This window comes from Chionomys nivalis, chromosome 8 (genome assembly GCF_950005125.1).
Source record: "Chionomys nivalis chromosome 8, mChiNiv1.1, whole genome shotgun sequence".
In the NCBI taxonomy this organism is placed as follows: domain Eukaryota; kingdom Metazoa; phylum Chordata; class Mammalia; order Rodentia; family Cricetidae; genus Chionomys; species Chionomys nivalis.
This window is the reverse complement of record NC_080093.1, coordinates 31,282,031-31,354,119: the sequence shown is the minus strand read 5'-3', so window position 1 is coordinate 31,354,119 and position 72,089 is coordinate 31,282,031. Positions and strand designations below refer to the sequence as shown.

The following is a 72,089-nucleotide window of genomic DNA, read 5'->3' as shown; positions in this document are numbered from 1 at the left end:
AGACAATGTCTTCCTGGTATCTAGAAGGCAGTCCAGCTTGCTAGGTGCTTGCCACTGTGAGAGCCACTGGCTTAAGTCCCATGTAGAAGGTCAAAGTCCACCCCTGGTTCTGACCATGGGACCAAGGGCTGGTTATTTAACACCACGGGGTTTCTATTTCCTCGTAAATATGATGGGAAAGCCATAGCAGGTAACAGGGCTCTTGAACAGAATCGTTGGAAAGAAAATATAACAAGTTGTAAGCTTTACTTTCTCCTTGTTGGAAGAGACTCAAAAGCTCAAAAAAAAAAAAAAGGAGTTTTCTCTGTCTAGAGATTTCTACACAACCATCAGGCACCCTTCGCTCTGGTTCAGAGCTGCTCCTCAGGCCTTTGGGAGTCTGGAGCACCTGGCTTCAGGGTGACATCCTGCTCGGTGGAAGAACAACAGAGACGGGAGTCTGAAGTGACACCGTCCTATGTGTCGCCCAAGCCTGAGGAAAGGGACTAAGTACCAGAGAAGAAGGGAAGGGAGGCCTGGATCCCACAAAGAAGTTGCTGTTATTCTTTTTTAAAGATATAAGCGGGGAAAGGCAGCTCCCATGAGGGAGTTTATTTAGTGGATTATGGAAGGGAAATGGTAAGGGGCGGGGGGAGAGGGCAAGAGAGGAGAGAGGGGCAGCAGCCACCTCTGCAGAAGATGGGGACCGGGAGAGAGAGAGAGAGAGTGCAAGCTGCAGAAGGTGGAAGATCCACTGGCCTCAGTGGAATGAGGGGGAGTGGAGGTGGGCAGGACCTGTCCCTTGAGGTTGCAGACACCGAAATAGTACTCAGAGCAGGCTTGGCCATGGGACTGAACCAAGTGTGGTACACACGTGTGACTGTACAAGCTAAAGTTACATTGAAAATTTTTTTTTTTTTTTTTTTTTTTTTTTGGTTTTTCGAGACAGGGTTTCTCTGTGGCTTTGGAGCCTGTCCTGGAACTAGCTCTTGTAGACCAGGCTGGTCTCGAACTCACAGAGATCCGCCTGCCTCTGCTTCCCAAGTGCTGGGATTAAAGGCATGCGCCACCACCGCCCAGCGTTACATTGAAATTTTAATGACTATGATGTGAAACAAAAATGCCTCTGAGCTGCAGGGCCCTTGCCCAAGGGTGGCTAGTCCCTGAAATGCTGGAGGCTGTTGTTCTGGGAGATAACAGCCACAGGCTTCCCCTCCCAAACACTGTCTGTAGCAGTTGTGCTTGCTGACCTGCAGGCGGGAGGTTCACAGGCAGGCACTATTGTCAGGATCTACAGCACACTTGCTCCTGATTGGATGATGTAGGCTGGAGGTATGTCAGGATGTATGCTTGCCCCTGATTGGACCTGATGGGAGACGCAATGAATTATGGGTTTTCCTTCTTAAGTCGCTGCAAACCACGATTTTTGGATCAGTTCCTAGGAACCTGGGGATGGACCTGGCCAGAGCCTATCCACCTGGCCCTTGTTTAACTAAAGTTTACTTCAAATTTGGCTTGGAACTGTGGTCATGGTCTTTTTCTAGATTAATGGGATTAACAGAGACCCCAGCATATGGGAGGCCAAGACAGGAGGATATATGTCAAGATCCTGGAGGGGAGGTGGGTAGAGGGAGCCAGAGGTGGGGTGGGGTGGGGGGAGGGTTACTGAAAAGTACAAGTCTTCTACCTCAGTCCTATCAGGTTAGTGGCTGATTCTGTAGCCGGGAGGTCAATACCACCACATTATACCACCATCATATACGCAGCAAACGTTTTTACCCTTTCTCTGATCTTGGTTTTGGTTCATTGTAGCAAGCCACCTGTTTCAAGAAACAGTGAGATAACTATGGAGTCAATGCTGCCCTCTACCTGGGTATCCCTGGAGGCCAGTCATCCCTTCTGTATAGTGCGGTGATGGTTACCTGCAGTGAAGCTACCTTGCCACTGTACATAGCTGAATTGAGGTCATCTGTCATCTGGCGCCATCAATTTCCCAATTCACTTAGCTTCCAAATTTCAAACCCTCGCTGTTTCCTCAACTCTTTGTAATTTAGGGCCAGTCATTCCTGCTTGCCCCTAGTTCCAGTCTGCTCTCTCTCTGTGTGTTTCCTAGTCTCTGACCATGGAACACTCACCACTACTGAGACCTTCCACCTCCCTTCCCTTCGTACAGGGGGGCCAAAAGGCAAAATTAATACAATCTAGACCCAGTACTGGGTGACTTTAAACAGGTCCATTTGTCCCCCTGCACAATGGAAGGAAATTGCTTTCTTAGCAATGGTCACATGATAAAATGCTTTACAAACTGCAAAACGTGGTGCGAGCATAAAATTCTGATAACGAAAACGACGTATGGATTTAAATATAAAGTCCTTAGTGTGCTTCCAGCCTGGCTGGCAATAGAGAGAGAACAAACGATAGGGTGTATCCTACTAACAGGCCTTCCTCTAGGAAAGTCAAGTGATGTCATTAATGTTTGCCTGACCTCTGACCTGGGTCCAGAGTACAGTTTCCTCCTAGGAAGCCCCATCTACTTTGAAGCTATGCCTGGTTTATAGGCAACCAGAGGGCCACTCTACCCTCAGCCCTGCATAGCAGAGGTAGGACTGGGACCACAAAGGCCCTCAGGATGACCTCTCAGGAGCATTTGACGATTTCCTTTCTGTAGGATCTGAAGCGACCAGGACAGCCTATGGGCATGGGATAGAGTGATAAGAAACAGAATGCCTGAAAGGCCAAGAGAAGAAAACATGGGTTCCCTTCTCCATCCTTCTCCGAGGGCTTGAGTGTTGATACCAATCTCCAAGTCAGGGATTAATGGAGCAAGGCAAGGCACGGCTGCAGAGAGCTATGTATCTCTTGCCTTTACTTAAGAACCACAGTGTGAGGTTCATGATGGGTGTAATGTGTCCCTGCTCAAATACATTGAGTCCTTACTCCCTGCGTCTGTGACTATGACTCATTGGAAAAAGGGTCTTGAAAGTTGATCCAAATAAAATGAGGTTATTGGTATGTGCCCTAGTCCCACATACCTGTACTCACAAGAAACAAGAATTTTTCTTCCCAGGGCATGCAGGCATACACAGGAAGGGTGACGTGTGAAAATGAAGGCAGGAGATCAGGTGACAGGTCTATGGACTAGCAATGATTATCAGCAAGTTCCAAGAAGCCAAAGAGAATCAGAGAAACATCCTTCTCTCTCTGTCCCCAGAAGCACCTGACCTCTCCAAACGTGATCTAGGACTTGCTACTCCAGAAACGAGAGGCAACTTTCTGTTGTTTAAGCCATTCAGCCCACGGTAGAAACATTAGATACCATGAGCGCAGAGCCGTGGGGGTCACACAACTGAACCGAACCTCTGCACCACCACCTCTTGCTGCTCACTTCCCATATTAGGTCACCATTTCTTCACCTGTTAAATAAAAAAACCCTCCATAGCTTGTGACCACTGAGAATCAAAGCGAGTACCAGAGACAAGCATCCAGCTACAAGGCCCGCCTTGTAGCACTTGCTCAACAGAAGCAGTGTGGGTGTGGTTAGCAGAGGTAAGAGTTTATCTCACATCCCTTCACCCTCTAAACTGCTCCACCCTCACAAGGCCTGCAGAAGGACCTGTGTCCTGCCAGGTTAGTGTAACACAGTGGAAGATGGCATTAAAACAGACGCTCGGGCGGCTGGAAAAAGCCAACGGTTTTAAAACTCCTATTTATTTCATCATTATGTAGATGAGAAACCTGGGCTAGAGTCGCTGCTCAGAGCCTCACTCCTGAGGCTAAGATTACTTAAATCTCACCTGGAGGACTTGGCATGTACCAACTGCTTCCTCTGGAGCTCATGGGTTCCTGGGAAAATCCAATTCTCTGCAGTTGGAGCAGTGAAGGGGCTTTGTTCCAGCTTCTCTCAGTTCCTCCTGTGTGTCAAACTTCCTTCTATCTTGGACCTTCCTGACTTCTGCTACCTGCTGCTCTTAGTGGGCTCTTGAGATCACTAAGCCTGCCTAGATAATCCCCACAGCCCACGTGTTCAACAAATAGTTATCTGAAACACTTGTTCAAAGGCAGTCTGGAATGGGACCTGGTGACTCAAATATAATCTTAGCAGTCAGAAGGCTGAGACAGGAGGATTGCCATAGTTCCCAGCCAAACTACACAGTAAGCTCCAGGTGAGCCTAGACTACAGGTTGAGACACTGTGTCAACAAACAACAACAACAAAAAGACAGAAGGGTCCAGAAGATTAGAGTCAAGAGGACATTACACTATAGAGCTGGGAATGTATTATGACAGAGTTTTGTACTAGGGAAGAGAAACAGGGCTCAATTCTGAACAAAGAAAACTGAAAATTTATAGCAAGGACCAGTAGGTAGAAAGTCACTGACACAGCCATCAGAGGTAAGGAGTGATTCTGACTAAACAGACCCAACAGGATTCTTGCTCAGACCTCAACTGGAGGTAGTAGAGGAAGAATTTGGTTGGATATGAGGGGTGATCAAGCATCAAGAGTGAGGGGTTCTGGCTAAACTCACTCAGAAAGGTTTTGCTTAGTTAGGTTCTTGGTGACCAGAACTGAGGCTTAATAAACTGAGACTAAGACAATTAAGCTGTCACAAGGAACAATGTCACCCGTAGGTGGCCCTTCACAAGTCTGCTTCCTGCATGGGTTCTATTGCTGGCTCCACCCATGAGCAAGTGAGAAGCCCTGTATGAATCCTGTCATCTTTCCGAGTCACAAATTGCTTTTAATTTGAATAGTCTGCCCATGATGAAATCATATCTTCTTAACTCTCATATGATCTGTTTCTTCTTTGTGTATTAAAATTAAAAAAAAAAATGTTTGTCCTCAAATAAGCTCTCTAACTGAATGCAGGGTTACTAGGCCTTCAATGCAAACTAGGTTGTCTGGGAGGTTTGAAAATCCGGAACTGGGTGTTATTTTGTCACAACAACCACATATTCCATCTGCCTAAGCATGATTTCTATGCACATCACCGGCTTCAACTGGTGAATTTCCCCCATTCTGGTCAGCATAACTGTTTCTCCGAACCCAAGGGATTGACCATTGCCATCCCAGCAATCTCCTGGTGTTCCTAGAAATGGGGGACAGACCTCAACCACAGACTTCACAGCTACGGTTGAGCCCTTCTCTGACATTCATCTCTGGATTGCTCCCTTAGCTAAAATCATGTTTGGACAACCCAGGATCAGTCTTCCTGTGACTGGGGGCCCAGGGTCCCTCAGATTTTTCTTTCTCCTTTTTTCTTTTCTTTTGGACCACTCGTCAGTGGTCTCAACTGTGGCCTCTCTGGCTTCTGAGTCGCCCCAACTGGAGCCAGTCAGATTTTAACACCCCGCCTGTAGGTAGAGGATGCTCTCCTACAAGCCCTGTGGTGTTCATCACCATTTTACACCCTACCTATAGAGGGAGACAGCCCCCATTGATGGAGGTGGGTCTTGTATTAATCTGTTGTTTTCATTGGTTAATTAATAAAGAAACTGCCTAGGCCCATTTGATAGGCCAACCCTTAGGTGGGTGGAGAAAACAGAACAAAATGCTGGGAGAAGGAAGCTGAGTCAGGGAGTCGCCATAATTCTCCCACTCCAGACAGACGCCGGTTAAGATCTTTCCTGGTAAGCCAGCTCGTGGTACTACACAGAATATTAAAAATGGGTTAGATCAATATGTAAGAGCTAACCAATAAGAGGCTGGAGCTAATGGGCCAGACAGTGATTAAAAGAATACAGTTTCCGTGTAATTATTTCGCATAAAGCTAGCCGGGTGGCAAAACGTAGCCGGCTGCTTTAATTACTACAGAGTGGCGCCCAACATGGGGCGCCAAATGTGACAGCTTAAATGAATGCAGACAGATTATAAAAATATATACAGCTTTAATAAGGAAATAGACTTACAGGACCACAGGTTCCCGTGGAGAACAGGAAAAGCAGAGCAAAAGGGCTGCTGGGATCACGCCTGGCAGATTTATCAGTAAACATTAGCCCGAGGAGAACACGCCCCCAATGGGTGGGACTATATCCCTACACCCCATAAGCTTTTTGGTGTTGCTGTTTTCACAGGTTCTTACAGTTTCAGCTATGGGTAGCAAGTCATCCAAGACCATCAATCCAACCTCCCCCCTGGGACGCCTTTTAGAGATCTTGAAACCTCAGGCCTTAGTGTCCTACTTACAGATTCCCACACTTGTCCATCTTTGTTTAAAAAAAATGGCCTCGTTACAATTTAGATAACAATTTAAAGTGTCCACCTAATGGCACCTTTGATCCCAATATTTTTATGGGAGCTAACTACTGTCAGTGCACAGGCAAATGGAAGGAGTTTCCTTATATCCAAGCCTTTTACTATCTAAGCTCTAAGTTTAAGCCCTCTGTCCTTGCAAGTTGTTTGCCTGCTCACGTGTTTCTGGCTATGCCATCTGAGCCAGAAGAACAGTTCACTTCATCTCTGGACCCAGCTAATGAACCCCTGCCTTTTCAAACTCAGCAGGCAGCTACCCCCATTCCCTCAGTTCCCACACTTGTTCCTTTAGTTCTTACCCCAATTCCTTCAGCTCCTACCCCCATTCCTTCAGCTCCTGCTCTGGACCCTGCTAAGGAATCCACACCTTCCTGACTTCAGCAGATGGATACTCCACCACCCTCTGCTTGCACCTGTGCTGCACAGGCTCCACTGCCCTCTTCAGCTCTCTTTCCCCACTAACTACTCCATCAGCCCCACTGGATCATTCTTCCTCTCCGGCGCCTGGCCGCAGCAGCGGCCTGGCTCTGGCACCCACCTTTACCCCTCCTCTCACATGCTCACATGCTGCTATGGAACCCAACCCTGACCAAGCCAAGCCAGCTGCAGTTCTCCCATTGCAAGAAGTGGGCAATGTAGATGGATTAGTTATGGTACATGTTCCTTCCTCCCTCTCAAAACTCTCCCACATAGAACAAAAACTGGGCTTCTATACATCTAATGCTACCTCTTTCATAAAGCAATTCCAATATATTACCCAGTATTATAATCTCACCTTTCACGATATCTATATGATCCTATCTAATAACCTACTTCCTGAAGAGTGCAGACAAGTTTGGGAACAGGCCAGACCAGGTGAAGATGAGATTCACCAAACACATGCAACACACCCTCTGGGGGCAGAGGCGGTCCCCCGAGCAGGAACCACACTGGGACTGTAACACTCAAAGTGGAATTTTAGCTAGGGACTGGGTTTTGACTTGCTTCCTGGCAAGTTTACATAAGGCTGCCCTCAAGCCAGTAAACTATAATAAGCTCTCAGAGGTCACTCAAGATATGAAGGAAAATCCTTCTACATTTTTGGAATGCCTCACTAAAGCCTTGCTACAATATACTAACTTAGATCCAGAAACCACAGAAGGCAGACAGTTACTCATGACTCATTTTTTTTCTCAGGGCTACCCTGACATTAAGGCTAAACTTAGACTTTCGGAGAAAGGCCCCTTGACCCAGAAGGCAGAAGTCTTCGAGTTGGCTTTTAAGGTGTACCATGAGAGGAATGACAAAACCTGCAGTCATCACTGTCACATGCTAGCTACGGCTCTCCGACCGGCCAGGACAACAGGCCATTCCATCCATGCTGTCTGTGCTGCTTCCTTGACTCCCAGGGCTCAAGAACTGCCAGGCCCGTGTTTCAAATGTGGTAGAGCTGGTCACTGGGCCCGAGCATGCCCTAATCCTCATCTTGGTCCCATGAGACCTTGTCCAAGATGCCATTGGGAAGGACATTGGGCAGTCGATTGTCCTCGTGCACATAGTAGCATAGAGACATCAAACCCAGAAAATTCCCAAGTTGACTTTCTAGGTCTGGCCATGGACGAGTGAGGCTGCTTGGGCTCCTTTGACCTGACCACAACCATCACCTGTAACAGGAAGCCACAGGTACACATCATGGTATCAGGATGGCCTATCTTCTTTCTCTTGGACACCAGAGCCACATACTCAATACTGAGGGAATTCTGGGCACCTATCTCTCCTTCTAATTTCCCTATTGTCAGGGAAGGGGGACAACCTTATCTACCTCAGCAGATCCCACTACTTAACTACATTTTTAGGGGTATTTATCTCACTCATTCATTTTTAATCATGCTGACCTGCCCAGTACCTCTTATGGGAAGAGAATTTTTTAGCAAAAGTAGGAGCTTCCATTTCATTTGCTCCTCCTATTTACCTGACTCCACACTTGCCTTCTAGCCTCCCTACCTCCCAGCTCCAATGTGTCTTTTCCTCTACCAGCCTCTCAGGTGAACCCCCAAGTCTGAGACACCCAAAACCCTTCTGTTGCTAAACAACATTCCCCCATTGTTATCCAATTACAAGATCCTACTAAGTACGTTACCCAAGCTCAGTACCCTCTCTCTCCAGAGCCTTAAGGGACTTAAGACTATTATCTCTGACCTTCAAAGAAAAAAGCTACTTCACCCCACCTCTTCACCCTTTAACACCCCTATACTTGCTGTTAAAAAACCTAATGAAACCCATTGCCTGGTTCAAGACCTCTGACTCATTAACTCCACAGTGGTCTCTCTTCATCCTTACACACTTCTTTCCAATATCCTTCCAGAAACTTCCCACTTCTCAGTTCTAGATCTCAAGGATGCCTTTTTTCTCTATTCCTCTCAGGTCTCAATCTCAAAATATCTTTGCCTTCACCTGGACTGACCCTGACACTCACCTCTCCACACAGCTCACCTGGACTGTCCTTCCCCAGTGATTCTGGGACAGCCCACAATTATTTGGCCAGGCTTTCGCTTCTGATCTACCCTCACTGTCTCTCCCTAGTCTAAACTCATACAGTATGTAGATGATATTTTACTTTGCAACCCATGCTTGGAGATCATCAAAACTGATACCTCCATACTTTTAAATTTTCTGTCCCCAAAGGGCTATAGAGCCTTACCTTCTAAGATCATTTACTTGGGATTAACTATTACCCCAACCCAAAAAGCTATTACCCCAGACAGAAAAAAGCTAATTCAGTTCCTTCCACAAATGAAGAGGTTTTCTCATTCCTAGGAATAGCTGGGTTCTTGCGTTCCTGGATCCCCTCTTTTTCTCTCCTCGCCCACCCCTTATACTCTCTGCATGAGCCCCTTCTCCATCCCATTACTAAATCCTTCCAGAGACTCCAGCAAGCCCTTATCCAGGCCCCAGCTCTTCATCTCCCAGATTTAACCTGTCCCTTCTCCCTCTATGTAGTAGAGAAGGAGGGATATGACCTTGGGGTCCTAGGACATCAGCTGGGACCTTCCTTTGCACCTGTAGTGTACCTGTCAAAGAAGCTGGACCTCACCACTTAGGGCTGGGCACCCCGCACATGTGCTTTAGTGGCCTTTGAGCTTCTGATTTGTGAGACAAAGAAACTAACCTTTGGGTCGCCCACCACTGTCTTCTCCCACCACAATCTGTCCCATCTCTTATCTTACAAAGGCTTACAAACCTTACCCCCTTCCTGAGTTCTTTCCCTCCAGGTGTCAATAGTAGAAGTGCCAATCCTGACCACCCCTTAATATCTCAAATCTCCTACCTCAACCTCACACTAATTATTCCCCATCTCATTCCTGCATAGAAACCTTAGAGGATCTACTGCCCCACCCCTCATATATACAGGAGGGCAAACTGTCCCAGGCCCTCCTTATACCTGGCACACAGATGGCAGCTCTTTTTATGTGAAGGGACCCATAGAGCAGGCTATGCCATAGTGTCAGATACTGAGGTGGTAGAGGCACTCCCTGCCCTTACCACTAATCAGTAGGCTGAGTTAATAACCCTTACTCATGCCTTCCAGTTAGCAAAGGGACAATCTTTAAATGTTTACACAGACTCCAAATATGCCTTTCATATCCTCCTGTCCCACGCAGCTATCTGGAGGGAGCGTGGGCTTCTTATGATAAAAGGAGGATCCATAACTAACTCAGGTTACATTATGGACATTTTTTTTTTTTTTGGTTTTTCGAGACAGGGTTTTTCTCTGTGGTTTTGGAGCCTGTCCTGGAACTAGCTCTTGTAGACCAGGCTGGTCTCGAACTCCCAGAGATCCGCCTGCCTCTGCCTCCCGAGTGCTGGGATTAAAGGCGTGCGCCACCACCGCCCGGCTACATTATGGACTTGTTAAAAGCCTCCCATCTCCCCAAGGCTCTCCCCTCAAAAACGGGATGAAACAGCAGACACCAGAGATGGGGAGGGAAGAGAAGGAGGAGGTTAAGAGCGGCCTTTAGGACTGGGAAGGGCGATGAGGGGAAGGCAGAAGGAAGTCAAGAGTAGAAGGTGGAGGGGAATAACTAACACCTGTATATGCATGGACAGAAAAGTCACAGTTGACCTAGGAATTTGTACAATTAATGTAAATTATAACAATGGAAAGCAAAATATCAAATGAAATGTTTTAAAGGGGCATATCTCCATAACTTTAAAATGTTTGTTTTTTTTTTAATGCAGATTCATTTGCAGAAAGGATGGCGAACAAATCTGGCAATACAATCAGGATTGAGCCCATTACCCCAAACCCTGCTAATGTAACTTTCCTGGTTTTTGCCTTTATATAATGCTCTCTTGCTGCTGCACTGACGAGGTCCCTACCGGTTTGTGTTTGTGCATGATAATAAACCCTGCTTTTGCATTTCAGTGTGTCGGTCTCCCTGATGGTCTTTTGGGGTCCCCATAAACTGGGCATAATGATACAAAGTTCTGAGGGAAAGAAAGCCTGACTTAGTGACATTGTATCCAGCCAGGAGGCTACTGTACATTTAAAGACATGAAGCATATACTTCAATACATGAAAGGACTCATTAAGTACAATGCCAATATATAGGGATCTGCAATCAGCATCCAGCTAATGTATAAAGAATTTACAAGAATTTAGAAGTCAGTATACACGTGTGTATGCATCTGTGTGTATAGACTCATGACATAGACAGCACTAGTCAGTATACACGTGTGCATGCATCTGTGTGTATAGACTCACAACATAGACAGCACTAGTCAGTACACACGTGTGTATGCTTCTGTGAGTACAGACTCACAACATAGCACTAGTCAGTATACACGTGTGTATGCATCTGTGAGAACAGACTCACAGACACATAGACGCAAATGTAACAAAACAGAGATCTGGACAAGGGAAGGAGAAATGCGTATTCAAATGCTGTAATCCATAACATAAAGGTAACTGATAGCACTTACAAAACCTCTGCAGGGGGAGGGGTAAAGGTGGTGTGATCAAAGTGCATTGTGTGTGTGCATGTGTGTGTGCAAAAGGTCATCATGAAATCATCATATATGCTAATATATTATTACAAACCCCTGATTTCAATGTTCCTCAGAATTACTTATTACTTTTTTAACCTTAAATATCCTCCTCTTATAGATAAAAATAGAATTATTCTGAGGTCTAATTATCCCTTCATTTTTACCTATTTCTATTTTTCTGCTAATTTTGACAGACTTTAATATTTTTATCTAAAAAAAATCACATAGGGCAGAATGTTCTTTTAAAAAGCAGAAACAAATTGTTGCCATTCAATCTACCTACTTTGTCTTCAAATTGAATGTGTTTATTAGGAAGTATCTGACCAAGTTGGGTGCAGTGGGACATGCTGGCCTCTCAGTTTTTGGGAGGTTGAAGCAGGAGGATCTTGAAGTCAAGACTAGCATGGATACATGGAAAATTTGAAACCAGTCTGTATTCCAAATAAGACTAAATAAAACAAATAAATAATTAGAAGTTCAACTAACATTAATAATGAATATTTCCGGGTGTCATATTCTGGGTAATTATTGTTAAGCTTTGACTTTGTGCTGCTCTCAATCATTTGCATTCCTCACAAGAAGCATCCATCATATTTAACTTCAAAAAAATTTCCATTAAAAGAGAAAAATGCCTGCAAGTATTCGAGTGAAGATGTTGGGCAAGGGAACCCCAGGTGGGCTGAGTGTTGAAGGTCATCATCATTTATTATTTACAGTTTTTAAACCTAATTTACTGTCATTCCCATTTGTTTTATTACTTCTTTCGTATTGTCATTCCCATTTGTTTTATTACTTCTTTCGTATTGTTGACAGGTTTCTCACTGCACAGTTCTAGTTGACCTGACACTCAGTGTATAGATCGTTCAGGGCCCGAACTCAGAGATCCTGTCTCTGCCTCCTGAGTGCTAGAATTACAAGCAAGTACGACTATACTCAGCACTATTCTTTACAGTTACTTTAATTTTTTGAGGTAGAAGAGAGAGACTGGCAGGGTCAGGGAAAGAGAGATCCAGAGATAAGTGAGAAAAAGCAGTCGGAATCGGGAAGATGTAACTCGGTGTCCGAGCATTTTTTCAGCATGTATGAGACTCTAGTTCAATCCCAGTACCACGCAAAGTGGAAGAAAAAAGATCGACAACCCCCCCAAATTAGTTATCATTGCCAGGACCCAAGGACCTACATTTGGGCAGACCTAACTTCATGACCTGCCGGGCTGCGCGCCTTACTGTAATTTTGCTTTTGGTTTTCAGGCTCTCGATACAACCTTCTGATCATAAATTGACTTTGTGTGTCGCTTCCCTACAGGGAGAGGATGAACAGATGCTAAGCACGCAAGGGCGAGCCCCAGTTTGTCTTGTTCACTGCTGTAGCCACAGCATCTGGTGTTCGGCTGATTCTCGATGACGTCACCTAGAGACAGAATCTCAGCTCGGATCTGCTGGGAAGTTACACCTACCTGACTCCAATCAGTAAATTGCCATTCTGGGTTTCTGACTGGACCCAGGAAGCCCGGTTCTCAAGCCCCATCCCCCCTCCCTCCTCTCTGAAAGATTGAGCCTCTGGTTGGTGACAGGATTATGACTCACACTTTTCAAAGCTACCAGCCCAGGCAGGAACTTTCCTGACACAGCCAAGGTCATGTCTCCCCGGAGCTGGGAGCTGGGATTGGTCTGCAAGGCCCGCAGAAGATTTTCTTTTAGTCTCATTTCTCAGACTGCTGGGCAGGGTACCAGCTGCTAGGTCTACTTCCTGTGTACTTGTTTATATAAGATAGAAGAATTAGATTTTATAATTTTAACTTCCCTTTACTACTATTTGTGACTTAGATAAGATGAGAAGATATTTTTATGCCTTTCATGATTTTAGTACATTTGAATCTCTTGATTGAGTGGGAAATGTATAAATTTTATTATTTCAGGTTCCAAATCAAGAATTATGAGAAGGCCGGGCGGTGGTGGCGCACGCCTTTAATCCCAGCACTTGGGAGGCAGAGGCAGGCGGATCTCTGTGAGTTCGAGACCAGCCTGGTCTACAAGAGCTAGTTCCAGGACAGGCTCCAAAACCACAGAGAAACCCTGTCTCGAAAAAACAAAAACAAAAACAAAAACAAAAACAAAAAGCAAACAGTGTGTTTATGTATGTATGAATGTAAGTATTATGCATTTTATGGAAGTTGGAGGAGTGAGGTTTAACTAAGAGAGAGAGAGAGAGAGAGAGAGAGAGACGATAAAAGCTTTTTGAGTTAATGAGGTGGAAGGGGCATTGTCGGGGAAGAGAACACAAACCTTGTCTCCGAGGGAAGATGCCTGCAGGATGCAGGTGGTGTGCAGTCTAAGCACTGCAGTTCCAAGTAGTATTGAAGGTTAGGGTGAGGGAACCACTGAAAGGATCTCCTTGAAATCCCTGGCTGGGGAGAGTGTCTACCAGATGCCAGAGTTAATCAAGCCAGTCAGAACCTGTGGCAATGGCCGCGGCCACCACATACCTAGAACCGGGTTCCCTCCATCATCTGGCACCAGGTTCATTAAGGACTCGCGTAGGTTATTTGGTAGCCATCCTCAGAGCCCTGATAATGCTAATCTGAAGGCAAGTTGAATTTGCCTGGAAAAACAGTCTTTTTACAGTATTGCTGAAACTCATTTCCAAGATATGGACATATCTATATGTGTGATCAAGAGCTGAAAAGGCATGTTAATGTGTTTGTTAAGTTTGTGATTGCTTTTCCCTCTCCACATGTGCAAACGTTTCCCACTTTTCAAATATCAGTGAGGGTGTCCTGTGCCGCCAGCCCCCTATGCTGCCTGATTGGCCATGGACCATCCGCTAGTCCTGTTGACGTTCATGGTGAAGCAGCTGGAGAAGCTAGCCAAAAGGGCAGAGAAGGACTCCGAGGCTGAGCAGGCCAAAGTGAAGAAGAAAACGGAGGAGTTTGCTCACATGTTCCATGTTTGATGCAGTGGTCTCTAAGGTGCAGACAGCTGTGACCAAGAAGGGAGTGACTCAGAGTTCAGTACAAGTGATGAGAGCTCTAGGCAATGCCTTGAATTCCATGGATCCACAGAAGGTGTCTGCTGTGATGGACAGGTTGGAGTAGCCAGTACAGAACCTGGACATGGACACATCAGTACTGGAGATCCTGCACGCTTGGCTACGATGTCTGACGACCCCTCAGGAGCGGATAGACAGCCTCACTGTGCAGCTCAGTTGGGAAGAATAACCAGCACAAGCAGCTTCCAGAGGATGCCCCTACTGTGGGCAAAACAAAAGTGTTGTGCCTGCAGGGAAGATCAGCTTAGGGTTGGCAGCCCTGAGGAATTAGTGTGGCCTGGGCAGGTGCTGCCCCCCGGCCTCTGACATACTGCAGGCTTCGCCCTTCCATGTTTGTCTTTCACTGACCCTTCTCCCTACCTGCACTTTAGAACTGGTTCTTAGCTTGCGCAGTGCTGTGTCCTGGGGTTAAATTTTCACAAATGTGTGGGTGAGTTCTGTGGCTCTGGGCCACAACTGGAAAATGCTCTGCTTTGTCCTCTTTTCCTGTTTTCCAACTTTTTACAAGCTGAGGAAAAAAAAGCGATTTAAGTCATTGATTACATATGAATATTGTTATGTAAATAATATTAGGGCTTTGATTTTCAATTGGGGATGAAATGGAGAGTCATTTTGGGGTCTTGAGCAGAAATATGATGATCTGATTTATTCATAAAAGGATTATTCACGATGCTAATTAAAATAAATTGTGTGGGTCACAGAAGGGGGGAAGAGGATGGAGAGAGGAGGGAGGTGAGCGAGAGAGAGGAAAACCCATCAGCAGGAAAATGGCTGTTATACTAGTTGCCTGGGAAGAATTTTAGCAAGGTATTATTGAATATGGAAAAAGCATATTATGATCTATTTGAATAAGACAGTCAGTCAGAGAAGGAAGGAGAGAAAAGGCAGATAAATAAAAACATGCTGTGTCGTCTTAAAAAGCAGTCATGATCTACCTCCAACTACATCTTTTTGTCAAAGTTCATGGTTTCGTATGTGCTCCCATACACAGAGTGGGGGAGTAGTCCCCAAATCTCTTGCATAGCAGGGAAGTGAACAATGGCTCAGAAAACCTAACGACAGAACTGTGGTCAACAAGCTCGGAGGCACTGAGAGCCTTGCCAGGGAGGGCACAAGCTGGCATACATTACTACACACACTAAAATTTTAAATCAATCATTTTCTTCCTGATATTATTTACATAATGATATTCACATGTAATCAATGACATAAACTTCTTTGAGCTTACTAAGTCTGATGTAAAACCTTATTTCTAAAAGTTTATTTTAAATAGGAGAGGAGATATGTATGGCATAGCCACACCCAAATCTTCTGGCTACTTTCCTGTCTTGAGACGTTATATAACCAATGAAAACTCTCTCTCAACTCTTTCTCCCCCTACTACTCACTCAAATTCTCTCTCTCTCTCTCTCTCTCTCTCTCTCTCTCACACACACACACACACACACACACACACTTCTAGACAACATGCTGATAAGGACAGCAATTAGTTTATCAGTTCTAAATTACCAGCAGTAATTACTAACAGGGAAACAAGCCAATTTTTCTCTCCTCCCCATTCTCCTCCTCTCCCCAGAAGCTAGGGAGCAGAGAAGAGTTTGTTCAAGGTGACACAGAAGCAGTTGACTGTAGCGCTTTCCAGGAGCCACTGTTTCTCTTAAGCCGGCTAAAGTCAAAACGGTTCCAATAGTCAGAATGTTTAGTTGGGCTTCATTAGTAATGGTGTCAATGAAAAGAAATGAAGATCAATGGGCTAAGCAAACGCATTAGCCTTCTTTCTCCCTCTATTGTGATGTTCAGTCAGTCACATAAACCCTTTTGATCACGAGAGGCTGAGGACTTGGTCAAACTCCACAACTCTGAATCAATGTCACATTCCCTAGTTTTCAAGAAGCTTTTGTAATGCCGCTAACAAGCTGTCCTGTGTGCGCTGCTCTGCTCTCAAACACCTTCGAGTGCATCATCTCACTTCACTCTGAACTCCGAGGGAGAAATGCCATGCCTTCCCTGGCACTGTCTAGTAGAAAGGCAAGAGGGTTAGAGTGACTTGCCCATGGTCATAGAGTCAGCAAGTAACAAAGATGGGACCAGAACCCAACAACAATGACTCTTTCTGAATATGCTGCTTCCTGGCCTGACAGCCCAGAACTTGGTTTTATTTTCATGTTCTGTCTTGAAGGGCAGCTGGAATAAGCTTTGGGAGGCAAAGATCCAGCTGTGTAGATGATGCCCAAGAACAGGATTTGGGGTATCAGGAGTTATGTCAAAGCTTCTAGACTCCCAAGACTCAGTCAAGGACGAGGCATGTCACCAGAGATGGAGATAAATGCACTCATCAGTACAGCCCTTCAAACCTAAGAGCTCCTCAAACAGATCAATACAAGCAAAGAAAGAATCATTGGCTGCATATGATGGTACATGCTTTTAGGCCTAGCACTCCAGAGGGGAGGCTGAGGCAAACAGATCTGTGAGTTCATGGCCAACCTCATCTACATGTCAAGATCCAGACCAATCAGAGTCTACACAGTGAAACTCTGTCCAGGCTGGGGGATGGGATATTGAAAGGAGAAAGAGACAGACAGAGATTGAGAACAAACACTGGATGAAATAATTTTTAATGGATCAGCTATTAGTAGTTAAGGTCTTGGAGCCTGCTCCTATTGTATGTATCAATATATAATCAAGTTCAAAAAGAGGACCTCAGTCTTAGCGAGGACTCCTGGAGGGCAGAGTATCCCGTGGAAAATATGACCTACTGGAAGGTTGAATCCCTCAGAAGAAACCCTAGAAAGGAAAAGGAGTTATAGCTAATGTTCAGAGAGCACTGTTCTGTTTGGAAATCCACAACCTGAAAGAGGCTGACAGGGAAGGGCATTTGGTAAAGGGTGGGGGAGAAGGAAATAAAGCATCTCTGTGGAAGTATGCATATATCAAAGGGCTACAGAAAATATTTATGGTAGAATCGATCTGAAGGCTGGAGGAAGATTAGGAAAGAACTCTAGCTTCTTCAAGTAGAGTAGGCCTCTAGAAACATTTGAAATTGAGACTCTGTTGGGGAAAGTCAGATATTGACAGAATTTAAAGGATGAAAATGGTAAGGTTATACAAAATCAAAACTCCAGCTGTTTCTGGTTTTTCCCACTATGTAAGTGCAGAATAGCTGATGACCGTTAACAGATTGGCGGACTCAGTAGTGAATATCTATTGTAGTAGCATCTGAGACACCGAGGCAGGAGACTCTCAGTTTGAGGCCAGCCTAGACAAAATAAATCAGACAATATCTTAAGATGAGGGAGTGGGGGAAGGGAGGAAGGAGATACTAACAAGGACTGGATGGAAGCACATTAAAGTTTCCAGAGGGAAAAAAGGAATAGAATAGATTCAAAAAGTAGTGAGACCATTGCTCTACCATCCAAACTCTAACCTGGAGGGTTTATCTGGTGATTTGCCATGCAGAACGAAAAGTAATCTATCAGAACCATGAACTCCTAAAAAAAAAAAAAAAAAATCAGCCATGGCAAGGTAAAGTTATCTCTTTTCTTTATCCAGCGTAATCATTTGGCTGACAGAATGATTCAGGATACTGGAAATCCTTTTAATTATTAACTTTTTCCATAAGATATATTTTGATCATATTTTTCCCTCCCCCAACTCCTCCCAGATCCTGCCCACCTCCCTACCCCCCCCAACTTCATGTTCTTTCTCACTGTCATGAAACAGAAAACAAAGCAAATGATAAAAAACCATTAAAGAAAAAAACCCCACCAAAACAAAACAAAAAACACACATACAAAATGGAATTCATTTTACGTTGGCCAACTGCTCCTGGGCATGGGGCCTGCCCTGGAATGTGGTTGATACACCAAGTGACACTCCACTGGGGAGGACAGATTTTCCCTTTCACGGAAGATATCGACAACAAATAGTTTTTTGAGGGGTGGGACTTGGTGTCTGCTTCCCCCTCTGTGCTGGATTCTGTGTGGTTTGAACTTGTGAAGGTGTTGTGCGCGCTGTCGCAGGCTCTGTGAGTTCATGTGTTCGTATCAACCCTGTTGTGCCTGGAAGATGCTGTGTCTTGGAGTCATCCTCCACCTCCGGCTCTCACAATCTTTCCTCCTCCTCTTCCACACAGATCTCTGAACCTCGAGAGGAGGTTGTGATGAAGACATCCCATTTAGGACGGAGTTCCCCAAAGTCTCTCACTCTCTGCTCGTTTGGACATTCTTTTATGCTGGACAAAAGGGAAAGTACAAGCAGCTAAACAGAGAACATGTTTGACTTCCCCAAACAGTGTTGGTTGCAGTACTCATGCCAAGTTGCTATCAGAGGAAGGTTCCCTAGTTGAAGATTTTGGCTTGGCTTTCGGGGGGAGAGGGAGCAGTGTCCTGAGTCTGGCTGGTGAAAGCTGATGGCTACATTTTCAGGGGACCTGCGAGCGCATCGGCTTCCTGTCAATAGCTGTGTGCTCACAGAGAATGTTTAGACTACAAAGTAGGAAGGCGTGACACATCAGGTATTTTCCCTTCCCCTACCCAAAGAGAACGGATCAGTAAACACTTACTAGCTCTCCACTGCATAGAAAGCCAGAATGTTGGCTAGGACTCTTGAGTAAGGCTCGAATTAGTTTAAACAAGCAGCACCCTACCCCAGCAATTTGTTCCTCCACGTAACTTGCTAATGATAAACTTCTGTAGAGATAATTATTGAACTGCCCAAGAATAAACATCCCTTGTCACCCAGTCAAAAAGTTAAAAACTATTCTTATCTCCCCGAATTGCAAGCTGTAACCATAAACAAGATTCAAGGCTCCCTGGGGCAGCATGACCTTAGAATTCCTAACCAGTCAGCTACAACAAGCTTAGGCAGTATTGCTGCCCTAAAAGGAATGTGCATTTCAAGTAGTTGGTGCTGGCAGAGAGCAATGCCCTTCATTATTCCAGCTGTACAAGCTCGGTCCTACCTGCTGTAAGCTGAGTTTCTGGCTCTTTTGACTTTGGAATTTTCTGGATTGGTGTCTGTCCTTTTCTTATCTTACTGCTGCCAGGTAAAGGGTTCTTGGCTTTTGTTTCCCTAGAGGAAAGAATTCAGGAGAGAGAGAGAGAGACAGAGACAGACAGACAGAGACAGAGAGAGACAGAGAGATGTTGGTTTCTTTTCAGAAGTTTTAATGACTATGTGAGGTGGACGATGCATCCACTGGGGTTAGATGATAGCTTTTCCCTCTCCAATTATGGTAGATTGAGTTTCCCTCCTAGAATATTTCTTCTCACGATCCTCTTTAAAGGTTCATAAGAAGTGGTCAACACCACAGCTGACCACAGCTGAGAAAATGACTTTACAGTTAAAAGTGTCTATTGCTCTCGCAGAGGACCTGAGTTCAACTTCCAGCACCCACATGGTATTCATGGCCCCTCTCCAGCTCCAGGGTATCTGATCCTTCTAGCCTCTGTGGACACCTGAACTCTCTCTCTCTCTCTCTCTCTCTCTCTCTCTCTCTCTCTCTCTCTCACACACACACACACACATTAAAATTAAAACATTAGATCTTAAAAAAAAATACCCTCACAATTTAATGATAAGGTAATGACAATATAATGAGTTAAGATGGTTGATATATTAGTTACTTTCCTATTGCTGTGATAAAACACCATCACCAGAGCAACTTAGAAAAGTAAGTGTTTAACTGGGCTTGCAGTTTGAGGGGGTTAGCGTCCATGATGCCAGAACAACAATATGGTAGCAGGAACATCTGAGAGGTTACACCCTGATGCAAGTGAGAAGCAGAGAGAGGAATACTGGGAAGGTGCAAGTCTTAAAAAACCCCAGAGCCCACCCCCAGTGACACACCTCCTAATCCTTCCCAAACAGCTCCACCAACCGGGGGCCAAGTATTAACATATGAGTCTATAGAGACCATTCTCATTCAAACCAGCACAGCTGAGGGCAGGATTTTCTATCTACTGAGCATGATCATGCTGGGACAAACCCCTTGGATTTTTCTTTCCCTATTTATCAAGAGTGTGCCTAGTCACTAAAGAGGTTGGACCAAGGTAGAGTCTGGGTGGAGACTAGGCATACTCTCCACATTGGCATAGAAGACCTGCCTCCCTCCTTTTCATGTCTTCCCATGTCTTTATACTATTACAAAAAGTTTGGTCTAGTTTTGTGTCAGAGGAGGGATACACAGACAATCCAGAGAGGCTGTAAAGAAAGCCAGGGAACCCACAGAGCCTACATACTTACTTCTTCCTTGCTTCTTGGAGTTCTAGTATTAGCATCCTCTGGTACTCAACTGCTTACCAATTTTCTTGTGAGGTAACTCCTTCAGAGAACACATGGACTCTTATAGCCAATAGGAAATCTTTATAGCCGGCGGCTGCACAGGGACCTTGCCCAAAATATGCAGCCCCGAGTCTTACCAGTCTTCACTTTTTAAGCAGAGAAATCACATCCTGGGTTGACACACCTCAGTTAACAAAAACAGCCAGCAGGAAGTGGAACTTCGGCAGGTGGACTTGATCTCTGTTCCTTGCCAGTTGGTGTTGTGGCCTAGATACTGGGTTCCAAGGCCCGAGTATAATTCTATCATGGCATCAGTTGTGCTAAGGGCTGGGGGTCAGTGGCAGTTTGTTTAAAAATTAAAGTACAGAATTTTGTGTGTTTGGAAAATTATCCTTAGTAAGCTTCGTCAAGGGTAATTTAGAATTGTTGTGGCCACTTTGGGGATCTCTACTTTAGATAAAATAGTTATTATTGGAAGTGCTTTGAGAAAGAGGTTGTGAAGGGTTAGAAAAATCTCCCCAAACCATGGGCTGCATCATTTAATTGGCATATAAAAATTTCTTAAAGAATTACACTCCAATCCTCCCTCTAAGAATCTTAACAACATACTAATAAATTCAAGGCTAAAATCAGCTAGGACCCATTCCCTCTCCTCTTTTTACTTCCATTGCCTGCCTATTTTGAATACACTAGCCCTGTTGATTCTCCTTCCTCATGAATCTCTTCATACCAGATGTCATTTAAGGTGAGATGATGAACTTGAGGCACCAGCATAAGCAGAATTGGAACCTTGGTCTCAAGACAAATTTTGAGCCATTGTAAAGTATTTTTCAAACCTGAAAACAACAACAATAACAACAAAACAAAAAAACAACACAAAACAAAAGAACAAATTGAAAGGTACGGGCAAATCGAAGTGTGTAAATTCCAAGAATCCCTGATTCTATCCATCTGTCTACTTGGTAGTCCTGGATTTAGCCTGGAATGGTCCCTCTAGACTTTGTAGCAATCCTATGAAACGTGTCTCCAAGAATGGATGAATAGGAGCTAGAAAAACAGGAAAGTAAATCTTAAGAACATTCTTAGCTTTTCTTTAAGAATAAATATACAGACCAGTCTTTATACATGCATATTCTCTCTCTCTCTCTCTCTCTCTCTCTCTCTCTCTCTCTCTCTCTCTCTCTCTCTCTCTCTCTCTCTCTCTGTGTGCTATTATACGTACCTAGAAGAAATATTTCAACAGCACTGTGGTCTTATTGGCTAATCTGATGAAGTGGCCTTGTCATTCCATTTTGTTAATGGACTATGTACAGAGATAAGCGATTGATTTGAGAAACATCTGATAGAATGGGAAATGACTCCCCTGATAGAATTACAGCATTTAGCAGACCATTTTGAGAGGACATTAGGACAGAAGAGGAAGCACTGTCAAGCAAATCAATGACTTTGTATTTATAGCTGTTCCAAGAGATTTGCTCTAATTTGGCTTTCTTGAATGTGTGTGTGTGTGTGTGTACGTATGTGTATGTAGGTGTTATGTGCATGCTAAGGCCAGAGGTAATTTGCCTTCCTCTATGGCTCCCCAGCATATTTCTAGAGAGGTCTCCAACTGGCTGGAATAGCTTGCCAGTAAACTACAGGGATCCCCCTTTGTGTCTGGCTCCGCCTCACACTTTTAAGTGGGTGCTGAGGATCTTAATTATGGTCCTTGTGTTTGCAAGGTAGGCAGGTAGTTTACCAACTGAGTCATCTCCCCAGCCCATGTTACTCCAAGAGCTCCCATCTCATGCTGACCTCCTATTGGCAAAGGTACCAACTGAGCCAAATGGTCTGCAATAGAAGACCTAGTTCTAGCCTTTAGCATCCCTGTAGACAAAAATGAACACATATATTTGTTATTGCTTGGGGGGAAAATCAATAATACAGTTGATACTTGGGCAGCAATGCTTACAGATAGTATTTTTTAAATATAATTTCCTCCTAACATTCCATCAGGATCTGAAAATTTTTCAATTCCTCAGAATGTCTATCTCGATGCTGTGATTTGCTTCTTGGCTTTGATTTATCAAAGAGGGCTTAGGAGTTGACCAAATCAATTACTGCAACAATTGCCTTTCAATGGCCATAAACGTTGAGATAAACTTCAGTTCCCCAAAGTCGTAGTGCAATGCTGAGTTCATGATGTAGCTGCATCAGGAATTTGTGTCTTTCAGAAAGGAACGGCTATTGGCCAATATTTCCCTAAACTAGCGACGATATGTGTGGAACTATGTGCTGCCTCAGATGCAAAGGGGTCTGTAGATCCTGGGAGTCCAATTTTTCTTTATTATAGACTCTCTCATCTATAATCTAATTAAAAAATCAGCATTCAGAAATCTCCTTTGAAACACACAACACAGGAATCCCTTTACTAAACTTAAACCGATTTCACAAAATCCCCCCTTTCTAGGACAATCTCACCAGCCTTCTGGTTCGTTAAATCTCTTGAGGAGTACAGTAACAGACCCTTGAGTCCGTCAGCAAATTCATTAAGTGTCTTAACTTGATTTAAACTACACTCATTCAAAATGGCAATATTCAGGGGTCAGTGTGCAGGAAATAACCATGGTGTATTCCTGGTGGGTAGGGCTGGCCTCCATCTTAACACTATTCTTCCTTCTATCCTTCCTTCCTTCCTTCCTTCCTTCCTTCCTTCCTTCCTTCCTTCCTTCCTTCCTTCCTTCCTTCTTCCTTCCTTCCTTCCTTTCCCTCCCTCCCTCCCTCCTTCCCCTCTCTTTCTCCTTTTTCTTTCTTTCTTTCTTTCTTTCTTTCTCTTTCTTTCTTTCTCTTTCTCCCTTTCTTTCCTTCTTTCATTTCTCTCTCTCTCTCTCTCTCTCTCTCTCTCTCTCTCTCTCTCTTCTTATGTGCATTGCTGTTTGACCTTCATGTATGTTTGGGTGATGGTGTGTGGTCCTCTGGAACTGGAGTTACATACCACTGTGAACTGCCATGTGTATACTGGAAATTAAACCTGGATCCTCTGAAGAACAGTTTGTGGCACCACCAAATCATCTCTCCAGCCCCTTTAACACTATGATTAATATTGCTCCCCCCACCCCACCACACAGACTATGACACATACAAAGTTTTTCTATGCAAATATTTTGAACACTGAGTTTTACTAGGGCATTTTCCCCTCAACTATGGCTTTTAAATTAAAGGGAAAATCACTTATCAATATATCTAAGCTCTTTTAAAATCACTTTAATGAGGTCTTCCTTTAAGAAACACTAATGAAACAAGCAATTTAGACTCAGCTGTGTACCAACAAGAGCATTCTTGGTAAACTCACTGCTCGATAAGGAGGAGCTATGTGCCCTTATAAGAAAACAAAGTGGCATTTTCTATTAGTAAATCAGACTGTAGTCCTAAACGGAAGACCTGAACAGTCATGCCCATGTATTCTACCTAACTTAGTTGACCTGGTCAACTGATTAAGTTTCAAATGTGGGGGGCCCTGACTTGGGGGTATGTCTCACTCTTGTTATTACCCTCCTATTAGTCATATTGAGAATTGTCCTTGAATTTCATTTTGTAAAAAGGGTTAAATGTTGGAGGCCAGTAGCTCATGGGATGGAACTCATGAGAACTGAGCAAGAAAATAAGAGGAACAAGAGCAACACTGACCACGGTCATGTTCAACTCACCTGAGAGAATGACCAAAAGGGGGCAGTTAGTGAACTTTCTGGAAGCCATAGTCTGAATAAGCCCTTACCACAAACATCCATGATCACATAACCAAAGCTGAAAACAGCCCCCTTCCGCAGAAATGCAAGCTCCACCCACCAGCAAAAGTCAAGGTTTCCCAGGCCAGCATGACCCTTAAAATGCTCAGGCAATTAGAAATGAACATGTAAATTCATGGAGCACAGCTACCTGGAAAGGAATGTAAGTTTTAGCAGTCAGTCATGACAAGAAATACCATTATCATCCTGGTTTCAGCAGCAAGGTTTCTTACAACCTGTGGGTCTAACTCCCCTGGAGTGTGCTATGTATTTTTTTTCCTGGTGTATGAAGTAAACTTTTTTTCTGATTATATTTTTTGACAAGCTGAAAACTGCAAGTTAAATCTGACTTCAAGCATTGTTGGGTTGGTTCAAATGATGCCATAGAGACTTGGGTATCCCCATTCCCCTTTCTTCCATTTTGCCTTCCTTTACTTTGGCTGCATGCAATAGTAACTCAAAAGCATTGCAACTTGCTGGACAAAGAGTCCATCCTCTTCATCAGTTTCAAGAGAAGCTTCCATTACATTCTCCCTCTGGATACAGAGAATCAGGGTGGTGAAGAGGCTGATCAAGAAAAACCATGATGCTGCTATTACAGGAAGGAATATGGATGCTGAGAAACCAAAGCCACGCAAACTTATCAGTGAAGAAAACCAAGGAATTATAACTCAATGATGATGGAATTCATAGGCAGGATATCAAGTTAAGAAATGTAACAGCTGTGCTCTATGTATCTACTCCTGATTATAGTATTCAGTTCTTCATACTGCACTTCACGTGAGACTTTAAATCACTCAGAGAACGCTAATGAGGCTGTCCTCAAACCATGCTAATAAATCAGGAATTTTAGTCTGAATCTCCAAGACTAGAACTCTCAAGTCCATTTATTCTACTTAACTGAGAAAGCTGATCAGTTTACATGTGCCTGTCATGTTACTGATCTGTGTTATCACAGAACAGCTAAGTCTAGTGATGACCAGTCTGTGCACACGAAGGCGAGGTCAGCTAGGAGAAGGCAGAACCTCTATTTTATATTTGTTTTTCGGGTGAGGGTTTTGTTATTGATCCTTGCTAGCCTGCAACTCATTATGTTGACCAGGCTAGCCTCAAAGTTCCATCATTCCTCTTTCCTCTGCCTCCCAGGTGTTGGGATCATGGGCATACACTACCATACCAAGTTTTCAGAGCTCCTCTTTCTAAATCAGAACATGGCCTGAGACATTAACACCATAAAAGAAGAGGGTATCATTTTAGTCAGGATGTTTAGTGCTGCGAGGAAACACCAGGACCAAAAGCAAATGTCCAAATCACAGTATATCATGCAAGGAGGTAAAAGGAACTCAAAGCAAGAATCTGGAGGTAGGGGCTGAGGCAGAGGCCATGGAGTGCTGTTTACTGGCTCGCTCAGCCTGCATTCTTATAGAACCCAGGATCACCAGTCCAGTGGTGGCGTCACTCACAATGGGCTGGATCTTCCCACTTCAGTCACTAAGGAAACGCCTAAACAGGCTTGCCTGCAGCCTGAACTTACAGAGACATTTTCTCAGTTGAAGTTCTGTCTTCTTAGATGACTGCAGCCTGTGTCAAGCTGACATAAAAACTAGCCAGCACAGGCATCTTCATGGTTTAGTAGCTTCAAGGTGGCCAGCATATTCCTTTGCCTTCTTTGAGAAAAGTGAATCAAAAATAGTAACAACAAGCTGGACACAGTGTCACATGCCTTTAATCCCAGCACTTGGGAGGCAGAGGCAGGCGCATCTCTGTGATTTTAAGGCCAGCCTGGTCTACAAGAGCTAGTTCTAGACAGTCAGGGCTGTGTCTCAAAATTTAAAAAAGAAAAAAACAATTAAAAAAATTTACAACTGATTTCACAGCCATGTTGTGTAGAGGAGCGACTTGCAAGATCCTCCAGGGCCACAAAGATAACACATGGATCTTTTAGGACAGTAGTAAACTCACTCTAAGACATCATCCATTCAAATCCAGCATGGTGCTCTCAGAAATATCACCCTGGCACAGAGAAGCAGAGAATGGATTCTCGGAGAAGAGGACTGAGAATGCAAGCGGACTACACGGGGGAATTTCTCAAAAGAGGTGGAAAAAGCTTTCTGAATGGATGGAAGCTCCGCAGGAGACAGAGAACAAACTCTCTCTGCTCAGGGGCAGACAAATGAGCAGATAGTTACACAGCCAAAAAGCAAGGCCACCAGGTGACATGTAAGTCCCTACAGCATAGTTCTAGCCTGACTATATGCTCAGGAGAAAATAATCTCATGTAAGGAGCCTTTAAAGAACTGTATTTTTGCCGTGAATATTTCTCAGCAAAAAATCCCACTGGAACACTGACTGTATGATGTTATTTAGGACGGTTAAGGGAGATTTTGGAATTACTGCCATGCCGTTTAAATTCATTACCTAATGCTAATTAAAATTATCTGTTTTCCTGTCACCAAGGAAAATCTTGTTAGGGAAACTGATGAGCTGCAGCGAGCTGTTAGCGAGCTGGGAACACGTTATCACAGAACTGCCTATGGAGGGAGAATTAGCTGGCACCTGGCCTTGGGTAGGTCCAAACAGCATCCGGGCATCTAAAGAACACTCCCCAGCACAGCAGAGCTGCCTCTAACTCTAAGCCAGAAACCTTGGGTTCAACCCTGTAACCTCTACGGCGGGCCAAGCCAGTGGTTTTCAGCCTTGAAAGACACAGCACACTCATCAAATGTATTTTAATATTCCAAGTACTGGATCCGATCCCTACACAATTACCTAGGAATCCCTGATAAACAGGCAGTTATTTAGATGTGTTCAAGGTGCAGGGGGCACTGGCTGCTCTTGCATTAAGAGGACTCTGTAATCCCCTTAAATTCTAGGACTTGTCCCATTTCCAGACTGAGGGATGGGGAAGCCACTGGCTTTTTTTTTTTTTTTTTTCATTATCCTCTTTCAGGTTTAGGCACTGGCTATGATGCTTAATCTTCATTGTCGGCTTGACTGGATTTAGAATCGCCTGATAGACTCTCTTCTGGATATGTTTGTGGGTGCATTTTTAGAGAGATTTAACTGGGAAGACTCACCCTGAATGTGGGCAGCACCATCCCATGAACTGGGATCCTAGACCACCTACAAAGGGGGGTGTGTCAGCTCTGTAGCATCACTCCTGTTTCCTGACAGCAGAGTCAGGGGACCGGCTGCATCGTGGTTGACTCACCTAACAAACTGAGCCATGCTCAAACTTTCTCTCCTAAGGGTTGCTATAGTCAAGTATTTTGTCACAGAAAACAAAAAAGCGATAAGCACACTGGCTACCAGTCTGACGGGCATTCCTGTGACTATCCGCTAGGCAGCATGTGCCTGTCCTGGTCATCTTTATACACGCCTACCACAGTCATGGCCCTCCGTGCACACTTGATGCATGAATACTGCAGAGGGCAGCAACTTAATTTGCAATTTGCCTTGACTTTCTGATTCACTTTGAGGAGCACTTTAGCCATTTTACTGTGCTTTTTTATTTTTTTTTTAACTTATCAGCACAAGAGGAGTGAGCTATAAAATGTCAACAACAAAGCATCCCAAAAAGCAGTGGCTTATGCAAGGGAGCTGCTGCTTCCTAACATACAATCTCAGCTTTCACCAGTGCATCCACATTGCCTCAGAACTTGTTAGAAGTGTCAACGCTCAGACTTCAAACCAAATCTGCGCCATCAGACACTTTGTGGTAGGATATAGAACTCTTTTTAACAAGTCCTCCATGGATTCAAGAACCGTTACCATAAGAAAATGAGAAGGAAGCCACCCAAGGAAAAGTCTTACAGAAACCAAGAAACTTCCAGGAATCAATACTTCCTTCTGTTCACCAGTTTCACCGCCACGTAATGAACCTTGTCCACAGGCTCACCACGACAGCCATGGGAGTCCAGTGATGGTAGCTGGGTCTAAGGGAATGGAATGGAGAATGCTCGCCCGACTTTAACGTGACTTTGTGTCAGAGCACAGCAAAGCCTCTTACCACACTCCAAACATAAAACTGAAATAAAGGCAAAAACAAGACACTTTGCTGGGAAGAAAGCTGGACAGGATTGCTAGCGGGACATTTGACTACCCAGTTCAAGATCAAGGTTCTGAAAAAGAAAAAAAAAAAAAAAAAAGGTGATGCTGGTGGTGTGTGTGTGTGTGTGTGGTAGGGTCTTGTGGTGGCTATATAACCATATCCCAGTGGTTAAAGCATTTGTCAGACTATAGCCCACATTAGTCTTGAAACACATGTTCCCTGCATGCTATATGCTTTTCTTGATTCAAACAATTCCATTGTAAGTCATGTATGGGCAAAGTTCCCTGGCTTAGGTCTTCTCATGAGAGAAATCCTCTGCTTCCCTCAATTATAAAGCTTCAAGGAACAAATTTCAAGCCAGCGAGAAGCTTTAATGTTCCTTATTGTGGTGGTTTGGCATAGGAATGGCGTCTCCTGGCTCATAGATTTGAATGTTCGGTTCCCAGCTGATGGACTGTTCAGGGAGGATTAGGAGGTGCGGCCTTGCTGGAGTTGGAGGGCTTAGGGGTTTCAAGGCCCATGCCAGGCCCACTCCTGCCCTATTTCTGCTGAGGGATTGTGGGTCCTCAGCTACTGCTCCAGTTCCGTGCATGTCTGCTTGCCTGATGCCATGCCTTCTGCCATGATGATTGTGGACTGACCCTCAAACTGTAGTGAATCCCAATTAAATGCTTTCTTCTCTAGGCTGCCCTGTCACGGGTGTTTCGTCACATCAATAGAAGAGTAACTAAGGTACCCAGTAACTGAAAATGTCACTCTGAAACCCTTCCTTCCAAAGCAAACTTAAATGCAATCTGCACAGAAGAAAAGCGCTCGTCACAGCATAATCACACCTGCACTGCACCGCACCGCACTGCACTGATGATGATGTCACAGCAGCAGGGGGAAGCCTAATTTTTCTATTTGGGAATAATTTATTGCCTTTTACCAGGGCTAGATATTGTCTAGGTTTTGTTGAACAGAAAGGTTGCAAAATAACATAATTACACCTAAAACACCAAACACAGAAACAACAAACCATACCATTGTAACTGCAAAAAAAAAAAAAAACCAACAAAACATTTTCATCCTTACACAAATATACAATGAATCACAGATCTACTTAACTTATTAATAAAAAAGTAAGCAGGATAGTAGAGTAAGTTCAAAGGATACAGCAGACTGAAATCACAGACACACACAAATCACGGTCCAAGGATAAGGTGGCAAATTTAGACCAACACAGGTAAATTCTAGAGGTCAACTCATCTCAGGGATTCCTGGACTACTGGATAGCCGGCATTTGCAATTCTACACACCATACTAACCTCCATTTTGCAAACATCCATGTCTCTCTCCCTCAGAAGACTGATGACCCGTGGGCAGGCAGACACTGTTCTAGCATGCCTGAATGGATCAAATCTGAATCATTTTGTCAGATAGTAGGGGTTTGGTTTTTGCCTCTTTCCCCGTCTTTTAATTCTATAACCTATAACTCTGTAATATAGGTCTGAAACAAATCTAGGAACATGTGACCACCTAATGTTCCCAGGGCTGTTACACACACAGCCTCTGAGCCTGACACAGAATCCTGAGATCTTCAGGCATGCCGATCTTCTCACGGAGAAGAGTGGTGGGCTCTGGGATCAACCTCTGCCCACATTCCTGGTCAGAATCAGAGCCACACTGCACTAGTGAGCATCTGAAGACAGATCTGGCAGGGGGAGGGTCTTGCTTACATTCAGCAATTCTACTGCCCACCAGATGCTAAGTCGACGGTTTTACGCAGATGCTGTGCTTTATAAGTGAAGAAACTGAGGCTCAAGATCACCTACTGGCTACATGGCAGGCTCCTAGAGTTGCCAGTTCTCCAAAGAAATCCAAAGGTATTTCTGGTACAAAACCACCAACTGGGGTTTTGTCTTGCCCCTTGGCACTATCTCAAACTTGACCGCTGGAGGCCAGGACCTCAAGGCAATGGGAAGGCCCCACTTCTCTGCTGTACCTAAACCTACTGAGCCTAGAAATGACCTCATTTTACCCTCTTCCTTTCCCCGTGGAAACAGCCTTCCTTTCTAATGGAGCTGATAGACTTCACAGGAAGGTGTTGTGACAGGCAACAGCTCAAGGTGCTATTTCTATCAGGGTGATTTGCATTTCAAAAGGATTCTATTTGGGCTCAGATGATTTCCCTCAGGCTTCCTAACCTGTAGGCAGAAATGACTGGAGGGGATCGCAGCTCTGTTCTTACCCTAGACAATAGCTGAAGCAGTTAATGCCCAGCTCCAGGGGATCCAGGGTGCAAGGAAGCGGAGGCAGAAGGCAGCGTGGTTCTGCCTCCCAGGGCTAGAGGGTTCATTCCACCTGCAAGTCACAAGTTCCAGAGCTGTCACAGGGCCTTTTGAGTAGTTTCCAAACTGGCGGTGATCCCGCCTTCGTGTAGGAAGCCAGGCCTGAGAATGACCCCTGATTGGCTGGACAAGGACTCCGGATGGGGTCGGGCCCAATTCTAAGGGCTTCACATGCAAACTCATTTAATCTTCACAAAGCCATGGGGGTGGGAGGTGGAGTGTGTGTGAGAACGCTGAAGGTGAAGTTGTGCAAACTTCAGTCAACCAAACGGCAAGGCGAGGCTTCCGTCAGTTGTTCCAGGCTGGTGCTCCCTCCCACACAAGACCCTTGATTGTTTCTCACTTCACCTGGTCTTCATCTTCCGAAGGGGTGTGACCTGTGTGCAAATATGTTCCAGAAGACAGGCCTTCTCACCCTGCTAACCCCTAGCAAGGTCCAGCAATAAAGATTTCAAGGACTGAAAGGCTATTACAGAAAAACAAACCAGACCGCTGCAGAGAAGACCGGAAATGGCAGAATACTGTACCTTATGAACACACCTTGAGCCCAGGACTCTGTTATCTTACATCATCACCAGAAAAAAATAAGCGCCTTACAAGTATTGATCATATTAGTACATCCCCGTGGGGACGCAAACTGGAAGATGAGCCAAGGCATAATTTTAAGGTGTGCAGAATGGAAGTGATGGAATATGGCAATACCCGTGCCAGCAGCTGCAGCCAAGGGACCAAGGAGCCCGGGATTCCAAGGAGAGGGCATCTTTCACTACTTTGCACACAGAATCCAATGTTCTGGATTCTGACTGCATGCTATAGATTAAGCAGAGTGCTTGGTCCATTAACTAATCACTGTTCCCCCAAAGAATCAATTTGGGGACCTGTGGTCACGGTTCCTAGGTTGAGGAGGGCCTTCTCTTTCCCACCAAGACGACCATGAAACTCAACTGATGGCAAGGTGCCAGACAAACACATGTGCCCAGAAGGCTGTTGTTTTCAGTAGACCCGTGTTTATTGGCTTAGATACTGAAATATAAATGGCAGGACGGGTGATGCGAACGAATGCATCCCAGAGAACACGGTCCTACTGTGACGCTGGCCTTGAGTCCCTCGCCGCCTGCTGATGAAGCAACTTCACGTCTGTATTCACTGGCAGATGCATGGGCAGGGCTAGGAATATGAGCTTTAAGCACAAGACAAGTTCTATTTAAAAAGAGTCTGTTTTGAAGCATCTGGAAGTGATTTAAAATAAATTATTCATTATACTTAATTGTAGTCATTACGAGCACAGAGTCAGATGATTCTCATGACCTTAGCAGCTGGCTATCACCTCCCACCCAAGCAGTCAACACGCAAGGAGTTAAGAGACAACCTTGTTTTCCCAAGATATAATTAAGAACAGAGTACAGGCCAAAATGTCTGATTCCCACATCTTTGCAGCTCTATCCATCTACAGCTTACAAGCATGCTTCAGTTGGATAAAATATTAGAAATGAGCGAGACATTTTTCTTTTTAGGAAGAGTTCAAAGCACCATTCTTTGACAGCTCTCAGAGTAGAGGCGTCAGCGATGCCTTCGAAGGCACCGATTGGCGTACAGTCATGTGCACAGCGCTGTTTGCAGGGTAGCGAACGCAGAGCAGCCGCTTGGCACTACCCGTAAGATGCAGACGAGACAAATAGCACGCTGCATCTCCTGGGCAAGCTGACTCATGGGAAAACCTACAGAATTCATCCAGAAACAGGGCTTTGCTCTGTGCAGCTAGGTCCTGGAAACCTGACCAGGGTGGGAAGGAAAGACAAGACAGACACAAAGAAAAGCTGGGATCCAGGTGGCCGGGACTCTCAGATGGAGAAGCCAAGTGCTTATTACACACAGGTGAGCAGGAAGGTGGGATTATCGCATACAGCGGAACAAGAAGGCAGGTTTAGCCAATCTACATGGGGCTGAGAGGCATGGCCACGCCCATGCTCACAATCCACTCATTTAGGATTCTGTGTTCTCTGCAACAGAGGCTAAGGGATTTGGGGCACTTAGGTGGTGTCTCAAATTTAGAAGCAATGACGGAGAGCATGGTATGTATGACCTATCTCCCTGGCTTAGCAGCATCCCCAAGCATTGACCGTCTTTTGATTTTTCTTTCTTAGGCTGCAGCAGGTAATGGAACTCATGGCCTGTTGCATGCTAGGCAAGTTCTCTGCTGCGGAGCTACACTGCTAGCTCCAAGCGGCAGAGCTTATTACTTAGTTCGGCGTAATTGGCTGAAACTGGACTTTCTTTGGACTGCCAACTCCCGAACAATGACACCGAGACTTATTATTTATGAAAGCTTTGCCGTTAGCTTAGGCTTATTCCCAGCTAGCTTTTATAACTTAAATTAACCCATTTATATCAATCTATGTTCTGCCATGTGGCCCCTTACCTTTCCTCCATACTGTATGTCTGACTTCCTTGGTGTCTTGCTGCTGAATCCCCCTCCTCTGACTCTTCCACAGAGTTTTTCTATCTCCCCAGAAGCCCCGCCTATCCTCTTCTGCATAACTATTGGTCATTCAGCTCTTTATTAAATCAACCAGAAGGTGCCTTAGGCAGATGAGGTAGACGGACACATCTTCCAAACGTACCAAAAAAAAAAAAAAAAAAGTCCTACAATTGGCTCCATACAAATGGATACTACTCTAAGACGTGCTTTCTTTTTTTCTTACTCATTTTTGTCTAGGCTGGCTGCAAATTCATGATCCCCCTGCCAAAGCCTCTCAAAAGGGCTGGGGTTACAGGCTTGCTCAGACAAGCCGGCCTTCCCTGTGTTCTACTCAACCATCATTCTGAACATATATACTCACACTTCTGCAAGATTGAACTTAAAAATCCATATGTGTCTGTTGCTGGGTCTTAACATCTTTCTCGAGGGAAGAGCGTGTGTGTGTGTGTGTGTGTGTGTGTGTGTGTGGTGTGATTCAGTCATGCTCCAGTAACTCTCTGGAGATAATCTGTGGAAGTTGGTTTTCCCCTTCTACCAAGTAAGTCCCTAGGAAACAAACTCAGGTTTGGTGGCAGGCACCCACTGGGCCATTTTGCAAGCCCAAGTTTTACTATTAGGAGAGATTCAGCTGTTTTTAATTAAGATGTGATCTGTATAAGTTTCACTGAAAATGTAAAAGGAAATGCTAAAGTCCTATTCATTCATTCATTGGTTTTTTGGGACAGGGTTTCTCTGTGTAACAGCCTTAGCTATCCTGGAACTTGCTCTGCAGACCAGGCTGGCCTCAAACTCATAGAGATCTGCCGGCCTCTGCCTCCCAAGTGCTGGGATTAAAGGCATGCACCAACAACACCTGGTCTAAAGTCCTATCTTAGTCTTTTGAGTTTGGTCATGTAAGTGTAGTGGTGCGCGCCTTTAATCCTGGCATTTAGGAGATTTCATCCCAGCAGGGAGGCAGACAGGCAGATAGATCTCTGTGAGTTTGAGGCCAACCTGGTCTACAAAGTGAGTGCCAAAACAGCTAGAGCTACATAGTAAGACCATCTTAAGACAAAACAAAAGAGAAGCCATGTTCTCCAAGTCCTTTATCCCATTATGCAAATGACTGTCACACTGGACTTGAAAAATTGGGTCTGCCCCTTCCTCATGGGCAATGTCTGACTCCTCGAGGAAGCAAGGATTGATGTGCAGTGAACTGAGTTTTCTCATTATGGAAACTCTCAAAACCTTTACATCTACCCATGGAAAATACGTCTTTTAGGAAGCCAGGACTATGGTTTTTATACTTAAAGCCATTTGAAAACCGTTGTTTACAAACTGGTATACCATCTCTGTTCCTTCCACATATAATAAAGAACTAACAGTCATGTTATAAACCCACAGGAACAAAGTAAACTGGAACTAGCTCAGACGGTTATCCACTCCTTCCTGACCCTAGACTCTGTGGACTACTCCAATGGCTGAGCACTAGGAGGTACAGGCAGAGAGCAACTACTGAGATGCAAAGCTGTCCTTGGAAACCTGCAGAGTGCTGGGTATCTGGTGCTGGCTGCAGGAGGAGGGCACAGCTCCCCAGGAAGCCAGACACTGACATCTGGAGGACCTCGGTGAAGCAGGACGCCACCCCACTGCCCACAGTGCAGTCAGTAGACTACAATGCCTTCTTCTTATGGTCTCAGGGGCTGCAGTGTGTATAGAAAGAAGAAAGCCTCCAACAGACATCAGATAGAGAAGAAATCAGAAAAGTGGCAAAGCAAAGTAAAACAAAGGTATCCACCATAAATACAGCATCCGGGAGCCACAGACATATATCCTAGAAAAAAGAAAAAGACATTTCACTGGAAGGCAGGGCCAAGAAAGTGGAGGATGCATAACTCACAGAGAAAGTCAGATATAAAAACAAGAAAAAAAGAGAGGCAATTCAAAACAGCATCCATGCCTGGAGGGGGGGGGCTGAGCCAAGTGGGGTGTCACTGAGCTAGTAAAGGCTAGACTCACAATTAAAACACAATAAACAAAAGTTTCTATAAGGCACATAAGGGGGAGGAAGGGACAAAAAAGCAGAGACAATACACTGTCCAGAATGAAGGATTTGACTTCTCATCTAAGTGCAAGAGACACACATCAGATACCTATGCATATGATCCTGGAATAAAGGTAGAGGACTTAAAAAAATCTCTATAAACTTTTTCCTTCACCTCACCTCTTTCCCTACCCCAAAGGCTACCTGTAAAACATCAAGATGTCACTCACTGGACTTACAATGCAACTTTATACACTACAGACAAGATTAATAATGTTTACAATTTCTGTGATTAAATTAACTTAAACTATATATATATATTCATATATGTATATGAATTCTACACCCAGCTAAACTGTCTAAAGGCAGCGCAGAGCTTCAGACTTGCCAGCACTTTTTTGACGTCGCAGGCGTATTTTCACAGGAACCTGATTAGACGCTGGGACTCACTCAGGTAAGAGTGTTCAGCAAGGAGTAAGAGAAATGGGCTTTCCACAGGAGATGAAGGTACAGGACGACAGCAGCGGGCATGCACTTCTACAGGACACGCAGAAAGCCAAAAGGCCCTCCAGATGGGACCGCTCACTGACCTTAAGTGCTGGGCAGTGCGCAAGGCTAATGGTATCTTGAGCCAGGCTAGCTGAATGGGCTGTGAATTCTCTAAAGGTATCCAATTTGCAATCAATCAAATGGATGCAAATGAAAATGGAGGTATGCTTTTCCGTGCCATCAGGAGTTCAAGGCTAATTAGTCCCATTTCACTTAGACAGCAGCTCAATATCACAACAGTTCTCAACTCCTTTCACTTCTTGCTCAGCCATGCTCGGAATATCAGCTATCTGTCTTATAGTGTCAAGACAGCACTCTCCAAACACCCTGCCCTTGTGACCACAGCTGCCAGGCAGCTGGATTGGAGACCTGGGTTCTCAGAAACCGTTCCCAGCAAATTCACCTTTCTTCCAAGATTATTCGGGTGAACTCTGTGCTAAGCCTACCCCTGCTCTTGTGCCCGAGACTCAGAGGAGATGTGCATGTGACTGGATGAGTAATACACACCTGTGACCCATAGGAGGCACTGTTGGAGCACCCCGGGTTGTCGACGGAGCACCTTGGGGAGCCACACCACACAAAGAGAAGAGGAAAATGGCTGTGGGGGAGGTGGGAAGGCAACCGAAGAGAAGAGTGTAGGGATTCCGGTGAGAAGTTTTGGGGGGGGGGGCATCTGGTAATAGGGATGTAGAAACCCAAGGAAATGAAATAAACCTGACAGTGACTAATTACAGGAGAAGTAAAATGGCAGCGAGTACAAGATAGCAGCTCCGTATGTCCTAATCCAAGTCAACAATCTATGTGGAACCCTTGTATCGGATGCAGCTGCACTGGGGTGAGGAGAGAGGGGGAATGGAAGTTCGCAGCATGTATTTTCTGCAGTATGATGTCACAAGTATATAACATGTATATATTCAAATACATGATAGAAAGCATCTTTAGAATCTGCCAGAGCTAAGATTGCAAGTTATTATGAGAAGTGTGAGTTTGGGGCTTAGGAGATGGCTGTTTTTGTTACAAGCTGCACAAAAATGCTTTTAAAAGTTACACGTGTACTTATCTCTTCACTTCTAAGGATGAAACATGGTGCCCCTCCATCTCTCTGAGTGGCCCTTTCTATAGAGAACTCAAATCCAACAATGATATATTAATCAGACAGAAGCAAAATCAAATTGTCTTTTCCCCATTTACTTTCTCAGTCCATGCTCAGCCGCCCAGAGAATCCAACCAGTTGCGACATGTGTCAAGCCTTTGGGAAGGCCTTAATCTATCCCAGCAGGAGAGTCCCAAATGCCACACTAGTAGTCCTGGGACCCTGAAGTAGGGGCAGGGAAGGCACAGCCAGCTCCCCAGAGGACGTAACTACCCATCAGACCCTCTGGAAAAAGGAAGAGGCTCTGGATATAATGCCTGCTACACGAGCCTCAGTGGTGTACAGCCCCCCAGCTTCACTGCCGAGAGGCAGACGATCCCCCCGCCCCCACTCAGACCTCTACACTCTAGCACACCAGCCCTTACTCACCCTAAGGCCTATGATACTTTAGGGGCTGCCCTAAGGGAGAATGCCCCAGCACTAGGTATTTACTCTGTAGGCCGAAATCCCGAGGTAAGACTCTCCCAGCGACCTCGACCTTAGCAATGATCCAAGGTCTAATTCCTCTAGCACACGGCCCCCTGAATTTACCAGAGCAGCTTTCAAAGGTAACCCGCCTGAACTCAGTCCGCACAGCAGCCAGAGAAGCAGCTGTTCCCAGCACAGGCTGCTGCCAAGCGCAGTTCACATTACTGTTCCTGCCACACACAACCACGGAGCTTTCTCATGCCCTTCCTTCTTCCGTCAAAGAGGTCCTCAAAAGTCCACCTTTTCCAGGAAGCCTTCTCAGACTGCAGCTGGCTCCTCTCCTAAGTCAAGCCATTCAAGCACACCGCACACACCCAGGCCCATCAATCACAGCAGTTTAAAGTCATACCGCCACAATGTGATCTGGGCAGTACTCGGCCTGATGGATGACACAGGTGGTATCAAACAAAAAGTCTCTTTCAGAAACAATTTTATATAAATAGGTCCTTTAACAAAGAATGCATGTACAAAGTGTCCAGTTATGAGTATGGGGATCCGCCCTTCTCCATGGAAGCGGGCCCCAGCTTGCTCGCCCAGCACGCCTATGCGGTCAGCTTCTCCAGCAGAGTTTCCACTCCTCTGCTGGTGCTTTTGTTTTTTTCCAACGTTGGAATAAGGCTTTTGAGTCCAGCTTTGATTTTGTTTACAACTTCCTGGTCACAGCTCTGAAGAAGGCTAGACAAAGGAAAAGGTTTGACAAAATTAAATGTCATCAAAGTCCTGAACCTGCAACACCACCATATGGACAGTGTAATCAAGCCACTGTTCGGTCATCTTCTGCAGCTATCTACACACAGTGTTTGACCCTGGTTTAAAAAAATTCATTGGATGAGGGCCCAGTGAGATGACTCAGCAGGTAAAGGCTCCTGCTTCTTACCATTCCTGATGACCTGAGCTCCATCTCTGGAACCAGAGGGCAGAAAGAGAACTGACTCCTGCAATTTGCTCCCTGATCAGGACATGTGTGCTCTGGCATATATGTACATGCAGACACCCACACCTCACAACTAACAAAGAAACGGAGTTGAAAAAAATTAAAATTCACCAAATAAATGAGAGCCAACAGACTACATTCTTAAACTATGGAAAGGCTTTAGAATCTTGTGGGTGGAGTCACTGAGACAAGACGCCATTCACTTCCTTACATCTGCGGCAAATTGTTTGGCAGGTGTGGTGGTTTGAATGAGAATGTCCCCACAGGCTCGTGTACTTGAAAGTTTGGGTCCCAGTTGGTGGAACTGTTTGGGAAGGATCAGGATGTGTGACCTTTGGGGTTTCAAAAGCACACACCAGACCCAAACTTGCTCAATCTCTCTGCCTCCTGCTTCCGGAACAGTAAGCGCTCAACTAGCGCTCCAGTGTCCTCTCTGCCCCTCTACTGCCATGATCCTCACCGACTTACCTCCTGAAACTATAAACAAGCCCCACTGCCCCAGAAACTTTTCTTTTATTAGCTGCCTTGGTCATGGGTATCTTGCCACAGAGACAGAACAGTGGCTCAGAGCAGGCTACCGTCTTACCTGGGCAACCGCTGAAAAGCGAGACCATAGGTTTTATTCGCTTGCTGACACTACAGCGCCACAGGCATAAAGACGGCCAAGGAACACTGTAAACTCACCCCAGTGAACACATGTGGTAGGCAAATCACGGAAGGGAGCGAGGGTTAGTGACCACGTCACTGAACTCCACACCTAAAACACGCACGCTGTGCTGTGGAAGTGAAGGGCTTTACTAATAACGGCCCTGACTTGGCAAGAAATCTGGTTCTGTCAGTAACCACACAATCCAGAGCATGCTGACTGTCTACGACTCAGTCTCCTGGTCTGGAGAACAGGAGACACAACTCACCTTCTCATCCAGGTTCTTACACATACTGGGTACAAATTCCACCACTGACAATGTGCATTTCAAGGCTGCACTCTGGTGCCAAGCTAAGCCACACTCACACTAAGGCCACACTCAACACTGAATCACACTCACACTAAGCCCACACTCAAGACTGAGCCGCACTCCCGCTATCCCACACTCAAGACTGAGCCATACTCATGCTAAGCCTACACCCACTAAGCCATACTCACGGCAAGCCCACATCCAGTCACTGAGCCGCACTTAGGCTATAGGCTAAGCCCATGCTCAGCCACTGAGCCAGGCTCCTGTTCCCAGAGGGCTGCTTTTTAGGGTAGAGCTTGATACTCAGTAAATACTCAGTAATGTGAGCCATTAAACAAGGCTGGGTTCCAGGCACCAGACTGCGGGGCTCCAGGCCCAAGTTCCCTTTTCCCTCCCAAGTTCTTTAGGACCACATTTAAATGGCAACCTCTGAAACACAGTCTAGAAAGAGATTACTTGGCATTTTCAAAAGTCCCTAGTACCAGTGGCTTCCATTATGTCCACAAAGAGGAAGGTGTGTGAGCAGCAGCAAGCAACATCCTCCAGCTAAAGTGCCCTGAAACAGATTTGTCACTTGTCTTTATGTTAACACCTTGGCTAAACGGCCACACAGTACATAATATCAGTACAAGTTAGCAGCTACTAAGTGTGTGCTAAACACAGACACAGTGAAATGCATTCTACATGCCTTGCTTTCTTAATAAATTTAAGATTATCATTGACTTTTTGTCGTATAAGAAAACCCAGCAAAGCTCAATGATTTCCCAAGTCACACAGTAGGCAGGTCTTGAAGCTGAGGCAGACTAACTAGGTCCTATGTCCTTAGGTGCTAGAGAACTCTACAGAGTTATTTCTCAGCCAGCATACAAAGCTTTTTCCTCTTTCCAGCCAAAATGCTTTTTCAGTAACTCAATAATGACTGTGGTGAACAGACAAACACAGCATCATAACTACACACTTCAACTAAAATGCAAACAGGCAGAGAGTTTGGCAAACAAACACCATTCAAGTATCCAGCACATTAAGATGGTTGCATTTAAAGCCGCAGAACAGTTCAACCTCTGTTTGGAACCTCCAACACTGCATGTGTCTCCACACAGTTCCAGGCAGAGCTCCGCAAGAAGCACACTGGATCGTTCTTCTGTCTGCGATGAAACCCACGGGAGTGCTGACCAATGAGCACTCTTTACACACTAATTTCATGGCATCACTGAGCAGAATGAAAGCATGTCAGTAGGTGTTAACATTCCAAATGCCTGGTAAAGCAATGCAAGACAAAAAACTTCCTGTCACAGCAAATGGGCTCTGACTCTTTAACATCCACTGCAATATGAACTCATTTCTCTAAAAACAGAGAGCCTGATCTGTATGTAGTACCCATGCAGTTGAAGACCCTGAGTGACCTAAAAATGAATTCTCGATATGTACAGCAGACCAATGGTATGCTGGAGTTTTTAACCTAATGCTTACAAACCACACAATATAATGCACAGTTCCACAAAGGAGGTGGAAGCTTCAGACTGCAGTATCTCCTTTCTCATTGTTAGCAGATGTGCTGGTTAGTTCTGTCAACTTGATGCAAACTATAGAGTTACCCAGGGAAAAAGAAACCTTGTTGAGGAACTGCCTCCATCAGACTGGCCATGGGGGCATTTTCTTAACTGTTAATTACAGAGGAGGGCCCAGCAACTGTGCCAGTACTAGGCAGAGCCTGGGCTGGGTTAGAAAGGTAGCAGAAGGTACTGGGAGCAGACTGGCAAGCAGCATTTGTCCATGGTCTCTGCTCCAGGTCCCTCCTTGAGCTTTTGCCCTGACTTTCCACAGAGATGGATGAGAGTTGTAAAGTGAAATAAACCCTTTTCCCTCAAAGGTGCTTTTGGCCAGTTTAATAACTGAGAAGCAAACTAGGGCAGCAACACAGTAGAAGAAAAACAGTAGCCGATTCAAACAGCACATAGATGTTATAAGGCAGACATTTTTAACAATGACCTGGACATTATAAACTCAACATAGCCTAGCCCAGAGAGCAATCAGAAGCAAGGTCTCCATTTACATATCGGCTTCTCTCCGGAATCCCTAAGGACAATGAAAAAACAACACTATAGTTCGGCGTGACTTAAAGAGCTTTGTGACAGTTTCCAAAGGCATATAACTTACTCATTAAGAGAAAATGTGTGTTTTGTCAAAACTATAAATCTAATGAAACTATCTACACTGTAAATGCCAAAATTCTGTGCCCTCTGACACTCAAAAGATGAGTTAAATCTGAGGACTGAAGAGCTACATTTGTTTTAAGTTACATCTGTTTACTGTCTGTGTGTGAGCGCACAAGGCTCCTTGCCACACTGTGTTGTACAGGCAAGGGGACTGACTACTCAGGGGCGTTATTCCTCTCCTTCTATCTTGTGGGTCTCGGAGATGCAACTCTGGTAGCCAAACTGTGTCTCACCAGCCCCTACATGAACTTTTTAATATTTGTCTAGACCATGAGTCCCACATTATTGGGAATAAATTCTAGAACAAGAAGCAAAGGTAAAGGAGTATGCGTGTATGCTGCACGCGCGACCCACTGACCTGGAAAGAATAATGGCGCCTCGGTTGATGCTGGCCCAGGACTTGAGGTTCTTCATGCCAACGCGCTCTACAAGGGTCTTTGCAAAACAGCCTGCAAAGTGGACAGGGACTCAGTGAGGACATGCACACTCCCAACCTGCATCTCAATGCCCTAAGTTGCAAATGTTTCAGCAGAAAAGTTAAAAATAACCCTCACCCAAAACCACTAAAATGCTAGCACAGAGTTAGTACGATTTTGTAATTCTGATACGAATTCCAATCTATTTTTGGCGGTAATTACCCAAGAAAAAGCAAATGATTTTAAAAAGCTCATTTGGTCACATCTACATTTCTTTGTAATATTTAATGATTCAACCTTGACCTACTCAGTAAGTAAATGTTTGACAGTGCTACTTCACATGTGGCCAAAATCGGTCCCCCCGATGTAGAAAATTTAACTGGAAGGAACCGATAATGTGGTTAGTGGCTAAAGAATGACCATGTGGGTTAGTCATGGCAATTTCTCTCTATGGTGCTTGCATGGCCGTATATCAAAAATAATTATGCCTGTTGTCCCAGCTCTAAAGGCTGAGGCAAGTATCTTATTCGCTGTGTGTTCTATGCGCAACTTACTCTCAGTCAGTTCTAGTGACTGATGGAGGAAAAGATGGCCTATGTTGAAGGCAAAAATCCCAAGTAGGTACCACGCATAATAATGAAGCCAAAGATACTCATGGAGCCCACCTAGCTCTTCACGGTAAACAGGGGCAGCAATCAGCCAGTGAGGCTGCTTGCTTTCCAACGGAGATCGAAACATGTTCTACACTGTGTGCACTTATTTCTAGATGCTACCAATCCCCCATTAAGGGTGGACTCTAAGTCTTCCAATGACTCAGGGTAGCCTCACTGTCCAGACCGAGAGAACATGGTAAAAGTAACACGGGCTGACTTCTGAGGATTAACCATGAGGCATAAGCATACGTGTGTTTTGCGTCCTTGGGATGCTCAGTCTAAGACCCAATCGGCAGGCACAGTACTTATTTACTACATAAGCACTGAGAACCTGAGCTCAAATTCCTAGGACCTATGTAATGCGGAGGAGGTTATTATTATATATTCACTCCTATAATTTCAATGTTCCTAGGTGAGATGAGAGGTAGAAACAGGAGAATCCCTAGAAGCACAATGGCCAGATAGCCTCACCCGACCCCCCCACATGTTCCATGACACACATATATATGTCTATACTCACACACATAGGTGCTACAAACAAAAAATTAAAAAAGAACCACCATGTATATGAGCCGTCTAGGAAGAGGAAGTGAGGCTGTTGGCTCCAAGCTAAAACTGACCATTTTGTGAGTGAGCTACGGTCACAGTGGTATGCTCCGACACCCTACTGTTTGCCCTGAAAGGCAGACAGAGGCAAGCTCCACCAAACTCCAAATGACTGCTCAGAGACCCACTAAGCTCTGAGGTAGTTTGTCACACAGCAATACAAAACCAGACAGACAGACACTTATCTGTGCTTGAAAATGACAACTACTCCAAGCCAACAGCCATCTTTGAGGACTTCTAGCATTTTTATTATGAAAAATCATTAGGAAATTCTTTGGACACTGACAACTTGTCTAACTCATTTAAACTATGCGTAGACTTTTTTTTTTTTAAATAATGAAAGGGTTGCTTCAACTCCATATTGTCCCTGAATATCTAAAAACTGGAGCTAAAAACAGTCCCAAGCCGTTACCTTATGATGGTGTTGCCCTACACGAATGGCCCAGCCAGCCACAGCACTGCAGGTTGTCTCAAAAACAAATTCATAACCTGCCACCCCTTTCAGCCGCTGTAACAGTTCAAACAGTATGGCTGGAAAGCAGTCCACCAATGCGCTGCAGCCCAGCCCTTGACATTTAATCATTACCTACTCACAGGCATGATTTTCACACGCTTAGCAAATCCCACCGGGACCTAAATGACCAGTATAAAGTCCAGAAATGCAGAAATTCCAAGGATAAGCCACGCACCCTACCTTCTCTTCCATTTTCTTTCCTCTTTTTATCTTGCTCTATTAACCATTTGAGAACGAGATGTCCCGCAGGATGCTCAGCAACATGCAGCTACAAGAGAACCCGGACCGTGTTATTTCAAAAGCTGCCATCCATCTCCGGCCCATGAGCCTATCTCTACCCCATGTATAGACATGGATGCAGTTAAATTTCACGGTGAAAGAAACCTTTATCCAGAAAACCCATCACATTCCCAGGGTGTCACAAGCACAGCTATGTGGGAGATCTCAGCCCCTGCAAGGTAGTTCAGCGATTAGCTGAGTTTCTGTTTGAACAGAACCACACAGTGCTTTACAAATCAGGTGAGCCTGCCAACTCTTCCTACGGTAATACACTGATGTGAAATACAAATACATCTCCTGGGAGAACACTACATGGTGTTTAAATACCATTCACTACATGACCTAGTGAGCAGGCCATGAAAACATCTGCAGCTTACTTGCTGGCCTTACCCACAGTAACAGCAGCCTCCCCTCATTTAGTATGAAAAGTAAGGAGTGCTATCTCCATTGAGAGCAAGATTTCATCACACGTTTGTCTGATTTGCTCCAGGAAACCAGGGGCCTGAGCTTGCCTCTTCCCATCTACGTGTCAGTAGCACGCCAGGCACTCAATACCATATATCTTTTTTATTCAGAATCAAATGCATGTGGGCATTAAGCATTGCTGAGTGCCAGACTTGACCCAAGGCTAGAAGAAAAGAGATGGAAAGAGTAGCTGTGCTGTGAGAATATGCTGGACTGTTTACTCAACTGGCAGCCCCTAGCCCGTTTCCTCTAAAGGCTGTGTTCTTTATTCCCCCCAGGAGGTGAAAGCCGAAAGATCAGAGAAGCAGAGCAACCAGCCTCTAGTTCTTACCTCTATGAAATCCTCAGACCGAAGGGGGTATCCTGTCTCTACAATCCCTCAGTCTAAGCTGCTGTCTCCTCCTGACTTAAATTCCTCTCCACCATATCACTCCTGTCTCCACCTCCCTAGTGCTGGGATTAAAAGTGTGTGATCCCAAGCGCTGGGACCAAAGGTGTGACAAGGCGTGTTCTTAAGGGCCACATCCTCAATGGCTGTAATCAGACCCAGGCATCCTACCACTCTGCCAGAGATTGGTCTGGAAGCAGATTGACTCAAACCAATTCTAGCAATGACAAGGCAGGAAAGTCGCCTGGAGACCGTCTTCCAGCCAAGAAAAGGCCCCACTGTGAGGAGATGCTGAGGCTGTGGAAGTTGGCTATGACTAGGACACAGCACACGGGAAGATGGCAGAGAAGAGCTGAGCAGGGGAGGCAGACTCTGCCCAGCGCAGCAGCACTTCTGCATTGTGATGACTTCACGCTGCTACCACAGGCACCCATTATTTGCAGCCCATGGACTGCTGATCAGAACCAGATAGAGTACTAGTTTCAAGTCCCTGGAACTGAACTAAAACGCAGATGTTAGCGTTCAGCTAACATAAAGGCATGTATAAGGGTGACGTGCATGCTGTCTCTCTAATGGATTCCAAGCTCTAAGGGCAGGAAGTATCTTTTTAAGCATTTCTGACAGATTTATTGTTTTTTCGATTAATGAATGAAAGGCTGAGAACTTGAACAGCTTACTTTATGTCCTTGAGCGATGCCAGGGATCATAATGACAGGTTACTCTATTTAGCACATAAAGGCTTTTGTCAGGCTGAGTGACAGCAGAGGTCAAAGCTTCAAAAACTGGTCATTCCCTAGAACCAGCTAGTTCTGAGCTCTGTGTGCTTACAAGCCAGCACAGGACAAAGGCCCTGTGTGATCCGGCCTCTGCCCTCCTCTCGTTTGCTTGCTATTTTCAAGTGGGAGTCTTGGGCTCAGTAGCTCTCCCTTCCTCAGGCTGCAGGACCCTCCCCACAGCCCACATGCCTCTTTCTACCATTCTTGCCTGAGCTGCTAACCCTTCAGGGTTCAGTTTGGCTTTTCTGTTTCCAGAAAGGCTACCTGGGGACAAGCTGGGTATGGTGCTCTGGTCTGTTTGAATGTGCTACTGGCATTACTGCTAACACTCTGCAGTGTCCATGCCTGCGGCTTCTGCAGGCCCCGTGGCTCTGCTGCCTGTACTATAATCAACTGTACATCACCTCTCCGTCCTTGCCACCAGGATGCAGGTCCACAGCTGCCAAACTGGCGATGGCATCCATGGCAGGCTGAACATCTCCAGTAGCAGATCCCAGGATGTCAGACACCAACACACACGCAGACCTGTCCAGCACCACCTCTTGCGCATGTCCTTGCAGGTGGTTTAGCAAAGCTGGGGAGATGGATTCCAAAAGCTCACGCCGGCGGATGGCGGTGTCTTTCTTACTGTCGGAATATGATGAATGAGGTGGTAAGATAAATGGCAGATCTTGTTATCACAACCCTCTAGGAGCTTATCCCAACCTGGGGTACCCGCTACTGTAACTGTCTTTCCTGCTGAGGATGCGGACAGTGAGGGAGTGAAGGCTGCAGACTGGGCATCTTTCCATTCTCATGATCTCAACACTGCCTGGCAAGAAACATGACTTCAATAAAGGAAGTTGCTTTCTACACTACAGACAAACAAGTAACCCTCCCAAATCCAGCCAGTCTTAAACCAAGTAATGACAAATCAACACGCAAGATAGGACGTGCTCAGAGTACTTCATAGACTCTGCTCTCAAGACATTAAAACACATGACGCCAGGAGCCTTGAAAGTAAAGCAAAACAAAAAAATCAAACTACACACTTGAGTGCCTACTGGGTGCCAGGTCTGCTCAGGGGGACCTTCAGTCTGACACTGCCATTTCCTTTCAAGGTATGGTCTGAGACCGTCAAACCCTCACGCATAACAGGGAATTCACTAAGAAGTTTTAGAGAAATAGAGGGAGAGAGGAATACGTGCACAAACACTTCTTGGTGCATACATCCCTCACAAAGAATCAAGCACCCGGGCAGAAGAACAAGGTGCCAAGCTATCAGCCGCCAGTTACCTGTGTGCATTGCCATCACCCTTCTGTAGAAGCTCGATGATTTCTGGAACCGTGTGGGCGGGATCTCTGGGACTCAGCAAGTACAACAGGACTTTCCTCCCGTATTTGTCATTTACTATGCTGGGCAGGGAACTGATGATTTCCTATATAATTAAAAAACAAAAAAACACCCTTGCAGCACTATTTACATTCCAAATTCAGATGGGATTTGATGGGAACGAGCAACACACCCTTGGCTATTTCCCACGGCACTAGCAAATGTGAAGTTAATTCTGACATGTCTTATCAAAACACCAAGAATTACATTCAGAACATAGTTAATTATCTACTGTGGCTGTCAGTAGTGATTAATCTGTTCATATTAACGGATCAAACCCAAGGACTCTAAGAGCTTGGAAGAGCTATATCCATTCATGAGGAGGAGTATTTGGACTCCTGCCACTAAGGACAGCATCTGCTGTGATCGCAGCAGACGAGGGTCACTTGGCAGGAGCACTCTGTGTAGCAGGAGCCTTGAGGAGGCACAGGCCTCAGAACTTCCCTGCTGGGACAGGAGAGAGGAAGCTGCCCTGTGGAGCAGGAAGTTGATACAGGCTCAGCTGGGCTGCTTATTCATAGCAAACGAAGGCTGTTTACTATAGCGAGAAACAGGTGTCGTGGAGTCAGAGTGCGGACATCCATTAGCTACTCCTGACCCCAACTTCCAAAGGAAGCATACACCCTTCTCATAAAGGAAGAGACCCTCTCAAGATGACATAAACTCAGGATTGTTATTTTTTTAAAACAATTTTTAAAAAATGTTTTTATTGTGTGTACGGGTGTTTTGTCTACATCCATGTCTGTGTACAACATGCATGTCCATACCCACAGGAGCCAGAAAAGGGTATCAGATCCCCTGCGATTAGAGTTACAGAGAGTTCTGAGCTGCTATGTAGGTTCTGGGTACTGAACCTGGATCTTCTGGGAAAGTAGCCAGGGCTTTTAGCCATGGAGCAAAGCCACTGCTCCAGTCCCTAGTCTGTCCTTAAAAACCAAACCAAACCAACCAACCAACCAACCAACCATTGATTACTAAATAATGATTTTAGTAGTACACAGGGCTAAACTAAAAAGTCAGTTATCAACCATGGCTCAGAAAACAGCACAACTCAGACGCTCATGTTTGTTGATAAAACCCCAGGCTTCCCTCAGCTTTCTGCACCAGTCCACATCCTTCTGATACCCAATGACAGGCGCTCGCACTGCCTACATGCTGAAATGGAACCAGACACCGCTTAGCACTGAATGATCTCCCTCATAACTAGCTTCCAGAACTACAGCTGGCTCCTCACCCAGCTCTCTGAATCACCTCTGAACCCAAGGTCACACATGATTTCCACACAAACATGAAGGCTTTCAGAAATAGGTCTAACAACCTAAAATGCTTCTATAATTTCAATCACACCAGAAAAACGCAGAATTCATTATAGGGTGTGGAGTTCTTTTCATTATCTCAAAGTAAACAAGTCTTAAAGTAGCATTGTTATCCATGCTCTTAATAATGAGATGGTTAATGACTCCAACACAGGGAACCTTTAGTATGCCCTCAGTGTACCATGAACTGACATCTTTCTCATGGCAAAATGAAGAGCCACCACAGTGGACTCCACTGACAGGCCCCACACAAGGACTACTTTCATGGCGCAGTCAGTGTGCACAACATCTATGCATAAACACATTCAGTTCATTTGCTCTAACCATGTCCAGGCTCCATGGCATTCTTAAGAGGGCTAGTAGTTCAAAACAAAGGTGCACACAGGAAACGTGCATACATTTTCCATAAGGGCAGAAACAAGCAACAGAAACTTGAGACTTGAGCCTGTAGTAAACACACTGCTATAATAGGATATATATGGGAATGATGAAACTAGTCACAGGGAGCTAAAATCTAGTAGGATAAGCAAGAGAATTAATAGAAAGTTAAAGATAAATAGAAGAGACTTAAGTACTAGACAGTTGAGGGAGGTCAGATCACTAGGAAGCCAAGGACTGGAAAGATAGGACTTTATCCAGAGGCCACATTTTGGCTGCACTAAGCACATGATGTATTCTCTCCACTCTCGATCCCCTCCCTCTTTATTGAACACCTAGCCTATCTCACTTACGTAAGCATCTGGTCTGTGGGCATTTCTGAGTTTCTAAGTCCTGTCAGATCACAGCTAACTGCTAAAAAATGAATGAAAACAACCAAAGGAAAAAGTCAGGTGAGAGGCAGACGCGGCTGAGAGAGCAGGGAGCACTACCTGGCATTCGGCCATAGGAAACAAAGAATGATCATCAGCCTATGATTTCAAACTGACATTTTGGTAAAACCAATTACTCTGAAGACAACACCTAGCAACACTGGGTTTTCTTAGTGTCAGGGTGGGAAAGAGTCACAGTACTCTACTGGTTAGTGTTGACTATCAGTTTGGTACAACCTAGCACCATCTGAGAAGAGTCTCACCGAGGAATTATCACGAACAGGTTGACCTCTCAGCATGACTGTGGGTGAATCATCTTGTCTGGTAACTGATGCAGGAATTCCCAGTTCACTGTGGGAAGCTCTATTCCCTAGGAAGGGGTACTGACCAGTATAAAGAAAACTCTAGCCAACAAGCAAGAATCCATGTGTTTACTCTGTCTGTCCACGACTGTGTATGCGATATTTAATGCCTGACCTGACTTCTTCATAAGGAGGCTCAATTGTAAGGCAAATAAAACCTTCTTCCCCAAGGTTGTTGTTTTGTTTTTAAAGTTTCACAGCTATAGGAACAAAACCAGAATACCCATATATGTGATGAGAATTCTATGGAATAGCAAAAGCCAATAAAAAGGAAAAACAATTTCTGGGGTGTTCCGGTTTTTGTCACTGTTCGTTTGTTTCTAGTTTGCGGTGTCAGGGACTGAGTCAAGTCTCTCATGTGCTTTAGAGGTGCTCTGACCTCAACTACACGCCCCCTCCTCCAGAAAGGGTTTGGTTCCTGTTTTTGTGATAGAGTCTTATGTACCCCAAGATGACCTCAAAGTTGCTTTGTGATCAAGGGTAACCTTGAACTTCCTATTCTCCTGCCTTCACACTCTAGTTTTTAAGAGTATAAGAAGTACTAATCACCACCATGAATATATAAACTACAGACTTCAGTCATTCACTAGCGGACTACTTCCTACTAGTCACTGAAAATAAACAAAACACACAAAGGTGGGAAGTTATGCTCTATAGGACAAATCCTGTCTATGTTCACTTTCTACACACCCATCAAGCTAAGAATGCCTTCTTTTCCTTCTTATTTTACTCTGCAAAGCATTCTTTAAAAGCATAAACAAGGCAAACCATATATGGCCCATAAGGCCTAAAGTAATTACCATCTAGCTCTTCACAATAAATAAATAAATAATAAATCTCACTATTGAGTCCAGGCTGGCCTCCAAACCATGCCCAGCCTCCAGGTTTGTTGGCCTCTCAAGTGGTGGGATTATAGGTGTGAGCCATTACAATCAGGATTATAGGTGTGAGCCATTACAATCAGTCAGGTTTTACTTATTTGTGTCAAATGATAGAAGACTAAGTAGTTGGTGTATTATTCTTAGTAACTTGAATTATTTATTAAAGATATGGCATTTAAAATATGTATCAATACTTCTTCATTCCCAAACAGCAAATGACCAGGTAGCCATCCCTTTCTTAGCAAAGCTGCTATGAAAGCAGCCAAAGCACATGAGAATAAATGGAATGGCTTCCTTTGGAAGTGTGCTCATTCCGGGGAGGAAGGCAGGTGGGCGACAGCTTGAGTTTATTTTGAAAGGTCAAAGAAAGGTACAGCTGACCAGGTTGAGATTCCAACTTGACATTCTGGGAAGCACGGATACCCTAAGCGGAGTGCTTGGCAACGCTCAACTTCCCTGGTAATTTTTAAAAAGCGCCACAACCGAATCCTGTGGTGGGCGGGTGGGAAAATGCAAGGGCAACGAACACGTCACCACGTTATCACTAACCCGGGGTTAATGACACACAGAAAGGTGGAGGCGCGTCCATGAGAGCTGTCTCCAGTTCGCCTTCAGGAATGTGGGTTCCACAGCTGTGGACCTCAAACAGAGAAGTGCAAGAAACGAAAATGGCTTCAACAGCAACTTGAAGAGAGATAAACGGTTGGAAAAGACTAACCCAGCAGATAAATCTGGCAAGTCCTGAGGGGCGCTCGTTTCCCTTAAAATGCATTTGGAACAGCAAGGCACATTTTCGTTTTTGTGAAATATTACACAAAAGCAAACTTTCAATAGGCCAGCCAGTTTCCATTTTCATGGAACAGCTTTATTCATAGCCGATTCTATGGCCTCACATCTCTGTCACAGGAATGAAAAACAATCAGTACTGATTGGAGTCAAAAGGGTACTAAAGTCACAAGGAACATGTCAAAATATTCAGTCTGTGACACAAAGTCTTGCCAACTTGTTTCTTCCCACAATCCCATTCCCCCAAAAGTCACCACCACTTCAAGAAGAGTCAAGAACGGAGCTGGAAAGTGGCAGCGGGGGCATGAGAAACCCGCAACTGGGATTTTCAGCTGCCGTCTAGGAAGCGTCCCCCCTCCCCCCTTCTATTAGGGATAAACTTAGTAAACACGCAGCTACCCTCACCCTGTCGGACTAGAGAGGCCACAGCACCCCCACCTGACCACAGGCTTTGCTCCACGGACCCTGCAGGAGTCTCACTTGTCAGGACAATTTCTCCAAGACTCCACATGCAAACACAAGGGTGCATGGGACTTTCTGGTGAACAATATGTGCTTGCAAAAGAAATCAGTTTAAAAAACATTTCCAATTTTGGTCATTGCTACCAATACTGCAATTTCTTGTCCCTAGTTTGGCAATCTCTCCCTTGTCCAGCCAAAACTTGTGCATACCACACAGAAGGCAGGCTCAGAGAATCAGAATGAGAGCAGGAGGGTCTGAGAGAGGAGACACCCAGTTGCCACCACAATGTCTACTTTGGGGCAGCTCTGCCAAGAGTTCTGAAGTCAAGTGCAGGGATGAAGACATTTACTCAAGCATTACCACCTTACGGTCACTGTATTAGACTTGAGCAATCGCTAAGAGGTAAGAAGGTCACTGTATCAGACCCGAGCAATGGCTAAGAGGTAAGAAGGCAGTTAGGACACCGATTTTAACAGAAGCTTTTGTTAAGGGTGTCACAAGCACAGCTGAATGGGTTTTAGGTGTTCTCTTCTCCACTAGCAGCTTAGCCAAGCACATAGGGACAGATGTGCAGAGGCTGCTTGCCCACAGCAAGTGTATTAAATTGTAGAATCACTAAACAAGGCAATCACCAAATAATTACCAATCATATCCAAGCACTGCTTTGCTTAAAAAAAAAAAAAAATTCAATGCAACCTTAATCCAAAGTCAGGTAGAAATGTCAAGTCATGTTTTAACCATGGTCATTTTGGTCTTCAAAACAATTTCTATCCAGTTACAAGGTTGGGATTCATACAGTAACAGAGCAAGTCTGTAAAATAAGACACAACTAAGGCAACTAAAGTCATAGTAAATATGGACAAAAAGCACAGGTCAAAGAGTTTACATAACATGTGAAATTAAACTCCAGCACTGGCCACTGGCCGATGTGACCAACCCCAGCCCATCCCAATTACTTACTGATATGATTATCTGCTTCACAAGCTTAGTATCATCGATACAATCAAATGCTGCCAGTAAAACCAAATGCGAGTACTGGCCCTGTAAGAATGGGGAGACAGAAAGGGTTAAAAACAACTGTACGGTGGACTGGTGAACCAGCTCTTGTGGGTAAAGGCGCTTGCTGCCAAGCCTGATGACCCAAGTTCAAGCCCCAGAACCTGAATGGTGGAAGAAGAGAACAGACTTTCCAAAGTTGTCCTCTGACCTCCACATACATGCCCAGCACCCATCTCCAACACAAAAACTAAACAACTAAATACAATAAAAAAATAACAAGACAAAGTAACAGCAAACCTAGAAAGTCAGGTATGACAGCATATGCTTTTAATCCCAGCATCTCAGGGGCAGACAGATCTCTGAGTTTGTGTGCAGCCTGGTCTATGCTATCATGACATAGTGATAAAAAACAAAATTTCCCTCTTACACACTCTACCCACAGAGCCTACACAATAGTCTGTCCAACCTTATGCAAATAAGGTGAGTCAAAACCACTCAAAAGAACCACCTAATTATTGAGATAAAAGTTGATTTAGCAAAAAAGAAAAGAAACAGAAAAACATACTAGTCAAATAGGGCAAAACCTAAGCAAACATCCAATTAATGAATGGCCATTCAAAATTTTAAATGAGACAATTAAATGAAAGGTTAATTGAGGGAGGAAGGCATGTGCATACAACTACATACAGGAACTCTTCAAATTACCAAAAAAAAAAAAAAAAAAAAAAAGAAATGGCTAATCACATAAATATACATCATAAAATATATACATACATTCACAAAATTATGAATATATACATACTTATAAATTTTCTGTACATACACAGAAAATTCTAGAAGGCAAAACACAGTCAACCCTGGGTCAAAGGACTGAAAATTATTTTATTTTGTCCAATTGCTTTTATTGTACATTGTTGAATTTCTTTGAAAATAGCTATAGAACAGGCACCAAAGCTACAGAGAAACCCTGTCTCAAAAAAAGGCCGGGCAGTGGTGGCGCATGCCTTTAATCCCAGTACTTAAGAGGCAGAGGCAGGTGGATCTCTGTGGGTTCGAGGTCAGTCTGGTCTACAAGAGCTAGTTCCAGGATCCAAAACCAGAGAAACCCTGTCTCAAAAAAAAAAAAAAAAAAAAAAAAAAAAGAAGAAAAAGAAGAAAAAAGATATAGATATTTAAAACCAAATAGTGAAAACAAAACCCCAAACCATATACAAAAATTGGATAAGAGCTAGGTACTGTGGTACATCCCTATAACTTATGACACCTTTAGGTATTTAATAGAAGGAGACCAAAAGACTTCTGTATGTTCGAGAACATCCCAACCTACACACTTGAGTTCTAGAGGCTACATGGTTGGTTTCTTCTTAAAACAGCAAAAATCCACAAGTTCCAAAACAAAGAAACAAACAAAAAAAGAAACTCCCTTAAATCCACACACAACAAAAAGTGCGCCAACTATATATACTATGTGATGGAGGAAGGTCATTGGTTAAATAATAAAGAAACTGCTTGGCCCTCATAGGTTAGAACATAGGTGGATGGAGTAAACAGAACAGAATGCTGGGAGGAAGAGGAAGTGAGCTAAGATGCAGGGCAGCTCCTCTGAGAAACAGACGCCATGCTCCCCTCTCCCAGGCAGATGCGATGAAGCTCCGACCCAGGATGGACGTAGGTTAGAATCTTCCCGGTAAGCACACCTTGGGGTACTACACACATTATTAGAAATGGGCTAGTCCAGGTGCGAGAGTTAGCCGAGAAGAGGCTAGATATAATGGGCCAAGCAGTGTTTAAAAGAATACAGTTTGTGTGTTGTTATTTTGGGGCATAAGCTAGCCAGGCTATCAGGAGCTGGGGTGGCAGGAACGCAGCCCGCAGCTCCCAGGATGGCCCACAGCTCCCACTTCAATAATGGCCCCAAGAAGTAGATAAAAATCACTGCTTGTAAGAATAGAAAGAGGCACTCACAAACACACTGGTGTCTACAATCACCTCTTTGAGTTTAACTTTTGGGGGAAAGCAGGCATCTTCACACTAATTAGAACGTAAAGTGGTTTTCTTCTTTGGAAAGCAATTGGCAACATTAATACAACATGCATGTATGTTCTCATCTAGCAATTTTAGCTCTAGGGATTTACCCTAGACATGCTTCCACATACATGCACAGACACATACATATAATAACTGATATATATATATATATATATATATATCATATTCATAATTTAAGGACTCTAGAAACACTTCAAGATTCCAACAGAAAGGACTGGCTAAGCAAATCATGGGACTAAGTGAATCATGGTATAGCCACGCAATGGAACACATCAAAAACTCCTTGTTTCCACTGTCAGGCAGGCACAGCACAACAAACTGCAAGCAAGGTATTTCTGTATGAATTCAGAAGTTGGCCCACAACTCAATTTAAAATGCAGACGCTGAGGTACCATCTTTTAAAGGCACCGTCACACTGAACAAAGAGCAATGGTCATCTCTACTAAAATCAGCAATCAGCCCATATTAATTACATAGGGGAGCAACAGGCAATCCCACAATCACATCTAGACACTGAACAATGCTTCTCTCAGGAGCCGAAACCCAGAAACCAGCAAACACCATCCTGATCTGACTGACATTTACAGACCTACCATAAACACTCCACAATAATTCTGTTCAAGGCACTGAGACAGACCTAATGCCAGGACTGAAAGAAGTCTCGATAAAATTTTAAAGACTTGAATAGTAAAATGAAAGTATAATAACTTCAAAACTGAACAATAACATCTGGAATTCTAAATAACTGACAGTTCAAATCTATTAAGTTCTGTTTGTTTACCTTCTCTCTCAGAGGTAATTCTTAAATTACAGATGTCAGATTGCTAGGCTCTGTTACCACCACAATGCCAAACTCAGAAAGGATCTCAAAAAATGAATTGGCCAATTACCTCATATAATCAAAATTTAAAGTAAGAAAATCTAATTTATTATTTAGAAAATACCTTACTAGTACAATTTAGATAGAACTCTCTATTAACAACCCATTTTTACTCAATTCCAAATTTAAGTATTTCAATTAAATGTCACACAAACTTAACTGTGAATAAAACATTCTTGTACATCACAAGCTGGAAAAAAACCACATTTCCCTTCCCAGAAGTCAGTGGCCTACCAAACAGCTGGATACTAACTCTTCCCATCATTCCCAGCCACAGAAAACCACCTGGTCCACACAGCATCTGTCCTTGGTCTGAACAACTAGCTGAAGTAAGAATTTGACAAATTTAGTTAATCTCATTGGATTTTTTTTTTAAAGGAAAAGGTTGAACAGAGAGTAGTTTCAACTCACCAGTAATTGATAAATTTACTGAATTATATAATCAAAATCACATTCACTACCACATATAACCTAGGTTTAGCATTACTTTGTATTGCTAGCATGGAAAAATCATTCGACATTTCAACACACAAACATTTCTATTATTTGCATCACGGTGTGGATGGTAATGCACGTGAGGATGAGACTGCCTGTGAATGCGTGTGCAGAGCCAGGCTCAAGGTTAAGTCCTTTATCCACTGCACTGCTGCCCAGCTACAAACATCCTAGTTTAGAAAAGAAACAAAACAAAACCACCACTAACAACAAAGCTTCTGATATTTAATGCTAATCCTTCAACAGATTCCAAGAAGCTAAAATATTTAGTAGATCAACTTTTTCATGACCACACCATAAATTTATACCAAGAAAACAGACCATTTTTAATTTATTATGGTTTTGGTGGTAGCAAAAACCAGTCTTAAGTTTCTGAACTACAACCTGACATTATTTAATTAGATATCTAAGGCTTCAATGGGCAGCAGTAATCCTGTACTTAGTGAACAAGGCTGAAGACAGGTATAAAACAGGTACAAATGATCAGTCTTTATACACCACCACCAAACAGGGCCTGGGGTGCAGTGCACCTGCCTAGAACATATGAATTCCTCTCTTTGATCTCTAGCAAGACACACATACATACATACAAACAATTCGCACGTAGAGAGAGAACTATAATATGAACTCATTTGTTCAAATTAACCTAAAAAATGGGTAGAAAAGATGCGATAAACAAATGTAAGCAATTTCCTGTAGTTTTCCGCTTTCCCCAATAGGCACTGCTAGACTTGATGGACGTGATTCTGTTGTACTTACGTTAGCCACTTTTTCCACGTAGGTCTTCATTGTTTTCACAATCACTTTCCTGTCCTTAAAAAGGAAAAAGTACCTCAATCAACTTTTAATTGTAGATTAAGCTGACTGCAAAGTTAATATTTACATATTATTATTATTATATTATTTACATCTTCATCAGCATCATCTCTTTGTTAGTGAAAAAAACAGTTTTCAAAGCAGAATGGAAAATGGTGTGGGGTAAACCAAAACACCTACAAAGAATTATATAATTTTCAGTTTATGTCCACCCATTTTGGCACAAATATGGAACCATGAAATTATAAGGCACAGGCAAACCTAGTGAAGTCACCTTTATAACTACCTCTCTTCCAATGTTTGATATGCCTTCAAGAATCTAACATACAGCTGTATTAATATATGTTTGTGCAATACTTACATTTGCAGTAAGTAAAAGGTAGATAAAACACAACTAACATTTAACGGATGAAATATGCAAAATTCTATATCTAGATGGATATTCACCTTTTTCCTCAGTATTAAACCACACAGGGACACACACATGGTGTAGTTAATTATTAATTATATCTGCCTTCCTCCCATTCTCAATATGACCATTAAACGAAGAATAAGAGAACATGGGTCCCCAGACCCATGTAAGCCGAAGCTGAGTATAAATGTGTCACCTAACTGGAGGATTTCTTCCTAACTTTCAGTGAAGCCCCGGGAGGCCCTAAGATACAGCTCCCAGAAGATGACACTTGTGTACAACTGGGAACCAAAGTTGTACAAAGTAAAACTAAAGCTTCAGGATCAAGTCCAGACTGCAGGTAGGCAGGACTCTGACTTACCTTGGGTGTACCATGCCACAAGCAGTGCATGGCCACTCGGGCACCATCGTGTGTGTGAGCCAGGTACACCACTGCTTCCCGGATGGCTTCAATTAATTCCTAGAGAACGCAAGGCAGAGAATGAAGAGGGACCCCAGGCAGTGAACACTACAGGTTTCAATCCTACAGCCAGCCTCTTTCTAGACACATTCTTTTCCAACAAAAGCTCACAGCAATTTCTAATAAACAACATAACCAATTTCCCCTTACTCACAGGTGATGTGTGATATATTTCAATGAATACAGAAACAGCAGCCAGAGGTTGTGGTTCTAAGGCAGTGTTTAACAGAACAGCTGGGAAAAGAACATGCTCTCCCACATGTGTCTATAACAAACACAATCAAAACTCATTCCGACCAAAGTGTCTGTGGTTTAGTTTAGCACAGGACTGGATCACCTCTACAAGTCAGGTGACTTGTGCACCAAACACTTAAATAATATTTCTCAATGAAATCTCTGTGCTAATATTTAACCTTTACTCAAAGATAACCATTTTGTAAAAAGTGAAGGGGAAAAACACCATTTAATTTCTTATTTCCAAAGTCTGAGCACCCAGGATATAAATGAGCTCTGGAACCCAATCGCTACAGGGCTTCTGAATTAAATTTTTCTATTGGGAGAACTTATCCAAAGTCTGGAAAGAAAAAGGGCTGCACTTCACCCTAAGGTACTGCCCGCTCCCAGGATAAATCTCAAGACCAGATTTTGGGGCGAATATCTGAACTTCAGAATTTCTCCGAAAGTGCTCTACTGTAAATGGGGTATGTAAACCACAGCTCTTCCCCTCCCTCAAGGCTAAAGGCATATTGTAGAAGGGTGGGTAGGAAGATTCTAGGAGACACAAGGCAAACAGTCTCTGGACTGGACTGGACAGACCACTACATCCATGAACCCACAGCAGCAGCTACTGCCAGTCAACATTCAAACTGGGCACCCTGAGCCGAAGAGCTACTGACAGCTGATGGCTTATAGGGGAGGGAGACAATCTTTAATAGTATGTTCAGGAGATGGCCCCAAAACTGTGAATGTATGTGTTATAAAAAAAAAAAAAAAAAAAAAAAAAAAAAAGATGGTAAGGAATTGGGGGCGTGGATCTGGGAGGAATGAGGATTAATAAGATCAAAACACATGACATATACACATGAAATTCTCAAAGAATTAATAAAAGCTATTGGGCTGGAAGGTAACTGGTGTGGGAGGCAACACAGGTTCTAATTGTGTTTCCAAGATCTCCAGAGAAGGTCTTGTCACTTTATGTCCACTCCAGATGTTTTCTATGACTGAATGCTGCCTTCCGCTGTCATCAAAACACTCTCAGCACAAAAACTCCAAGATCCTGGGCTCTGTAGGGAAGCAGGAAGTTCCTAGGAGAGCAAATGCCGCTCTTCTGGCGACAAGATTGGGGGGCTGGAGGGTGGGTAGGCTGCAGAGAAATTATTCTACATGCTAATCTGAGGGCTTCAAAATCCCCAGGAATGTGCACTAGGCACATGTGTTAAAAGATATCAGATGTGTTATCTTCGTCAGCTCTCGTGATTAGAAAGTGAGAACCAATGGACAACAGGGCACAGGGGGATGAGACGAGCACATCGGGAAGTAAAGCATGAGTTCTCATTTGCATTCCCACTGCTGACTCCAAGGGCAGTAAGGTTCAGGCTTTCATGGGCCATTTAGTTTCACACTAAGTATCCTCCCTTAACCTTTTAAAGCGGGCATTTTTTTTTTTAATTTAAATTACTAAAAAAAAAAAAATTAAATTACTGGAACACTGAGGAATCCTCCAATGTAGGCTGCCTTTTAGATTAGATTAGCTAGAGGACACTCCCTGGATTGTAACTAAAATGTAAAAATTCAGGGCCATTAATAAAACTAGGGTCAATTCTATTCCTTTTCTGGGGGAGGGGAAGGCTGGAAATAAACAGATTTAGCAGATCTGTTCAGTGCATTATTTAGCGGGTTTCTAAGGGAGAAAGGAACTGTGGTGTACAAAAGTGCCAAATCTCAAAAGTGTGTGCCACCACGCTGGCTTTACACTGATTCAAAGACAGAAACCAGGACTTACTGATCGAAGTTTTGGGGGTGCAAAGGTAAAAAAGTCCAAGAATACTTTATGAACCAGTGAGTGCTTAATCACAGCTTCCCTGCAAACGGAAGGGAAGACAGTCAGATCTAGCGAAACAGCAACACAAAGACAGGTAACCTAAGATCATCTAAACAAGTGAAATGGTTTCTACTAAATATAATCTGCCATAAATCAAGTTTATCTTTCAGCAATACTAAGATGTTCAGTGTGGTTTAGTGTCATCATGACTAAGAGCAGCATATGAATTTTCAGGCTCTATAGCAAGATGATGCACTGGTCCCAGCAGGTTCTACCTATCAGAACAGGGACAGCTGCAGTGTAGCCCCACCCCCAGTACTGGACACCTCATTAAAAATTCACAGGTAGACCCATTACTCGTGGTTATTTTCTGTCAAGCATTCTCCAAAGTGTCTCAGAATCATAAGTAATTTCAGCAGCAGTACGATTTGAATGAACCACAGCAGTGCCACCAGCAGCGACAACCCCTACTCATCTCCACCCAGTACGATGTATGCTAAGTTCAGGAGTGCAGTGCTGGCTGATGTTCAAGATCAAGAACATGGAAGTTCACATAAAACACGCAGACACACTACAGAAACAAACGCCCTGACGAACAAAGCACTCCTCTAAGGGCTTTGCAAATATTTTAACCTATTTCATTTTCATAAACCTTACAAACGATGTGGTATTATCACTTCAGTTCCACAGGTCTGGAAACCAGGCCCAGAGAGGTGAAGTTGTCCATGTACACGCAGGATTAGGGGGTAACGGGACAAGATATCAGGAGTCACAGTCATCCTGCCAGGTCCCAGCAGCTTTGCCTTGCTCCCAACCATTTTGTAAGGTACCAGAGACGTGGTGACAGCAAGTACAAACTTGTCTACAGTGAAGTTTAAACAGCCGACAGTGTAAACTATTCAACATACAAAGGCTCAGTCAACACTTTGAAAAAAACAAAGGTTTTATCACTTTAAAAATGTTGATAAGCCACCATAAAGTTAGCCAATAAGATACATTAAGAAGAGCCACATCTACCTGCATCAAGAATAGTTTCAAACAAAATGTTTTATATTCTTATTTATGATAGATTATTAACAGTATGGAGGAAAATGTCTCCTTTCTGGCAAGGATTCTGTAAAATGTGGCTCCTTCAAATACCTATTTCAATCTGTAATAAAACCCGTCTTACTTTTGGGCCATGGGAGTCAGAATCTGCTTCATCTCATCCATAATAAGCTCCAGCTTTCCCGGCTGCACCTCCAGCACCTTGTCCAGAGTTGGGTGATCGGCTGACTGAAACAAAACAATAACCAAACGTCTCCCAATGCCTCCGGACAAGCAAGAACTACAGCCATGTTAAAACAAGTTTAAAGTAATTTTGTGATGTTTTCCATTTCTAGAGCGAATGCCCACAGAGTAACTCCTCGTGATATGATTCCCTGCCTGCACATCTGCCAGTTTGAGCATCCCTGTGGAGAACTGGCTCTAGCCATGGATATAAAACCTGCTGGCACTTAAGACTCCCTATAAAACAACAAAGTATTTATATATGATCCATACGATCCTTTGGTATATTTTAAACCATCTCAAGGCTACTTACATGACATAACAAAACATAAATGTTCGACAAATAGTTATTATACTATGTTGTTTACAGAATAAGGAACATAATCTATACATGTCCAGTACGGACATAAACTTTTCATTTCTTCCCCCTTTGGTTTTTCAATAGAGGGTTTCTCTGTGTAGCCCTGGCTGTCTTAGAACTTGCTTTGTAAAACAGGCTGGCCTCGAACTCACAGAGACCCACCTGCCTCTGCCTCCCAAACGCTGGGATTAAAGGCACGCGCCACCACCACCCAGCCGCGTCCCACGGTTTGAAATAGGTCCTCCAGCAGTACCAGTCCCATCACTGGTTGGTCTCAGAATCAACTTCTGTATTTCAGGTTCCTAGAACCCTCCCTCTCCAGATCCAATCCAGACAAAGGTAAGGCAAAACCGGAAAGAAACTCGAGACAGTCACAAGAGGAGGTGCAGTGCCCCTCGGCCAGAGCTGGCTATGGAGCAGTGGTACCGCTCTGCTCACTACAGCAGCCTTTGATCTCACTCTGACTGCAGGAAGAGACCGCTGAAGTATCGCGTACACAGCTGGAAGCAATAAAAATGGACCAATCTAAAGACAGCCTTCTGAGGGAGAAAGCACCGAGTGACCTCTTGTTCCCTACTGCAAGGACACAATCCAAGAGAACAAAAATACGAATAAACTCCTGAAGGACTAGCTTGGTAAAAACACATCTTATATACAGGACATTGAAACTTAATGACCACACAGAGAAATAAACACACAGGGTAAGAACTTGTAGAAAGGGCACCTTGTAAAGCTGAAATGTATTCCCATAGAGCTCTTCTGTCAGCATGTTCCTCTGTTCCAAAATGGCCTTGTCATTGTAGGCATACTCCACAATGGCCGATGCCTCCGAGTGCCGCAGCATCTTCCTCACGTGACCTTTAAAACTTCTGATTATCTCTGCTATCTGCGGTTTACTCCTAAAGTCAATAGGAACACGGAAAAAGTGAGTGACAGGAGAAGGCTGGGTAACAATACAGCCACGCTTACTTCTCCAAAGGCCAACTCATCAGTATTGGTGTTAGAGGGGAATTCTCCTATGTGGGACGGCTTGTGAGTGGGCAAATGAAACTCCACACATTTTAAGGCTTAGAAGACAAGTAGGCTGTAATCCTTGGTGAGAAAGCCTGGCTCTGCTGACAAGCTCAACGAGCCAAGCAGGTTTTTGTCTTAATTTATTATGGGCAGCACTGGGGACTGAACTGAGGACTTCATGCAAGGCAAATAAATGCTCTATCACTAAGCTACAGCCCCAAGCCACAGCCCCAAGCCTATGGTCTTAAAACTTCTCTGGGCCTCAGCTTCTTCATTCACAAAATAGGAGCAGCTGCTGTGAGAACTGGACGGACAAAGATGCATCAAGAACAGTGACCAGTACACAGAAGGTGCCCTGGTCGTTCCTTAAACTAGCCCACAAAGAAAGTTAGGAAAGGACAGTCAAGGAGGCAAACAGAAATAAACTACTATTTTCTTATGTCACTTATTTTCTTGCTGCTATCACATCTGGTACATCTCACAGCCAAAAGGCTGGTCTAGCTAGGTACCTACAGCATGTCATTATAAAATCATTTTTGACATGTGCCAAAGCAATGACATACCGCAGAGTCTGTTCACCTGTCCCTCTCGACTTTCTACCCCGAATACTAGTAATCGAAGTTAATTATTCCAATGCTTTGCTCTTTAACTTAAATACATGAAACAGGACCTTAACAATGGAGAAGGCAGCACCATGATTTTAGTTGGTTTCAGTTATTATTTTAAGGTGTGGTGCTCTAGGAAGACCACAAGTGTCTGGAGGCGATTACAAAGACCAGAGATTTTAAAGTAGCATTTGGGTAACAATGAATCCACAAAAGCCAAAGCAAAAATTACACTTTATATCAACTTACCCATACATGAGAAATTTCTTGACGATATTCCTGGAATATTTGGCTTTACTTAGTTCAACCAAGTCACCTGGTGGAGAAAACAAAACATCCCAATGACCTGGCTTATTCACTTCAGTTCTCCAGGAAAAAAAAAAAAAAGGAAAGAAACACACACATAATTCTGGAACACAGCTCACTCCACTTGGCCCAGGTAAAGAAACAGAGCAACGAAAACAGTCTTGCAGAAAATATGCAACTACTCTCCAGGATATTCTTCAGCCTTACAACTTTATCACAATATAACAATATTGTGAGATATATATATAACAATACCTTGCAATTCTTCAAAAGCCTGCTTCCTCTGCTCTTCATTCCCATACTGGATGAAGCACTGGATCACGCGTGTTGAGTCATGTGCAAAGGCAATCTGTAGGCAAACAGTTGGAACTTTCTAGACTCAAACTGTCTGAACCAGCTTGTCTCTACTAGTTACACTATTTCTTACAACGTACATTTTTTTCAGCTTAAACTGCACTCGCCTGCTTGAGCCAGAGATAGTTAATTATGTAGTGAAGTACTGTCCGGCTTCATTTCCTATCACATTTCATAGCTGAAACAAATGCAAGAGAGAGAAAAGTCTATCGCCTTTGAAATTACAGTCCTAATTGAAAGTCTACTCACAAGGACTACACGAACTGTGCTTTCATGGCCTTTAAGGCTGCCAGGCACTGATGCGGGGCAGACCAATCCTGAAGTGCTGTTGCGCTGGTAACCGAAATCAAATACACAGGACATGCTTCCCCGAGAGCCGAGAACCCGGGATTTCTTTAAGGGTTGGAACCACAAGCACAGCATACTCACAGTTTTGATTTTCCCTTGGATCAGCTTCTGCAAGTCGCTCATCAGCTTCACTCTCTTTCCCTTGTCACAGTCCTTCCTGCAGAGGAAGCGCAGCCGAAGCTACTTGAAACACGAAAACCACATCGCATGCAATACATATTCACCAGTTCAGGGTGGTTTCTCTGACATTAAAATTATTCTGGAGCAGCCAGACAAAAGTAATTTTCTCAGAGGCAGAAACTCATCTCACAAGGTATAATTTAATGCATCAATCTAAATCTTAAGAGCCAGAACCTCAGAAGCAAAGAAAAATAATAAAACAATCTAAGATAGCAAACATCTCAAAACCTAGCTGATAAAGAGATTGTCCTTCATATTCTGAGAAATCTTTCAGGATAGCTATCAAATCCATTTGACTCCCGTCATCTCCATAAAGCTATCCGACACTATCCTATTGACTGCACACATTTCTGCACTCGGCAGACACCCACACCGCTGCTGGGACAGGGCTGAGCACGCATCAAAAACCCAGGTGCTGTCTGACGTTTAGGATGCCTGCCTGTTTACAGGGCAAACCTTAGTGTTTCCCTAGTCTCGGCTAGACTAATAACAGCACTGTTAGGCGCCAGTACCTTCTCAAGCTCTCCCAGATGTGCTTCGCGCGAACCACGATGTCATAGTTGGTCTTATCACTGAGCTGCCTGCTCTGCTTCAGCTCCTTCTTCTTCTTCTTGAAGTCATCCCATTTGGGTTTCTTGGCTGCTGATTCTAGAATTAGATTCGAAGCATTTAATATTCCAAATACTATACAAATATGAATTTAGTACAGAGGGCGGTCACCAGCACCAATGTTCTACAAGTCACAAGGGGAAGATAGAAGCTGGTGGTGAGGCTCAGTGGTAGAGCACACACACTTCAATACAGACATAAAAAATAAAATAGAATCGAAAGTAAAATGGCACTCTTCTGAGAGCTGTTGTGCATTGTTTAATTCTTAGAGTGTGAGGTAGGTAAGTCTTTGATCACCCCTCCATGCTAGGTACCACACATTAAACCATTCATCCAAGACCACCTGGGGCTAGAAATAAGATACAAATCCAGTGACGAGCTACAGTTGCCTTTCACTCATGATGATACATAGCAAGCTTCTACAGATTGATGACAGAAACACTGAGTAGCTATACCTATTCTTGCATCTTTGAAATTTAATTATGTTATCAATTAAACAGTAACAAAACCAACAAGATAGATGAAATGAATATTTCACTAAGTATAATTTATATGAGTATCTCCCCCCAAATCCTTTGGAATTTAGTTATTTCTATATATTTCCCTATTTATGATTATAAAATTCACTCACTGTAAAAAAAACAGTAAGAAAGTAAACTGAGTCATATGGAAACAGAGGTACAAATACCAACTATTTTCTTCTTGCTACTTTCCTTCTGTTTTAATCTTTAAAATACAAGAATCTATATTTAACATTATTACAGTCTCTGCATTCCCCATTAAAACTACCAGACAAGCTACAAAAGGAGGGAAAAGAGAAACCTGGAACAAGTATTGGGCCTGGGGAAAGGAAGAAAACAGAAAACAAGAAGAGGAAAACCACACAAAACAGAGCAGGGACTGCAATGGGGAAAGGTCTTGGAGACGCTGAGAATCAACGGAATTCCCATTCCTCTCCTGACCTCAAGCACGCTGTCCCTCCTACAGCAAGTAACCTTAGAAAAACTGAAGACTATAAAAGCAATTATACATACATATAGGATACATAATAAAAATGTATAGATAGGAAATGTGCCAGGCAGTAATCTCGGCGGGCAGGTAGGGAGCACTATAAGAATCCACGCCGTAGACGGGAAATAAACCGAGAACCCACATCAGGACAGGATGGGATGTGTAGGTCAGTATGAAGGAGCTACTTGCTGGAAACCAATAAGGGACAAGGCACCACGGGGCCATGTTGTACAACTGAGAGAACGCTGGTGAGGAGTGAGTCTGTGGATATCGTGAGAGAGAGAATGGCAGCTCATGTCGATGACAAAGAGAAACCCCAGGAACGATTCTCATCAGGGAGCAAACTGTCCTGAAGGAATGAAATGGCGGAATACACCAGGTGCATACCGCACATCCACAGCTACTGCTGCATGGAAACATCAGGCGAGTCGATCATTAGCCTGGTCTGGGCCCCGTGAGAGCCGAGTCTACAGAGCTCTTAATTCAGCACGGCTGACACCTGAGCTGGAGAACTGTGTCTTAAGGCCAGCTTCTACTAGTTCACTGACTTTAAAACTACCTATCCCCCAACACAATGAATGAAAGTTAGCCGGACATGACAGTGCATGCAGGCGGATCTGTGAATTCAAAGCCAGCCTGGTCTACAAGGTGAGTTCTAGGCCACCCAGAGCTACACAGTGAGGCAGTGTCTCAAAAAAAAGAAAGGTAAATATCTGATAAGTGAACAAGTAAACTGAGTTTGGCATTCAGAAAAGAGTGTTTTAAGTTCCCTGCAAAAGACACAATTCAAGTTAATTACCTGATTACCTGGCTAAAGAAAGAAAGATTTCTAAGCACGAGAAAGTTCAAAGCATTTTGGATTCATTTTACTAGTGTTCTGCTTGCATTCATGTGTGTGCCCCACAAGCGTGCTCGGTGCCTGAGGTCAGAAGAGGATTCTCAACACCTTGAACTGAGTCACGAAGGCTGTGAGGCGCCACACAGGTGCCACGAATCGAGCTCGGGTCCTCTGCTAGAGCAGGCGCTCCTAGCTGCTGAGCCAGCTCCCCAGCGCCAGAATGAGACTTCAGGAAACATGCTATTGTGTACTTCAGCCCCCCCCGCCGCCCGTACCTCCTTCCTTCCACTCCAAAATGCTGCTTTCTAGGAACAAGGACAGGCAGCCTCCCACACAGCAGAGGACCTGGGCACCGAGGTCCAGCCACCCACTGGCCCGGGAAGGCTTCTGCGAAGACTCTAAGAGCTATACTTACCATCGCTTTTACCATCTGGCTGGAATTTCCTCTTCTTGTTGAATTTATTTGGCTTCTGGAATTTGTCCTTTGGTCCTTTGCCCCCCTGTGGCTTGTTCTTGAACTGTTTCACACCCTTTTTGCCAGGTTTGGTGGCGCCTTTCTCAAAGTTCTTGGATGTGACTTTAGGCCCGCCTTCCTTACCAGCTTTCCTTAGGATGGTCTTGGAAGAACCGGAATCTAGTGATGACAATGCATTCATATTCATTCACTGATTATGGGCCTAAAACTCTGGTATCCATTCAACTGTATGCTGCAGAGAACCACATGCTTTTCAATGCAACCAACAGTCTTACTCTCAAATATACATTAAACCTTTTGAATAAATTAGTATTTAAATAGTCAAACCAAAATTAAGAGAAAACTTTCTGATTATAAAGTTGAATAGGCTAAGCAGGGCAGTGGTGGCTCACACCTTTAATCCCAGCACTTGGGAGCCAGAGGCAGGCAGATCTCTGTGAGTTCGAGGCCAGTCTGGTCTACAGAGTGAGCTCCAGGACAGCCAGGGCTAAACAGAGAAACCCTGCCTCAAACCCCCACCCAAAACAAAACAAAACAAACCCGTATAGGTTAGTCATATAAAACCCTGGAAAGTAGAGGAATTAATAATAAGCTATAATTTACCTCTTAGAAATAACCACTATGGTTAGCATGGCATATTTCTGCAGTTTTAGGCATATGCTAGACAAAATATTATGTTCCTTTCCATTTTGTCTTATTAGCCCTATTGTCAATATCTGTATTAAAAATCAATGGTTCAATAAGAGTTCAGATAAGAACAAAATGAACAGTTACTGAAATTAAGAAAGCATATCATGGAAATGAACTAAAATGTATTTCTGAAAATATCTAATTTTGAGAAAAAAATTAAATCCTATAATAAAAGTATTTGGCTAAAATTTTTACTCTAAAAGCTTGTACACATCTAACAAATAGGATGATAGCAACAATAGATATGCCTTAAGACACAAGGAAAAGGGGAAGACTGCCTAGGACACAGTTACCGCTATGTGCCTGGATTCTTCAACTCTGCAACACTGACCCCTGATGGAGTAACAGGGACATTACCGTTTGGAATTCAGAAGGCAAAAGCTGAGTGGACTTCCAGCCCCAGCTCCTCAAGCATTAAAATGCAATGCACAGCGAATGAGTGAGAATATGAGGAGGCCACATACATTGCTGACACAAAGGATCTCTTACAAATGAAGCATGCCTCAATCATTCCAACAATTTCTTAAAAGCTGGAGTTCCACGAGGAACAGGTTATCTTGTGGACAGTAGCGGTGACTTCCTTCTACCATGTTTACTACAATCCTAGCACCTTGCCCCCCCACCAACCACATCTTAAAAGTAAGCAGTACATGGGAAGTGCACGTGGGCACTTGGGAAGCACATGTGGGAAGGCTCTCTTACCACTGTTTTTATGAAATCTATTCTTTCCTTGTGCTGTCTTTGGCCTCTGTCCCATGAATGTTTTCTTCTCTTTGACTTCCATCATAGCAAGTCTGGAAAACCAAAACCAACAGCAGTCATGAAACAGTAAGTGCAGCATACAGTCCTTGAGCTCAGATACAGTACAAACCAGCCAGCACAGCCTGGGGCTTCTCAAGTCCACCAAGTCCACACGTACTCTAAGACAATAAAACAGAGGGCGGAAAAGACACCAACGCAAGAACTCAGGACATGTACACACCCTGGCTAGTGTGCGACACACCTAGAGGCGACACTGAAGCATCAACACTGTCTAAATATGGATCACTTTAGGAGAAACACTACTGTCTGCAGCTTTTAACCTGGGAGGGCTGATGAGACATGGCGATGCTACCATTTGATTTCTTGGGCATCTACCTTACAAGGTCAAGGAATCAGCAAGAAGGTGTATTTAGCACATATTGCAACTTAATGAAAGAAAATCCAATAAAGCTAAAACAAAGGCTACTGGACAACTGTTTTAGAAGCAGCTGGATGACTGGCTGACCACTAAGTCACACTGAACTATTTAGTATTTACTGGGAGGGACATGCCCACTGTGTCACTGGTTGGGTTCAGTGACCTTCATTGAGCATAGGTAAAGTAACAGCCCTCACCAACCTACAAGCTGCACAAGCAGAACACATAAGGATACAAAGGCAAATGCCACCAGGCTTATGTCTACATTCTGAAAAGTTACTTGCTCGCCCACTTCTAAATGACTATAAGGGTCAACTGCAGGAGTTCCTAGACAGTGTTTCCAGATTAGACACTTCCATTCACGAATTAATTTCCTGCTAGATATGTTCACACACACACCTACAATTTTAGCTTGAAGAGACTGAGGCAGAAAGAAGGATCATTGGGAGTTCAATCCCACTATGGCAACATAAACTGGAGGCCAATCTGGTATACACAGTGAGATACTGTTTCAAAAATCAAAACAAAAGCCGGGCGGTGGTGGCGCACGCCTTTAATCCCAGCACTCGGGAGGCAGAGGCAGGCGGATCTCTGTGAGTTCGAGGCCAGCCTGGTCTACAAGAGCTAGTTCCAGGACATGCACCAAAGCTACAGAGAAACCCTGTCTCGAAAAAAAAAAAAAAAAATCAAAACAAAACACGATTAATTAATTCCTCAGGATACTAGATTGTCTTGGGAAGAAAAAAAAGCAGGGTTCCAGGTTAAATATTTGAGGAATAGTAAATTAAACAGTAATAGTCAGCAAGTAAGAAAAGATTTTCCAAGTTCTTAATTTGCTACTATGAACTACTCACTGGAACACTGCCCTGGGTTCAATGCCCAGAACTGCATAAAAGGGTATAGTGATGTGTATCTAAATTCAGCACTGGAGCCACTCAGTATCCTATGGGCATTTTAAATCATAGTCACTTTATCACTCGGCAAGATAAAGTCACACTTGCATTTCTGCATGTAGGTTTCATGCAGGCACCACATGCTAACCAACTGTGCCACTGGCCCTCATATGTAGGTGTCTAACTATACCTTTATTTACATACTAAGCCTGCATATTTTATTTTAAAACAATGTGTCTTACAGAAGAGTTAAAAAGATATGGAGCCTTTAGATCATTTACCCAGCATCTCCTCTTGTTAACATATGACACTGTAATAAAACTATGAAAAATAACACTAGTATAACAAGGTTTATTTGGGTATCAATTTTCCTATCCATGTCCTCTTCCTACTCCAACATACAGTTAAGCAAGCCATCATGCCTCCTCTGTATTTTGCAGGTTATGCCCCCTTTGAGATTAAGATTTTTATTATTAGGCCAGACAGTGATGGTGCATGCCTTCAATCTCAGCACTCAAGAGGCAGAGGCAGGCATGTTCAAGGACAGCCTGGTCTACAGAGCAAGTTCCAAGACAAGCTCCAAAGCTACAGAGAAACCTTGTCTCGTAAAACAAAAAACAAAACAAAACAACAAAAAAAGATTTTCATCATTAGACTGAGGTTATGCTTGGTGTGTTTGTGTTCTCACAGCACCACAGGAAATGTAGCAGTCATGATTTCCTCCTGAAGTTAATCTTGATCACTCAGAACAGCATTTACCAAGTTTCTTCACTATCAAATTAACTGTTAGCTAACCCAAATGCAAAGACAAGCAGATTAGGTTTTACTTCCTAGACCTACAGCGCTGTGTACCCGGACACTGGTTGATTTTGCACATAACTGGCACCTTACACTTAAAACACAATTCTCTGCATTCCCACTGCAAGCTACCTCTACGGCAGCGCATCTCTCTCTCTCCCTGCCCATTCTCACCCTAGCCAATGGGCCATCATATATTTCACTGCTCAAAGAGAAAACCCGAGCATTGCCCCTGATATTCACTTCTTTGTGTGTTAATCATCTTGATATTCCCTTAAATACCTTTACCTCCACTACCAATACTCAATACAAACCAACAAAAATCTCCGTGCCGAACTTTCAAATCAAGTATCTTTTTTGTTTTTAAGAGAATCAAGGCCTGTCACGAGCCTCCTCTTCGCCTTTTTCTAAGAACGTTTCAACACTGTATAAGCTTAGGAACACAAAGAGCAATGCTTCCCATTACACGAGAATACAGAAACGACACCATGGCCTCCAAACTTCTACTTTTCCCTTTATCCTGTCCGCGGGACTTCTAACTCGGACCTCCGGGACTTACCCCATAGCCCTAGCTTAAAACTCTCATCATGCTTTAGGTCTCAGTTTATGGATCACTTCTTCGGTTTTTCCTGCACTACTCTTATGGACAAAGTCTGTCACAGGACGGGCAGGGTGACGGTGACCCGCACCGGCCGGGTTTAAAAGCGAAGCTCGTTTCCCCAGCTCTGAGCTAAGCAATGTAACTGAGAGGGTTTAACCCCTGCCCTCGCCAGGCTCCCGCCAATCCCCCAAATCCGAGCCATAAAAGCCGGCGGAAACGCGGCCGTGATGGCGGATCTGAACTCGCCCGCTCGCCCACGACCCCGCAAACTCTCCCCGCTCCAGAGCGGCTGGCGGGAGCTTGCACCGCACCGCCCGCATCACCCTCCCCGCAGCACTCACCGTACACGTGGGGCAGAAACTCGCAGCCAGCCACTTTCCGCTGCTTCCGCTTCCGTGTTTTGCCCCGCCCCGGGTCCTCTGATTGTGTTCTTCCGCCTCGGTGCTTGGGGTCAAGGGACAGAACGTGAGAGGAAATACGAAGTTCGTAGTTTCTATTGGTCCACCCTCGCCACACCGCCTACGCTGGACTGCGCGAGGTTTGGCCCTTGAAGGGATCCGTCCGGGGGAAGACCAGTCGTTGGCGCGGGAAAGTGACGTTTGAGCCTGCGGATTCTGGGAAAGCCTCAGGCTCTCGCGAGGGTCGCCCCGTTAACTCTGCAGCTCGGGATAGGTTGGGGTAGCTCATGTGTTGGGGTGTGTAGGTCTGCATCTCTTTTTTCCTCCTGAGGGATAAAAGCTCTCCCGGAGTCGGTTCTGGTGTAATCCTGCTAACAACCCCCATGTTTCCCATATTCCCCACTCTCTCTTTGA

At 44.1% G+C, this 72,089-nt stretch overlaps 1 protein-coding gene across 3 annotated transcripts; it reads right to left on the bottom strand.

Annotated features, from left to right (window-relative positions):
- Positions 1-18,442: 18,442 nt before the first annotated feature.
- Positions 18,443-71,761, bottom strand: Pum3 (pumilio RNA binding family member 3). 3 transcript variants are annotated; one of them, XM_057779496.1, is made up of 18 exons: positions 68,509-68,655; positions 67,057-67,275; positions 64,696-64,831; positions 64,085-64,160; positions 63,557-63,650; positions 63,245-63,311; positions 62,101-62,275; positions 60,918-61,021; positions 59,708-59,786; positions 57,607-57,705; positions 56,777-56,830; positions 52,555-52,635; positions 46,882-47,024; positions 46,011-46,233; positions 43,879-43,966; positions 41,868-41,958; positions 19,265-19,374; positions 18,443-18,535 (listed from the first exon to the last, which is right to left on the bottom strand). In XM_057779496.1, the coding sequence occupies exons 1-18, from the start codon at positions 68,645-68,647 to the stop codon at positions 18,531-18,533; spliced, it is 1,983 nt and encodes a 660-aa protein (XP_057635479.1). In that variant the 5' UTR covers positions 68,648-68,655; the 3' UTR covers positions 18,443-18,530. The 3 variants fall into 3 exon arrangements, with proteins under 3 accessions (XP_057635479.1, XP_057635480.1, XP_057635478.1); XM_057779497.1 differs by lacking the exons at positions 18,443-18,535; positions 19,265-19,374 and adding exons at positions 37,656-38,078; positions 71,619-71,761 and having other exon boundaries at positions 68,509-68,600; XM_057779495.1 differs by lacking the exons at positions 18,443-18,535; positions 19,265-19,374 and adding an exon at positions 37,656-38,078.
- Positions 71,762-72,089: the final 328 nt, after the last annotated feature.

Coding starts and splice junctions, on each gene's coding strand:
- Pum3 (XM_057779495.1), bottom strand. CDS start 68,647: ATGCTGCACTTACTGTTTCATGACTGCTGTTGGTTTTGGTTTTCCAGA. Junction 67,276..68,508: donor TAGATTTCATAAAAACAGTG/GTAAGAGAGCCT, acceptor TGTCATCACTAG/ATTCCGGTTCTTCCAAGACC. Junction 64,832..67,056: donor GCCAGATGGTAAAAGCGATG/GTAAGTATAGCT, acceptor ATCTAATTCTAG/AATCAGCAGCCAAGAAACCC.